The sequence below is a fragment of the Ranitomeya imitator genome, chromosome 6, assembly GCF_032444005.1.
Source record: "Ranitomeya imitator isolate aRanImi1 chromosome 6, aRanImi1.pri, whole genome shotgun sequence".
Taxonomy (NCBI): Eukaryota; Metazoa; Chordata; class Amphibia; order Anura; family Dendrobatidae; genus Ranitomeya; species Ranitomeya imitator.
Window position 1 is genome coordinate 389,809,533 of NC_091287.1, and position 63,989 is coordinate 389,873,521.

Here is a 63,989-nt window from a genome sequence, read left to right on the forward strand (position 1 = left end):
CTATATCTTGCGGCGACGCAGCGTCGCCGCAAGATATACGGACATGCTGCGATCTGAAAAGACGCGCAGCATGTCCGGAGTCGCAGGGCCGCCGCGTGCGTGTTACCACGCATAGTGGAGACGGGATTTCATTAAATCCCCTCCACTATGCTGTAACATCTGGACGCTGCGTGTCTGACGCTGCGTCCCTATGCAGCGTCAAACACGCAGCGTTTACTGCACGTGGACACATACCCTTAGTCTGATGGTTTTATCCATAGATATGACTTTTTTTTACAATTATCTAGTTTTACTCGTTTCTTAGTTGCATTGGTTAGTAGTAGTCACAGACATTACAACTCAAACAAAATCTGATAAAAACGCTTTTATTTTATAAAAATTTTGAAATATTGAAACGGATCTGAAAATAAGTGTATTTGTTGGCCCTTTTATACACGCTGATGGTGTATGCTCCTTGCTAACACCCAAAGGAGCACCCCTGTGCATCTTCCTCAATACTTAGTGTAACAGAGTCTCAGAAATAGAATATCCGGAAGATGAAAGGACAATGTGCAGTGCGGGCAGCTGCCAGAGAGGATGGCGTGACCTTTAGCAGGAGAAACAAGGCGTATGGTTTTAGCATATTGGAAGTGAAGAGGCACAGTGACATTTTCACTTGAACCATAGCCACTTTGAGCAATATTTGTTTCCAGTCTGCCAGACCACACCAAGATAAAATGTGATACAGTTCTTTCCATTTTATTTTTTTAATTTGTTTTTATTACAAAATTGCAAAAAATCCAGCTCGAGTCAAAAAACATAATCTTTTGGTCTGCTGTGCAGCAATTCTTTATAATTCCTAGTAAAATGTTACAGTTACATCTCCTGTTTCCAGTTTGCTTATAGATGTGCGTACACCATACTGGCTTGGAATAAATCCATAAATACACAAAGAAGGTTTACAGAGCTACATGCATGCACAGATCTACCAGAAGGAACTCAGAGCAGAAAGCTAGAGAAAAGTGGAGATGGAGGCCAAGAGTTAGTCATCCTTGTCCTTAGCGCCATGTTTCAGGATGCGTGTAAACTCAATGTAATTAAAATTGCCCTTCTTGTCAATCGGTGCTTCTCTGAACAGCTCGTCCACCTCCTCATCTGTGAATCGGTCTCCCATCGTGGTCAGCAGCTCTCTCAGATATTCTTCTGGTATATGACCTGCAGACAAACATGAAGCAAAATATAAGACTTCCCTCTAATCAGTCCTTATCCATCCATCCAAGACATCGGGTTGCTTCGGCACACAGACATGCAATTTTTTGCTCAGCCCAGTCAGAAACATAGAACAATTATAGAAACTTTTGCACCAAATTTCACAAGTGAATATAACTTTCAACATGGAAAAAAACGGCCCAAATCTCAATTCCAAGAGGTTATAATTCACCCATGTTTGCTGAGATTTAATTAAAAAAAAGGATAAGTGCGGCATTGATAACCAGCGGATGTATTAAATGTCCATAGTCCTAGTATGAAGATACAGTACTTAAAGGGACACTGTCACCTGGATTTGGAGGGAACAATCTTCAGCCATGGAGGTGGGGTTTTTGATTCACCCTTTCCTTACCCGCTGGCTGCAATATTGGATTGAAGTTCATTTTCTGTCCTCTGTAGTACATGCCTGCATAAGGTAATCTTGCCTTGCGCAGGTGTGTACTATGGAGGACAGAGAATGAACTTCAATCCAATATTGCAGCCAACCTGCAGCCAGCGGGTAAGGAAAGGGTGAATCAAAAACCCCAAAACCCCGCCTCCATGGCTGAAGATTGTTCCCTCCAAATCCAGGTGACAGTGTCCCTTTAACTTTCAACCTCATTAGCATTTGCTGATGCCCAGTCAAGGTACAGGGAAAATTAAAGTGATTGTCCCAAGAACAGAGTTCATTTTAATCAATAGATCTTGAAATAATAACTTCCACAATTGCATGTGCTAAAAAAAAAAAAAAAGTTCCTGTGCTGAGAATCCTATAAATGTGGTCCTATGTTTTATTGTTTGTGGTGTCCGTCTGTGCAGAGCTGTTCCAGATCATAGTCAGCACATACCACAGTTCCCAACTACCAAGTGATAAGTGAGTATGCAGATGATACCTCAAAGTAGCAGGTGCGAGCCCATGTTGTAACATATTTCCCTGCCCATTTTATCACAAAAGTGTTTCTACCACATCATCAGCCCTGATGGTTCTTAATTAAATCAAGTTAGTGGCACAAGTTCAGCAGGGCCCTCTGGAGCTCCAACACCAATAACTTGATTTATGATGAGCTCAGTGGGCTGGAGATTAAGTAGAAACCCTCTCTTCTGTTACTTTAGGCAGGCAAATGTGTTCTTTCAGAAAGCAGCAGCTGCAAGCCTGTGCCGTTTCATCCGTAAGGAGAGACTTCTGCCTTCTCTCTTGCCCAGGTGGTGTGGCATGTGCTAACTATGAACTGGAGCAGCTCTTCATGGTCAGACACAGCCATTACACAGTACACAGAAGGGGCACATTTATAAGATTATCTCAGCACAGGGACAAGACAATTTTCTTTTTAAACACATCCAAATGCGGAACTTACAATTATTATCCCAAGATCTATTACTTGAAATGTCTTGATGAACTTTTGGTGAGTTTTTGATGTTGGAGAATTTGTGTTTTGTGTGTGTAATTTTGCAGCAATTTTGTTTTTCCTTTGAAAAACATGAAAAAAAATCTGCTAAAAAATGCAATGTGTGAACAAGCCCTTATAGGGAAGAGAAGAGATGTTATGTTAGGCTGATCAGAAGGGAAGATGAGAATGGTTTCCAAATGAGAAGTGTGTGTAACTGTAAAGTATTCGAGTATCTGTAGGATTGGCCTGAACCCTGTGTATATAAGCTAAAGGCCTGTCACACAGGGTAATGACTGCCTGTTCATTCCTGACACTAAGATCGGTCAGAAATCTATGTGTAAGCCCTGCTGAATAGAATTATTTGTTACTTTTTATGCAATATACAATCTAGTGCTCAATTTGTGGAAGTTTATAGATTAGATTTTTCTTTTTGGCAAATCCAATCATTGCTACACACATTGCATGGCCTCATTTCGCACTGCAGGGCTGTGACTGATCACTGTGCAGCAGCCCCATCCGGCCTCCTCCTGCCTTGTCGTGTGGAGGTGCCAGTACACCACCTAATGAGACAGCTTGCAGAGAGCAACTCTATACAACAGCTGTCGGTAACATGGCCACATTAGATATAAAAACCAGCACAAATTTGTTGCAAGGTCTCTTTAAAGCGAACCTGTCAGCAGTTTTTGTCTCATGGGTGTTACAGGTCGGGCGCCTCCCATCCTCTTGCGATGCCGCCCTCCTGCTTGCTTCATCACTCCTCGGCATCGCGCTCTTGCACAGGCGTACTTATGTGCCCTGTTGAGGGCAGAGTAAAGTACTGCAGTGCGCAGGCGATGAGTCTCTGACCTTTCACGGCACACTGCAGTACTTTGCTCTGCAACAGGGCACATAAGTACGCCTGTGCAGGAGCGCGATGCCGAGGAGCGATGAAGCAAGCAGGAGGGCGGCATCACAAGACGATGGGAGGCACCGGACCCAGACCTGCGGCACCCATCGGATCAGACCGCGCTACCCCCCCCCCCCCTCAGGTCAGACAGGGGGCTTATCTGCAGCATCAAAGAACGCTGTAGATAAGCCCTGAAAGGCAGTGGCCGCATCTTAAGGTACCTTCACACATAACGATATCGTTGCTTTTTGTGACGTAGCAACGATATCGTTAAGGAAATCGTTATGCGTGACAGCGACCAACGATCAGGCCCCTGCTGGGAGATCGTTGGTCGCTGAGGAAAGTCCAGCACTTTATTTCGTCGCTGGATCTCCCGCTGACACCGCTGGATCGGCGTGTGTGACACCGATCCAGCGATGTCTTCACTGGTAACCAGGGTAAACATCGGGTAACTAAGCGCAGGGCCGCGCTTAGTAACCCGATGTTTACCCTGGTTACCAGCGTAAAAGTAAAAAAAAAAAAAAAAAAACACTACATACTTACCTACCGCTGTCTGTCCTCGGCGCTGTGCTCTGCACTCCTCCTGTACTGGCTGTGAGCGTCGGTCAGCCGGAAAGCAGAGTGGTGACGTCACCGCTCTGCTTTCCGGCCGCTGTGCTCACAGCCAGTACAGGAGGAGTGCAGAGAAGCAGAGCGCCGGGGACAGACAGCGGTAGGTAAGTATGTAGTGTTTGTTTTTTTCACTTTTACGCTGGTAACCAGGGTAAACATCGGGTTACTAAGCGCGGCCCTGCGCTTAGTTACCCGATGTTTACCCTGGTTACCCGGGGACTTCGGGATCGTTGGTCGCTGGAGAGCTGTCTGTGTGACAACTCTCCAGCGACCAAACAGCGACGCTGCAGCGATCCGGATCGTTGTCGGTATCGCTGCAGCGTCGCTTAATGTGAAGGGGCCTTTATAGTGGCCAAAACTGCTGACAGGTTCCCTTTAACCCCTTTCTGCTGCAGCCAGTTTTCCTCCCTTTCTTCCAAGAGTCATAACTTTTATTTTTCCATTGACATACCCATAGGAGGGTTTTTTTTTTTTTTTGTTTTTTTTTTAGGGAACTTGATTCTGTGATCATCTGAGCTCTTGATCTATATTGTATTGCGGTATACATCTAAAACCATGGTTGTCTATGATGCAACAACGCTTCACAGTAGTACCAACGTGGCAGCCATTTCTGTAAGCCCACTGCTGCCATTTTTACAGCTTCGGGCAGATGCTGGTTATATAAAATACAGCTGGCATCGGTCAGTTTTTGCATGCTCAGCTTCGGAGAGCACTTCATACACTCACACATAACATGCGCTGTACATGTACAACGGATGTCAGAAGGGTGTAAAGAATGGAATTTACGGTCTTCCCCAGGCATATTCTTCTGGTCATTTCACATTGAGTGTGTTAAAGGGAATCTGTAAACAGGTTTATGCTACGTCATCTGAGAGCAGCCTGATGCAGGCAAAGAGAAGATGAATTCAACGATCTATCACGTAGATTACTGTGTGCAGCGGTTCTCACAGTCAGAGCGTATAGATTTAGCAATGCAGCAGAGCTGAGGAAGCTAATCCCACCCACCTCAGGCTCTGTATATACAATGTACATAGACAGTGAGCTGCCCATCACAAGAGGGGGCGTGAGGGACCAGGGCTCACAGGACAGCTAGTCACAGCAATGATAAGCTCCTGGTGATAAAACAATCATTGTAAGCAAAAAGAACCTGGAGCTTGATAAGAGAGGCATAGATGAAATATGTGTTTTAGATTACAGAGCAAAAACCTGCTGTTTCCCTTTAAGGTGCAAGTGCATGCTGGACGATACAGTTGCAGAGGCCTATACCAAGCCCATCGAATACTGAGCAAAGCTCCCATATAAAAGTATGCACTGTACAGGGTCATGAGCCACCGTGCCACACAGCAAGAACTGCATCTCTCTACATAAACCCCCTCACAATCACTGATGGTAAATAAATGTTGGTGCTTGCTGGGCTTTGGGCAGCGCTGACGTTTCACTCAGGTCCTGATGATGTTAACCCTGTATTATCGTCTACATGCCACATAGTATCCACGGCATTTAGAAGTTTGAGAGGAAGTGGGCTCCTTCTGTCATCCCTCCAGCTCCCCCTTGTGATTTGATCACTGTGAGCAGAGGGTTGTCATGGCAGCCAGAGGTCAAGTAATGACCTACAGGCTTGCCAGCAATGGTGGCCGATTACACCCTGCTACTGGCTGAGGTCTAAGAGGCCTTGTGTCAGTGTAAGGCCGGCTTCACACTTGCGAGTTTTACGGACGTAAGAGCGCAGAAACTACGTCCGTAAAACTCGCAAAAAATACGGCACAATTATTCTCTATGCCCCTGCTCCTATCTGCCGTATTTTACTGATCAGTATTATACGGCTTTCTACGGCCGTACAAAATCGCAGCATGCTGCGTTTGTCACCGTACTGCGCAAGAAATACGCCAATGAAAGTCTATGGAAGCGTGAAAAATACGGATTTCACACGGACAAGCAGTGTGACTTGCGAGAAATACGCAGCGCTGTTAGAGAGAAAAGCCGGTAATTCAGTGCGGTGTACAGTAAAATCACACTGACAGCTTACAGTCCAATAGGTAGAATAAATGTGTACACATAGAATAGGTGTATATATATATATATATATATATGTGTCAGTGAGACACATATATGTATATATATTAATATTTATTCCAGCGCTATACAGCTTGAAAGCCGGTAATTCAATTACCGGCTTTTTCTTTCTCCTTCCTAAAACCCGACATGATTTGAGACATGGTTTACATACAGTAAACCATGTCTTCTCTCCATTTTTTTTGCAGATTCCACACTACTAATGTCAGTAGAGTGTATCTGCAAAATTTGGCCGTTCTAGCTCTTAAAATAAAGGGTTAAATGGCGGAAAAAATTGGCGTGGGCTCCCGCGCAATTTTCTCCGCCAGAGTAGTAAAGCCAGTGACTGAGGGCAGATATTAATAGCCTGGAGAGGGTCCATGGTTATTGGCCCCCCCCTGGCTAAAAATATCTGCCCCCAGCCACCCCAGAAAAGGCACATCTGGAAGATGCGCATATTCTGGCACTTGGCCACTCTCTTCCCATTCCCGTGTAGCGGTGGGATATGGGGTAATGAAGGGTTAATGCCACCTTGCTATTGTAAGGTGACATTAAGCCTAATTAATAATGGAGAGGCGTCAATTATGACACCTATCCATTATTAATCCAATTGAATGAAAGGGTTAAATAAAACACAAACACATTATTTAAAATTATTTTAATGAAATAAAAACAATGGTTGTTGGAGTATTTTATTCTACGCCCAATCCAATCACTGAAGACCCTCGTTCTGTGAAAGAAAAAACATAATAAACCAACAATATACTTACCCTCCGCAGATCTGTAACGTCCAACGATGTAAATCCTTCTGAAGGGGTTAAAACATTTTGCAGCAAGGAGCTTTGCTAATGCAGGCTGCTCCTCGCTGCAAAACCCCGGGGAATGAGTCTAAATATAGATCAATGAGCTATATTTAGCTTCATTTGCGGTGAGGCGCCCTCTGCTGGATGTTCATAGATCGTGGGAAATTTCCTAGAAAGCTCCCAGGCTTTCTAGGCAAGTTCCCACGATCTATAAACATCCAGCAGAGGGCGCCTCACCGCAAATTAAGCTAAATATAGCTCATTGATCTATATTTAGACTCATTCCCCGGGGTTTTGCAGCGAGGAGCAGCCTGCATTAGCAAACCTCCTTGCTGCAAAATGATTTAACCCCTTCAGAAGGATTTACATCGTTGGACGTTACAGATCTGCGGAGGGTAAGTATATTGTTGGTTTATTATGTTTTTTCTTTCACAGAACGAGGGTCTTCAGTGATTGGATTGGGCGTAGAATAAAATACTCCAACAACCATTGTTTTTATTTCATTAAAATAATTTTAAATAATGTGTTTGTGTTTTATTTAACCCTTTCATTCAATTGGATTAATAATGGATAGGTGTCATAATTGACGCCTCTCCATTATTAATTAGGCTTAATGTCACCTTACAATAGCAAGGTGGCATTAACCCTTCATTACCCCATATCCCACCGCTACACGGGAATGGGAAGAGAGTGGCCAAGTGCCAGAATATGCGCATCTTCCAGATGTGCCTTTTCTGGGGTGGCTGGGGGCAGATATTTTTAGCCAGGGGGGGGCCAATAACCATGGACCCTCTCCAGGCTATTAATATCTGCCCTCAGTCACTGGCTTTACTACTCTGGCGGAGAAAATTGCGCGGGAGCCCACGCCAATTTTTTCCGCCATTTAACCCTTTATTTTAAGAGCTAGAACGGCCAAATTTTGCAGATACACTCTACTGACATTAGTAGTGTGGAATCTGCAAAAAAAATGGAGAGAAGACATGGTTTACTGTATGTAAACCATGTCTCAAATCATGTCGGGTTTTAGGAAGGAGAAAGAAAAAGCCGGTAATTGAATTACCGGCTTTCAAGCTGTATAGCACTGGAATAAATATTAATATATATACATATATGTGTCTAATGACATATATATATATATATATATATATATATATATATATATATATATATATATATATATATATATATATATATATATATATATATATTTATATTTATTTTTTTTTTTCTTTTTGGGACACATGGATCATTTCCATAGCGGTATGTTGGTTTTGCAAGCCTGCGAGAAAACCACGCAGTACGGATGCCATACGGATTACATACGGAGGATGCCATGCGCAAAAAACGCTGACACACCCTGCCTACGGAGGAGCTACGGACCACTATTTTCGGGACATTTCAGCGTATTACGGCCGTAATATACGGACCGTATTTTCATACGCTGAGTGTGAAGCCGGCCTAAGACTGAAAATTCTCATGCATTGCTTTATACCAGCGATCAGAGAAATAAAAGTTGACATACAGAAACTATATAAAAATATGTTAAACCTATTAAAAAGAACAATAAATCACAAATTAAATAAATAAAAAAATGATATATATATATATCTAGATAGATATATAGATATCAAAGATAAACAAACAAAAAAAACGTGCACATATATGGTATCACTGCGTCTGGAAATACCCGATCTTTAAAACCAGGGCTGTGGAATTGAAGTTGGAAGTCGGTCTCCATTTTGGTGGAGAAAGTTTAAAATAAACAGACTGACTCCAAAAGTATATAATCACTTGGATACAGTAGTTCAATGCTAAATATTTTTTCATAATAATTTGGTAAAGTTATGACAAGTCCTATAAAGGTCTGTTCTGTTCCTGATATGAGGATCTAGGCTCTTAGTTGAGATGAATCTGTGCTGCACTTTCTGTACATGCTCAGTAGTGAGGCATGTATGAGTCAGAGGTTTGGCTTACCGATTCCATAGCCCTGTAAAATGGTCGCACTAGTTAACCCCTTCAGTGAACACAGTAAAAAAAATAAATAAATAAATAAATGTGGCAAAAAACGATGCTTTATCTTATTGCTGAACAAAAATAGAATTATTCTTACCATTAATTCGGTTTCTAGGAGCCTTCCACGACAGCCACCAGGAGGTTGTCTCCATTCCCTAATGGGGGACAGGAAGCACAAGAGGTTAAAAACCCCTCCCACCTCCCATTAACCAGTGACTTACAACAGAACCCATAGCACCGGTTACCTTTAGGTTCTCAGAAAAATATCCAAGAACATCGGGAGGGAATTAATGCTGTCGTGGAAGGCTCCTAGAAACCGAATTAACGGTAAGAATAATTCTATTTTCTCTAGTAGCCTTCCACGACAGCCACCAGGAGGAATGCCAACCAATTCTGTATTTAGGGAGGGACCACAGCTTGAAGAACCTTTCGGCCAAAAGCAAGATCCCGATTGGACCAGAAGTCCAATCTATAATGCTTAGTAAAAGTGTGTAGGGAAGACCATGTTGCTGCCCTGCAAATCTGCTCCGATGAAGCGCCAGCCCTTTCAGCCCAAGAGACAGAAGTAGATCTGGTGGAATGGGCTTTTAGGCCCGCAGGAACAGCAATATTCTGAGTTGAGTATGCTTCAGAAATGGCCTTTTTTATCCAGTTGGCAATGGTACTCTTCGCTACCTTCTTGCCTTTGTTTCTGCCAGAAAGATGAACGAAGAGATTTTTGTCAATTCTAAATGATTTAGTATGTTCTAAGTAATATAACACTATACGTCGTACACCTAAAGTATGGAATCTGTGTTCTTCCGGATTTGAAGGATTGTGACAGAACGATGGGAGGACTATATCCTGTGATCGATGAAATTCTGACACTACTTTCGGTAGGAAACAAGGATCTGGACGGAACACAATGGAATCATCTCTTATGGTAAGATAAGGTTCTCTTATTGAAAGGGCTTGTATTTCCCCTACTCTTCTTGCGGTAGAAATTGCAACCAAGAAGGCCGTCTTGTAGGACAGAAGTTGCGAGGAACAAGATGATAATGGCTCAAATGGAGGAGCCGTAAGACCTTTTAGGACTATGTTTAAGTCCCACGATGGCACGAAAATTTGTCTTCTTGGACAATGTCTTGATGCTGCGACCATAAACCTCTTTATCCAACGATGACCCGCAAGGCCCCGATCAAAGACGGAACTTAAGGCTGACACTTGAACTTTCAAGGTACTTGGCTTCAGCCCCAACTCTAATCCTTTTTGTAAAAAATCTAATATTTGTGAAATATTAGGATGAAAAGGGTCAGGTTTATGAGGATGACACCACGAGGAGAATCTATTGCAGATTTTGCCATATATGGCATTGGTAATAGGTTTTCTAGATTTCTGTAGAGTAGATGTTACCGACTCTGAAAGGCCCCTAGCTCTTAGTACCTGGGCTTCAATAGCCAGGCTGCCAGTTTGAACTTCTGTGGTTCTGGATGATAAAAGGGGCCCTGGCAGAGGAGATCTTCTGATACTTGAAGAAAGACTGGACCGTCCACCTTCAGTTCTTCGATGAGGTGGTACCAGCTCCTCTTCGGCCATGCTGGAGCTACTAAGATAGTCTGGACCTGATCGTCCCGGATCTTCCGGAGGGTCTTCGCAAGTAACGGTATTGGAGGGAACCCGTATGCTAGATGGAACCTCCAAGTATGAACAAAGGCGTCTACTCCTTGAGACCTGTCCTTGGGGTTTAGGGAGAAGTAGTTCTCGACTTGTGCATTCTGGCTGGACGCTAGAAGGTCTATATCGGGAAGACCCCACCTGTCTGTCAACATTTTGAAAACGTCCGCCTTCAGGCTCCACTCTCCTGGATGTAAGACGTGACGACTTAGGCGATCTGCCTGAACGTTCACCGACCCCTTGAGGTGTATCGCTGAAAGTGAGAGGAGATGTTTCTCTGCCCAGCAAAATATTCTGTTTGAAATTGCTTTCAGTTGGTTGAACTTTGGACTCCCCTGGTGTTTTAGATGCGCAACAGTCGTCATATTGTCCGAGTACACTCTGACATGTTGACCTATAACGAGACTGCTGGCTGCCAGAAGGGCCCTCTCCACTGCCAACAGTTCTCTGGAGTTGGAGGAACCGGAGCTTTCCTTCTGATTCCAGAGACCCTGGAATGGAATTTGCGAGACCACTGCTCCCCAACCTTTTTGACTGGCGTCCGTTGTTACTGTAATTAGCGGATCTTGCACCCAGTCGACCCCCTTCAGTAGGTTTGATTGGATCGTCCACCAGGTTAACGAGGCTTTTACCTTCCCTGGAGTGTAAACTCTTCTGTTTAGGGAATTTGGATTCCCGTTCCAGTTCCCTAAGATGTGCGCCTGCAAAACTCTGGAGTGGCTCTGAGCCCACTGGACTGATTGTATACAGGCCGTCATCGAACCCAGAAGAGACATCGCAACCCGTAAGGTCGGAGAACGTTGTTTCCTGAAGTGTGAGACCTTGGAAATTAGATTCATCCGATGTTCCTCTGGTAAGAGTTTTTGACCATCTGAATCCAAGAGGACTCCGAGGAATTTCCTCACCTTTGATGGTGATAGCTGAGACTTTTTTAGATTTGGAATCCAACCCAAAAGCTGTAAGATGTTCAGGGTTTTGGAAATTCTCTGATTGAGAACTTCGGCGGAAGGACCAATTATTAACAGGTCGTCCAAGTATGGTACTATAGCGATGTCTTGGCTCCTGATATGGGCAACTGCTTCCGCCATGACTCTGGAAAACACCCTTGGGGCTGAGGAGATCCCGAAGGGGAGAACATTGTACTGGAAATGTAAGATTTTTTGGTTGAATTGGACCGCAAATCTCAGGTATTTCCTGTGCCGAGGATGTATTGGAATATGGAAATAGGCATCCTTGAGGTCTATTGTTCTTTAGAAATACCCTGGTTTAGGGAAAGAGGGGAAAAAAAAAAAAAAAAGAGACAAGTGCGGCGCTTCCTCTGAGCGTAATACGTTTTTACCAACAAGTTAAAAACATTTCTTTTATTTGTAGTTATGCTCACCTTCTATCGGTAAGAAATGCACGTTGAGATTCTCAAGGAATCAATTCTTTAGGCAACTCTTCTTCGTATGTTGTATAATCCAATAAGGTGTGCAGCTCACTTTGGAGAACTATGTGTTGATCCTGCTTCAGATCCACATAGGTGGCAATTTCAAAGAGAAAAAAAAACAAAACAAAAAAAAAAACTCCAAGTAAATGTGGCGCTAAGCACCTACGGATTTTTTTAATTCATCCACTTCAAGTGAAAAATGTTAAAAAATTCATTTATTTTCTCAAAATAAAATATATTTGTAAATTTTTTTAAAAAACAGTACAACGCGTTTCGGCTGCTATTTTTACAGTGCAGCCTTCATCAGGTAGTAAAAAAACAAAAAGAACAAACAATACAATAAGCACTATTGTTGCCATATATGAATGAGGAGCTATTAGAGGGATGGCTGTTTATACTGATTCCATCTTGAACTTGCGGTAGGTTATGTATTTGTTGAGAGCTTTCATATTTATTATAATACGAGATTGCCCGGAAGGCTTTTTTATCATGAAGATACGGGAATAGTGTCCTTCCCCTTGCTCGTTCACCGGGACCATGGATATAGCTCTTGAGTCTAGCAAGTCCTGTATTCCAGCCATCATCAACTTTTGAGTCTCCCGAGATAACGGGGAGGTGACTCTTAAGATCCTGGGAGGAGGCGCATCGAACTCTATCAGTAGACCCTGTTGGATTACACTCACCACCCAGGGGCTGTTGGAGATATTCTGCCAACTGTGAACGAAGTTCGAAAGCCTCCCCCCCACCGGATCGGAGTCATTGCTTTTCTTGTTGTGTTTGTTGGGGAATAAGGATGTTTTTAGGCTTCCCCTTAGCATAACTCCACCTCCCGGTTTTTCCTTTCCCTTTACCCTGGGAGGGCTGGGGCTGGGAGGGTCGAAAAAAACGCTTCCTGGGAGGTCTCTGCTCAGGAAGGGTTTTCTTTCTGTCTGTGGCTTTCTCTAAGATGTCATCTAAGGAGGGCCCAAACACGTAGTCACCCTTAAAGGGAATAGAACACAGTTTTATTTTTGACGTAACGTCTCCGCTCCACATCTTTAACCAGAGAGCTCTTCCGGCTGAATTTGTCTGGACCAAGGATCTGGCGGCCACCCGGATAGATTCCAGTGAGGCATCTGCAAGGAAACCTGTTGCCCTGTGTAAGATAGGCAAAGAGTCCAGTACCTCCTCTCTTGGGGTACCCTGAGAGATGTGGCTTTCTAACTCTTGTATCCAACGAAAGAGAGCGGGCCACGCAGGTGGATGCTATATTGTATCTGAGGGCTGAGGTAGACGTTTCCCAGGATTTTTTGAGAAGGCTCTCAATCTTCCTATCCAAGGGGTCTTTTAATTGGGAGGAATCCTCGAACGGCAGAGCCGTCTTTTTAGCCACTCTAGCCACCTGGACATCAATTTTTGGAATGGCCCATTTTATTAGGTCCTCCTCAAGAGGGAACCGATGCTTAAAGTCTGGAGGCGTTGTTAGCCGTTTCTCAGGCAATTCCCATTCATTATTAATCATATCAATTATGCTTTTATGGACGGGGAACCCGGGTTGTTTTTCAGTATGTATGCCGAACAGTTCGTCTTGTATAGACTGAGGAACTGATTCCTCTTTTAGCCCCATAGTGTTCCTCACTGCAGATACCAATTCCTCAATATATTCAGAGGAAAAAAGGTATTTCCTAATTTCCGCAGATTTACGTGGTACCGCATCTTCCCATTTGACAGAGGAAGACGTATAAGACCCCTCAGACTCTGATTCAGAGTACTCCTGGATTTTCCTCTTTTTAGGGAGTGATGGACCAGGTGAGGATGGTGGTGGCGGTGGAGGTGGGGCGAGTGTGGCCAAAGAGGTTTGAACCTCCTGCCTAACCAAGGAGCGAATTTCATCAATCAAAGAAGGGTGTTCCGCTCTGACGATTTTATCCATGCAAGGTTGGCATAACTTTTTCTCCCAATCTGGTGGCATTTTTACATTACAGGTGGCACATTTGCGCTTGGTAATGTTTTTAGGGCCAGGCTTGACTCCCTGCAATGAGAGAGGAAGCCGTGTAAGAAAAGGTATATTGAAAATTGTGCCTTTAAATGGGACCCCCTCTGCCGTACTTACTAGGGCTTGGGGAGCGCTGGGCTCTGCAGCTGCAGGGCAAGACGCATCCATGCTTACAGCAGCTTACCTGAGACGTCTTCGCAGCTTATGTAGAAAATAAGCCTGCACCAGCGCGTGGCAATTAGCCGCCCCTCCCCCTCCGGAGTCCCAGGCAGGCGTGCGAGGATGCAGCGTGCCTCGCACGCCGTTCGGTAATCCATTTCTCTGGCCTGTATCGCTCCTGCACAGGAGCGCCGACCCGGAAGTGGTGCGTCACCTGACTTCCGGGTCGCCGAACAGCGCGCGCTAGGAGGGGGAAACGCCGGAGAGCTCAGGGAGGCCTCCGGCGGGCACCCCGACCAGCTTTATCCCCGCAGGAGGACGCAGGAGGCCGGGGGAATGCGGTCCCAGAATCCCGAGGAGACGGGAGGCACAGCGCAGGAGGAAGCCGCGGGGGGCCCGACCTTAAGTGCCCGGCAAGAAATTTAACACAGGTACTCTGCTTAGAGCCGCCGCAGCAGCGCACCAGGAACCTCTCCATGCCCCATGGGGGACAGGAAAGACACTGGTTAATGGGAGGTGGGAGGGGTTTTTAACCTCTTGTGCTTCCTGTCCCCCATTAGGGAATGGAGACAACCTCCTGGTGGCTGTCGTGGAAGGCTACTAGAGAAAAGTGGAATAAAATGCGATCAAAAACACAAAACGTAAATAAAAATGGTATAGCTGAAAATGCCATATTGTCCCGCGAAAAACAAGCCGCCATACCGCTCAGTCAGCGGAGAAATATATAAGCTGTATCTCTGACAAAAATAATTCTTTTTTCTATAAAAGTTAATTGTGTAAAAGCAGCAAAATATTAAAAAAAAATGATATGAGGCATCGCTGTAATCGTACTGACCCAAAGAATAAAGCTGCCTAATAAATGTTACCTCACTGGACAAAAAAAAAAACCCTAAAAAAAAAAACAACCCGATTTTGTTTTCTTCATTCTGCCTCCTAAAAGTTGGATAGAAAACAATAAAAAAAATTAAAAAAAAGTGTACCAGAAAATGGTTCAAAAAAGAAAAATGTTAATTTATCCCGCAAAAAACAAGCCATGCAGATATAGATATGCCCTTTTCCCTCTTTGAGAAAGCCTACGCGAAACGTGCATAAGGGTATGTGCAAACGTTGCAGATTTTGCTGCGGATCCGCAGAAGTTTCCCATGGGTTTACAGTACAATGTAAACCTATGGGAAACCAAAAACACTGTGCCCATGCTGCGGAAAAAAACGCGCGGAAAAGCAGCGTTTTATTTTCCGCAGCATGTCAATTCTTTGTGCGGAATCCGCAGCGTTTTTACATCTGATCCAATAGAAAACTGCAGATGTAAAACCGCAGCGGAATCCGCAAAAGAAAACTCGATAAATCCGCAGGAAAAACCGCAGCGGTTTTGCACTGCGGATTTATCAAATCCGCTGCGGAAAAATCCGAAGAGGAACTCTATACTTGTGCACATACCCTTAGGGGGTAGACCGGGGTCCCAGGCAGCAAGTTACTCTCATCATGGGTAAGCAACTTTGCAATTAGCGGCACTTTGTGGTTTTTTTTCATATGTTTATTCCCTGTGGGGATGGCACTTTGTCACTATGATATGTATTATGAACAGTGCAGATTTATGTGGTGCCTTATACTACAGTACTAGATAAAATTCAAACCTGTTATTAATATATCGGGTTGACACCATAATTAACTGCACAAATGACCAGTGCTTTGCTTTAATATGATGACATTTATTATGAATACATCCTTTCATGTGTGTTTTTTACTAGGGTCTTTTTCCTTGTTTTCTAGATTTATATAATTTGGAACTTTTCTGTATTTTTTGTATGTACAATAAAGCATTTTTCTATTGATTTTACCATAATGTATGAAACTCCATTTTTGTGCTATTCTTAAATCGTATTGGGAGTATACATTTGCTATCCTGTAATATACATGGGTAAATCTAGATATTTAACAGGATTCAGAATTTCGATATATGGGACCCATGTTTCTGTGAGTTTGATCATATTGCAAATATAGAAAGTGTTTAGTGTGTTATAGCAGCTGAAATAAAAACCCAATATAATTCTGGGATCACTGTAATCACACCGACCAGAAGAATAAAGTTGCCTAATCATTTATAACCGCACGAAGAACAGTGTAAAAATAAATAAAATCGATTCTTTCACCTGCTGTTGATTTTTTCATTCTACCTCCCAGAGTTTGCATTAAGGCTCAGCACATACTTATCCTGTGCTCTGCACTGAGCGCTTACACCGAGGTTTCTGTGTAAATCCCTGAAATACATGTTTCAGGTGGAACACAGGCGAAAGATTCCCTGTAATGAGGCAGATGGAGGCACTGTGGACTATGATCCGGCAGTGTCTGTCTTTTTATACATGCATAAAAGTGCTGCCAGCCACAGTTTCGTGCACTTCTGAAAAGAAGGACAATGCTGAACAGGCTCTGCTGCCTCATTATAGTGAATAGATTCCTCGGGGTTTCATCTGAATCAAATCACTGGAGATTTAGACGGAAACCCCTAGAGTAAGTGCTCAGCTTAGAGTGCCGGATAAATGTGATCCCAAATGTTATGTCAAATGTTCCCAATAAAAGCTTAATCTCAAACTCCATCCACAAAAAAAAAAAGCAAGTCCCCACTCCATCATTTGTTAACAGAAATATAGGGGGCTAACACGTTACTGGTAGTACAATGGCTCTGGAAAAGCGCTATGGCTCTCCCTCCCAGCCCCCCAAAAATATATATTTTCCCTTCAGAAGCCCCAGTGTATCTAAACCACATTTAGTGTCCACGTTTGGCATTTCTGTAGCGATGAGAGCCCGCCTAATTTACAGGTGCGTGAGCTGGGCATAAAGTACTGGTGACTGCAACATACCAGGGACTACAACGTACTGGTCACTACAATAGCAGATTAGAAATTTTCACCAAGTAACATGCCGCTTGTTTTTGGAAACCACTCATGGAGTTAAAATCATCATGACACCTGTAGATAAATTTCCGCAGGGGTGGAATTTCCAAAATGGGGTCACTTGAGGGGAGATTTTACTCTTCGGGCACTTAGGGGCTCTGTATATGGAGTCTGCAAACTATTCTACGAAAATGTTTTCCAAAAGTTAAATAGTTCTCCATCCATCTCAAGAGTCTCGCCGTATGGCTAAGCAGTACTGTACGGCCTCAGTGGGGTATTTCCATGTTCACAAGAAATGTGACAAATTTTTGTGTCATTTTTACCCATTTCTCATTATGAAAATGTAAAATCTGGGTTTAAATTGTTTTTGTGTTATAAAAATTTAATTTTTTTCATAGCTCAATGGTGACACCTGTAATGTCAATATGATCACTGCACCCTTAGGTGAATTAAATGAGGTGTGTAGTTTGTAAAATAGTGTCACTTATGGTGGGAGGGGAGGGTTCTGCTGTTCTCTGGGTCCTGTCCTCAGGGTCTCTGCCAATATGACATGGCACCCTCAAACCACAACAGGAAAATCTGCACTACAATATGGCGCTCCTTCCCTTCTGAGCTTTGCACTGTGCCTCAAAGTAATTTTTCGATCACTTATGGGGTATTGGCCTACTCAGGAGAAACTGAGTAATTATACTCTTCATTTTCTACTACCACCCCTTTTGGAAATTACAAACTTGGAGCAAAGTAACATTTTAGTGGAAAATTCCATTTACCGAGCCCCGGGAGTCAAAAATACTCACTAAACCCCTAGATTAATTCATAGAGAAGTGTAGCTTCCAAAATGGGGTCACTTTTGGGGGGGGGGGGGGGGGGTGTTTCTGACGTTTTGGAATGTCAGGGGCTCTTCAAATGTGACATTGCGTCCTCAACCTATTTCAGTCAAAATTGCATCTCTTCCCTTCCAAGCTGCGCGCCCAGTTTTCTAACAGATGTGGGGTATTTGTGTACTCAAGAGAAATTAAGCAACAAATTGTATGGACAATTTTCTCATTATCCTTGGGGGCTAAAGCAATATTTTTGTAGGGAAAGTTATTTTTACAGCTCAACGTAATAAAATTCTGTGAATCATCTGTGGGTTCAAGGTTCTCACCAAACCTCTAGATAAATTCCTTGAAGGGTGCAGTTTCCAAAATAGGTCAATTGTGTGGATTTCCACTATTTAGGCACATCAGCAGCTCTGCAAACGCAACATGGCATCCACTATCTATTCCAGCCAATTTTGCGATCAAAAGTCAAATTGCACTCTTATGCCTCTGAGCCCTGCCGTGCACCCAAACAGTAGATTTCCACCACAAATGGGGTATCGGCGTACTCAGGAGAAATTGCACAACAAATTTTAGGGTCCATTTTCTAGTGTTACCATTGAGAAAACAAAATTTGGGGTAAAGTAACATTTTTGTGGGGGAAAAAATAAATTTTATCCTTCCATATTGATTTAATTCCTGTGAAGCACCTGAAGGGTTAATAAACTTCTTGAATGTGGTTTTGAGCACTGAGGGGTACAGATTTTAGAATGGTGTCACCTTTGGGTATTTTCTGTCATATAGGCCCCTCAATGTCACTTCAAGTGTGATGTGACCCCTAAAAAAATTGGTTTTGTAAATCTGGTTGGAAAAATTAGAAATTGCTGATAAACGTAACTCTATCTACCTAACAAAATAATGTTTAAAAAATGATGTAGATGTAAAGTAGATATGTGGGAAATGAACAGTTAACTATTTTGTGTGACATCACTCTAGTTTAAAACGAACCTGTTAGTAGGATTTTGCCAAGTTAACTACAGGCTTGGCAGGTAAAATGATTAAAGTGATACCGGGGTGAAGAAATCCATCTTGTGGTTCTTGTGTAAGCAGTGTTAGAAGTTTTTAGTTAATGAGATGCTCGTGCTCTGAGGCGGGACTGTAGGCAGAGTCTTATCTTCCTGCTCTAGGTCAGAGAAACCAAGAAGAGACCTGCCCACAGGCCGCCCAGAACCACACAGTGTCTCTAGGACGGGGAACTGTCCAACTTCAGTCTTCTCAATAAGCTTGTGTTTTCCAATTATTTTAGTGTCTTATACAACCTGATGCCATTGAACCAGTTACATACCGTTCCCTTCTTCATCAAAGCAGGCAAATGCGTTTCTGATCACATCTTCTGGATCTGTGCCATTCAGCTTCTCCCCAAACATGGTAAGAAACATGGTGAAGTTAATGGGTCCAGGTGCCTCGTTCATCATGGCTTCCAAATATTCATCTGTTGGATTCTTACCTTCAAACAGAAATCATTGTATGTTGTCAATGTCCAGAGGTTTTTCTTCCCAGAAGGCTGTTCATTCTAAACTATGTATGTTAATTCAGATTTACAGCTCGCGCTAAGCTCACCTAGATGCTAGAATCTCCTTGCACTCATTGTGCACAACGCTGGTTTACCAGATTTCCCAAGCTCTTTACAACATCCGAGATAAGGAAAAACTGAAAGCTGGACAAACCGGGTCTATTTACTGCAGTGCGAACAGCGGGGCAGAGTTACTAAAGGGACCCAGACAGGTCCCCCATCACTAAAAATCCCCAGCATTTCTCTATTCCTTTATAAACACCCTGCCTAAATAGCTCTTTATAGTGTCTGACACATTGAGATTTAAAACATTTTTTACAGTAGGTTGTTAATATGCAAATTACAACAACCTTTGGACGAGTCGATGGGGCGTGTGTTTCCTTAGACTAGTCACCCTATTCAGTAGATCATCACACCCCTATTGGCCAGCTCTCTGCCAATCTCGCGCACGTGCGTGACTTTCTTACCCACAGCTCATTACACCATTTCGTACACCGGGCTTCAGAGGCGCACTGCCGGGTGTACAAAATGTCACCATGTCCCATGGGAAAAAAGTCACGCACATGTGCAAGATTTGCAGACAGCTGGCGAGGACGCTGGGTGTTGCAAATAATGTTATCACGCCCACATGGAACTGTAAAAAATACATCTGTTAATGTGTCAAACCCTATAAAGGCCTGTTAGGCAGGGTGCCTGTGAAGGAATAGACAAATACTGGTGGTTTGGAGGGCATGGGGGACTTGGCAGGTTCCCTTTAAACTTGTCCTAAATTTAGACAGCGTGAAACTAAAGCAGACCGGTAGAAATTGCACCAAATTCCCCAGTGTCGCTTGCTGGGTGATAAATTCACCTTGCCAAACACTTTTCGCGGTACTGTGCCACCTCTTGGCTGGATTGCTTTACACTTATATTTTGCATCACAGTAAAAAAGTAAAAATTTACATTGGTGCAGATAAGAAAAGAATTTCCTTCCCGAGTGCCTTCCTTCCCCTGCCCAAACCTAAAATGAATTCAAGAGGACTATTTTAGAAGCAAATTCAATTAACTCATTATATAAATGCAATAATAAATTCCACATGACTCTTGCCTTCAGGGCTATCTAAATGGCTAGCAAAATCAAATCTGCAGTCAGTCAGATGAATCAGCTTGGAGCAAGTAGTCCCTGACGTGTGGCCTGTGCTCTCCACAGATCGGGCAACAGGTACCAATTGGCGCTTTCTCCTGAAAATTACGGTACTAGAGGGGCTCATTGGCTAGCGTTCCTCTCATTCGCCTTTCTAATGCCTGCACCTGACATCACCCAGGATACATTAACCATATTGACAATATAGAACAGGGACCGGGTGGAGGAAGAGAATAGAATAGGTGAGCCTCTGATTTGTCTTCCGCACTTACCGCTGACCACTAGGTTGCTTGCAAGTCCTGGCAAAGTGATAAGCGGCAGAAGCACAATAGTTAATTTTTTACGAAAACTGCAATTTGAGCATGCATTTTCCTGTAACATAGCAGGTTAAACACTAAGATAAATCAGGTACAACCTAATAAAAAATGGTACGGACTACTCCCTGGACCATCAGTTACACCATTTCAGTAAAAAACAATTTGGAGAATTTTTCCAAAATTGTAGGAAAGCTGCAGTATTTTTTGCCGTGCAGCTGCAATTTGTGAATGCAGCCTTTAATTGTCAAGTATTTGTTAGGTCTGCAATACACAGACTATCACCAGAATGTAGGCACCACTGATGGTTACAGGTGCTGAAGGTCTTAATACTACCTTACCTGCTACAAAAATAACCTTTAATTGGGAAATGAAATTCCTAACTTCCTCCATCCTTGCCTCATTGGCCATGGATGGGAGAAGTGGAGCTAAATGCTGAGGGATATTACTTACCAAGGGAAGCAAGCATATCGTGCAGATCTTCCTTATCAATAAAGCCATCCCGATTCTGATCAATCATATTGAAGGCCTCTTTAAATTCTTGGATTTGGGACTGGTCAAACATCGCAAATACATTGGATGTTGCGCGCTGGGGGCGCTTCTTGGTGGTTTTTGTCTTTGCCCTTTTGCTTGACATCTTGGCGGTGGTGTTAGTCTAAAAGTGAAATGAAGAGGAATAATACTACAGAATTGCTACTAAGGACAACAAGGAACATCTTGTCAGAAGGTTACAAAGAAGCTTGGACACTTCTCAGGACCCAGGTGGTAAGGGGCCTAGCAAATTAAAAACACCAAACTGAGTTCACTTATGGTGTCTTGAGCTCTCACTGCCTGGTCCAACAAAGGTAAAATGCAGAATAATATGCAGTCTGACAATTAGGCAGGAATACCAGGGTGATGGCAACAACACACGGATATCAAGTCCGCAATCATAATATATATTATGCATCAATTTCCAAAACACATTGTAGTCAGTGAATGAGAACTCTACATTTGCAGGTTGCAGTATAACGTGTCTGATCCAATTTAGGAACAGAGCGATGGAATTCGCACCCAAAAAAGTAACTGATGCTAAAGGAAGCAGATTATTATGGGCTCCAGCTGGTTCCATTACATGGTAATCTTGTAGAGTAGAAGAAAAAGTTACGGTATGTATGCTGCATTTTCTTCAGGTCTAAAAACTGACATGTATCGGACCCCAGACAGAGCCGTAATAGGAGGTGGGGTCCTACTGCTGCCGTTAACATCAGTCATGTAAAGGGACGCTTTATACTCGGAGCGCTATCTGCTCCTTATCCAAGATGTGGATAGGATGTCGCCCATGTGCTGTGATCTAGACTGCAAACAAGCTGAGGATTGTGTACACCCAGATACGGACCCCCAGCCCAGACCTACTACCTACACAGTGGCAGCGTGATATAATGCACAGTATAGAAACACGGCAGCACAAATTAGGCTGGTAAATTTGAAATCCCAAATAAATAAATAGCTTCCAGTCCCTGACAACAGGAGGAGATCTCCACAATGGGTAGCAAGTGTGGTAAATTACCATGGAGAATAATATAATGGCCAACTATAGAATTCTGTGCCCTACTTTTATATAGGTCTATAAGGGAGGGCGTTACACCTCCTTTGAATCAAAGCTACCAAACCGTATGAGCCCAATGACTAACCTATCGTAGTAATACTGCCACAACAGCAATACAAAAACAACTCAAATCCTTAGGAGCCCCTACACGTGAACTGGACAAACACAAACATAATCTCAATACACATCTACACTAGAATTACCGATACCAGCGCCCCTAACATAGAGCTGGCGTTACCTGACTCATCTCCGCAGGACAATGCCCGGCACCGACGGCAGATACCCTCTAATAGGCTTTGTGGTGCCACCGTCATCCAGCTCATAAAGGTCACATAGCTGCCATGTAACACAACCCCCAAATACAGGCCAGCTTGATATATTGTATGATCTCACTGTGGGATCTGGGTGAAGCCTCTGGCAGGCAGCACGTCTCCACCTCTCCTCTAATTAAGGCTCCTATACATGGAGACACTTGTTCCCAATCACTGACAAGCGTGCTGGGTGCCTCATGACCACATTACAATCCCCTTGTGTAGCTGGATATGTGCTGCCACCACTAATGACAAGGGGCAGCATATGATTGTCTGAATTGCCCTTGAGAACCCCCTGGACCATCTCTAGCTGAAATTGGTTCTTTTAATGAGCTCCAATCAAACTCAGATATCAACCAAATCTCAGAACAGGAAGTTTACAATGTAAAAACACACCCAGCTTCTGATACTTCACCCCTTGAGCATTTTTATACTTGCCAAGCAGGTGGCCTTTACAAACACTTGTAAGAGAATGCTGTTCTAAAGAGCTCTCTGAATTCAAGCATGGTCCTGTAATAGGAAGCCACCATTGTAAATAGTCAGGTCATGGAATTTTCTCCCGCCTAAATACTCCACAAATCACTGTTAAGGGCGTTATTGAAAAGTGAGTGTTCAGGAACCACAGCAACTAAGCCACATAGAGGTAATGAGGTACATAAAATTCGCCAACGCTCTGCTGACTCCATAACTGCAGAGTCTAAACCTCATCTGACCTTAGCATCAGCATACAAGCCTTACATCACCAAGCACAATGCCAAGCGTCAGGGTGGTGTAAGGCGCACAGTCACCGGAGCAGTAGAAAGTTCTGTGGGGTGACAAAGGCTACTTTCACACTAGCGTCGGCCTGTCGCAGTGCGTCGGGCAGACGTTCTAACTCATCCTGTCACAACGCAGCACAACGGGGGCAGCTGATGCATTATTAAAACCCATCCGGTGCCCCATTGTGAGTTGCGGGGAGGAGGGGGCGGAGTTCCGGCCGCGCATGTGTGGTCGGAAATGGCGGACACAACGGACTTACGGTCCGACGCAACAGTCGCACGACGGTTGCGACGTGTGGCAATGCGTCGCTAATACAAGCCTATGGAGAAAAAACGCATCCTGCAGACAACTTTGCAGGATGCGTTGTTTCTGCAAAACGACGCATTGCGACGTGCGTCGTACGACGCTAGTGTGAAAGTAGCCTAAGCACATTTCTCTGACAGTCTGATGGTTGAGCCTGGGTTTGGAGAATGCCAGGAGCACATTACATGCCTGACAGTATTGTGACAACTGAAAAGTTAACGCTAGGTGGTTGTTTTTCAGGTCACAACCTGCAAGAGACAACTGGCGTGGTGCCGATAACAGAAAACGACAGCTGGTAAGTAGAATACTAGGGCCCGGGAACTTGGATATGTAGCACCACTCCAGTAGTAAAATAAAGAATGAAAAACAGCTGGAGTGGAGCTTTAATGCTTCAGAACATAACATTTTGGAGTATTGTAGTTCCTAAGAACAGTTTGGGGAGGGTCTTTTTACATACAAACATTACTGTGCCCCATTGCACAAAGCAAGGCCCATAAAGGAATGGTTGGGAGAGTTTGGTGTGAACGTCACTGACTGCACGGAATCCTGAGGCCAGCCCTCTCCTGAAACATCCCTGTCTGACCCAATAAATCCTCTCTGGATGATTGGACAAAACTCCCCACAGGCACTCAAGTCATGGACACTTATAGCTGCACAGGAGGGGCAACGCCACATTGATGATTATGGCTTTAGCATAGGGTGCCATAAAAGCTCCTGCAGGTGTAATGCTTTCTTCCAGATGGTATATTACCAAAACAAGTTTAATTCCTTTGTTATACAGGTAACGTATCCTTTAGTAGGAAGCCTAATGGGGTGTGCCGACGATCCGGCACTGGCAGCGCTTTGGACGCAGCACAAGTTCACTATGTTCAAAGCGCTGTCGTCTATTGAATGCAGGTGAATCCGCATATGTTCACTGAACTGTGCATCTCCGCAAGAGAAATTGGCATGCTGCGGTCTGGAGAGAAGCATCACATGTCCGTCTCCGCAAGGAAGCTGCGAGCGTCTCTGGATGCATAGTGGACATGGGATTTCTTGAAATCCCATCCAATGTGCTGTAACATCTGGCTGCTGCGGGTTGGGCGCTACACAGGTACGCAGCGTGTACTCATCGTCTGCACATACCCCAATTCAGGTTCTCCTGCATAAATATATCATGCAGAGCGGAGAATGAGGATGCGATGACTGGAACATCTCACTATAACTGCATACATAGAAAGTTTTAGGAAACAAGCTTTAACAAATGCGGATAACAGGGATTAGTACTCTAGGACTCCCTCTAATGTGTTCTGGTCACTACATCCGTCCCCCCATCTTTGCTCACATCTCGATATCTCTTACTGGTAGTCCATTCTGTCACTTATTTCCTGGTGCTAGAAGCCATGCTGGACTTTGTGCTGTAGCATCTTGATATCTGCAATTTCCTCTTTGCTGGGCCTCAATTCTTTCCTCTTTTGTAATGTAACAGCAGCTGTCAGCATTTTCCGTTCTTTCTCTGGATTTTCATCATACACATCTTTCATCATAGCTACTTTCTAATCCATGTGCTGGCCATTTTTAGTCATGACGGCACACTGATCAGGTTATTGGAACCATTCACACACAAATTGTTTTAATACATCCATGTGTCCGTCCTATTAAACTTGTGCAATATTCTAATCTCATCAGTCTTTGTGGATCAGTCTGGCCATTCAAGTCCATAGGAGTCAGTCAAGAATTGGATGAAAAAAATGTCAATTAGATTAGTTGAAATTGATGTTGAAATGTTAAAAAAAATATATAATGAAAGCAATTGAATCCGCGCTGAAAGGGCAAAACAGATGGAACAAACAGACCTGTGAAAAGTAAATGTGGCACAAGAACACGCAAAGCACACCATACAAGCCCACACACCCCCACCTATAACAAAAACAATCCCACCTCGAATAGACCTAGACCGAAGCCTAAACAAATAGCCGCACCAGCGCTACCGAACACACGGAGGGACTCACCAGCAGGGGATGTGCCGACGTGTATCACGGTAGGTGCAGTCCAGTCAGGAGAAGGGGATCCGGCGTGTAGAGACGCTTGCGGGAAGGTGGGCAGGCAGAGGTGATGAGCCGCAATGCAATAGGGTAGTACGGAAGCTACGTAGAGCCAGGGAAAGCCCCGGCCGGTGGCGTCCCTGGATACGAGCGGGGAAGGGGAAAGTAGCTGGCACGAGGCTCAGCGTGTGACGTCACAAAGTAAGTACGGGGCAGCGCAGAGACCAAAACCGACGCGTTTCGAAGGAGTGGCGTCCTTCATCAGAAGATGAAGAAGGACGCCACTCCTTCGAAACGCGTCGGTTTTGGTCTCTGCGCTGCCCCGTACTTACTTTGTGACGTCACACGCTGAGCCTCGTGCCAGCTACTTTCCCCTTCCCCGCTCGTATCCAGGGACGCCACCGGCCGGGGCTTTCCCTGGCTCTACGTAGCTTCCGTACTACCCTATTGCATTGCAGCTCATCACCTCTGCCTGCCCACCTTCCCGCAAGCGTCTCTACAAGCCGGATCCCCTTCTCCTGACTGGACTGCACCTACCGTGACACACGTCGGCACATCCCCTGCTGGTGAGTCCCTCCGTGTGTTCGGTAGCGCTGGTGCGGCTATTTGTTTAGGCTTCGGTCTAGGTCTATTCGAGGTGGGATTGTTTTTGTTATAGGTGGGGGTGTGTGGGCTTGTATGGTGTGCTTTGCGTGTTCTTGTGCCACATTTACTTTTCACAGGTCTGTTTGTTCCATCTGTTTTGCCCTTTCAGCGCGGATTCAATTGCTTTCATTATTCTTGGTAGTTCATTGACAGGGGTGGCACCTCCCTGCCTTGTTTCCTTGCAGCTGAGGGTTCTTACTTGTTGCCTGAGGTAGCACGTGTGTAATATCTATTTAAAAAAAAATATATACTTTCAGTATTTAAAATAACATTTCACACAGGAGAAAGACCGATTGCTGCCTTCTCTGTAATCCTATAAGCAGAACTAAGGATTACATTGAAGGAGAACTCAACACCCCTCGTGGCAGCCTGATCCACTCATTGATCTCCCTCACTGACAAAAAGCTTTTTCTAATATCTAATCTGTATCTTCCCCTTTCAGTTTCATTCCATTGCTTCTTGTGTTTCCACGTGTAAATGAGAATGATCCCGCTACACTGTGACAGCCCTTCAGATATTTGTAGACAGCTATTAAGTCTCCACTGAGCCTCTTTTTTGCAAGCTAAACATTCCCAGATCCTTTAACCGTTCCTTGTAGGTCAGTTTGCAGTCCGCTCACTATCATGGTAGCTCTTCTCTGAACTTGCTCCAGTTTTTAAATGTCTTTTTTAAAATGTTGTGCCTAGAACTGGACACAGTATTCCAGATGAGGCCTGACCAAGGAGGAGGGGATAATTACGGTACTTCATGTGATCTAGACTATTCTTCCCTTAAAACATCCTACAACTGCAATCCCTTTAATGATCATTCGGTGCACATAGATGAGCGGTCAACCTGTCTAAATCTAAATAGGCAACTGCTGATCGATCAGTACTCGTTTATCGACCACAATCAGCTGCTATAACTGCCCCCCTAGTCAACTCAGGAGTTTCAACCCTATAGAGACAAAAAGAAAAAAAAAGTGACGATTGATCCAGGCATGACTACAGGGTTTACATAGTATCTAATATATAATTGCCTAGAATACTACTTCCTGCAATTTGTGCCAACTTCCTGTCCGGAGCTAATGTCCGGAGCTAATGTCCGGAGCTAATGTCCGGAGCTAATGTCCGGAGCTAATGTCCGGAGCTAATGTCCGGAGATAAGTGACGTCAACAGTGTCTGATTGGTTGCCGCCTGCTGCGAGCGACCAATCAGAAACGTGCCGTACTGTGACACACTCCGCCCGCCATTTTGGTGTGATTTTTGAATTTTTACCTCACAGCAAGTTTCTACTGCGTGGAGGCGGGCCCAGTGACGTTGCTCTTCAAGCTCCTGCCGAATTTCGTCAAAAAAATGATAATACCATTTACCAAAACTATATATATTTAGTTGTGAAGTGGTTCAGTGACATTTTCACACCAATTTTGAACTTTTGTTTGGTGTTTTCTCCATATACTGCCTATTATTTTTGTTCTTTCTTACTATTATTTATTAATTGTATTATTCTTACATTTGAATAAATAAAGTATATATGGATTCTAGACTCCCGATTCTTTAGAATCGGGCTGCCATCTAGTTAATAATAAAGCTCTTCACTCTGCAAAATTTGTAAATTATTTCTGGAGAAACTGTTAAAGCACATGTTCACACATACGCAGCATCGGGAGGGTTTCCCAGCTGCTGTTTCTCAGGGCAGGAAGGAACAGGATGCCACAGATTCTTAAGGATCTCTCCAACTGGTAATGCGGCATCCAACCATAACAAAAGAATGAAGAGAAAACATGTCTGTATGAATCCAACCCGATGTACGGAGTGTCCCATAGACACCTGACAGATGTCACCACACGGCAGGACTAGTAATGGCCGCACAAGTCTCCAGGACATCAGCGGGGTGTAGTAGTAATATACACAGCCATAGACTGGGACAAGGATTGTGCAACCCTCTCCAGCTGGAACATCTGCATTCATTTAGTTAGCTTGTGAGAATTCCTCTATCTAAACATGTTGATAGGTCTCTGTCAGACTCTGTAATGTTAATGAAAGTCACCATAATAGACATTAGTAGCCCCAAAAAAACTTCCAAGACCATTAGAACAATTTCAGTAATATGAGATGTATTAAACAGAAAGTTTAAGATTATCTGCAAAGAAGCCGTGACATATGGCAAGACACCGAGGCCCTTCTGAATGAGGCTTTACTGAAGTCCTAACTCAGACCCCAACATTTCCCATCTCTCCATAGGACGCATCATCAATATCTCAGACATTATCGGTCAGAAACAGGAAAACAAAGAGGAAGGAAGCGGCTCCAACATGGTGCACCCTCTAGATAAAGAATCTATGCACAAAAGACTGAAGAAAGATCTGAGGCTTCCTGAGAACGTGCCTCTGTGACATCTCAGCAGCACAGTTATGTGGCGACATCGTATCAATCCGACGGACACAAGACTGCCTGCAGGATGACTGGCTGCCGAGAGATTACCCCTATAGAGGACCATACACATCAGTGGTCCAACAATCGGGGGGCATAATATTGCTGCCGCCAAGGATAAAGGGGGCATATGAGTTACTGGACTACAGAGGCCGCTCATATATGGACAATAAGATAACGAGATTGTTACACAGGCACAAAGTATCACATATCGGCCGACACAGTGGTCCAGAGGGGCTCACATGCTCAGCGATACCGGAGACTCACATTGCTCAGTGACACCGGAGACTCACATGCTCAGTGACACCGGAGGCTCACGTGCTCAGCGATACCGGAGGCTCACATTGCTCAGTGATACCGGAGGCTCACATGCTCAGCGATACCGGAGGCTCACATGCTCAGTGACACCGGAGGCTCACATGCTCAGCGATACCGGAGGCTCACATTGCTCAGTGACACCGGAGACTCACACGCTCAGTGACACCGGAGGCTCACATTGCTCAGTGATACCGGAGACTCACATGCTCAGTGACACCGGAGGCTCACATGCTCAGTGACACTGGAGACTCACATGCTCAGTGACACCGGAGGCTCACATGCTCAGTGACACCGGAGACTCACATGCTCAGTGACACTGGAGGCTCACATGCTCAGTGACACCGGAGGCTCACATGCTCAGTGACACTGGAGGCTCACATTGCTCAGTGACACCGGAGACTCACACGCTCAGTGACACCGGAGGCTCACATTGCTCAGTGATACCGGAGACTCACATGCTCAGTGACACCGGAGGCTCACATGCTCAGTGACACCGGAGGCTCACATTGCTCAGTGATACCGGAGACTCACATGCTCAGTGACACCGGAGGCTCACATGCTCAGTGACACTGGAGACTCACATGCTCAGTGACACCGGAGGCTCACATGCTCAGTGACACCGGAGACTCACATGCTCAGTGACACTGGAGGCTCACATGCTCAGTGACACCGGAGGCTCACATGCTCAGTGACACTGGAGGCTCACATTGCTCAGTGATACCGGAGACTCACATTGCTCAGTGATACCGGAGGCTCCTGCCCAGACAATGACAATATGATCCCTGATGAGGCGAGTGTCCATCAGACAGGTCATCAGTATCAGACCGGTGGGGTCAGACTCCGGGTCACCAGATACAATGGGTCAGACTATCTGCATCATATGTCATCCCCTCATGTAGGACACCGCCATGCCCTGTACAGGGCGAGCACAATACACATTGCTCGGGGATGTCAGATGGGAGAACCACAACTCCCAGCAGAGCAGACTTGCAGTTGTAGGTGTGACAGGAGCAGTGACTTGCTGTGCCTGACACCAGCCTCCAGGGGGCGAGCACAGCGCTGCTACCCCCGTGCCCAGTGCAGCGGTGCCCGGCTCTGTGTGTGAGGACGCCGCTGAGCCCGGACATGGCGAGCCCAGTGTTACCCACTTACCGCACACTACGCGGAGAAGACCGGAGAGAAGCGGGAGCCACTCACACAGACGGAATCACCTCAGCCTCCGACCAACACCCGCACACAGCTCCGCCTCCGACACTCACTTCCGCATTACTCGCTACAGGGAGCGGATGGACCGCACCACTAAAAAACGGGGGGGGGACACTGAGACTAAGTACTTCGCTTACACAATCTTAAGCTTCTTCAAACTGTTATTTACACTGACCTATAAATGGCTGCTCGTAATGTATAGACACTCTGGGCTAAATAAGAAGAGAATGAGGTGTGTGGCCGGAACCACACTTGGTACAGTCCTTGGTGAAGGGTGGGACGCATTCCAGGCGGGATGACGTCATGAGACATTGGCTGACATATGTCCTTGTATGGAAGCGGCCGCTCAGTTCTCGCGGGAGTTGCTGTAGCAGCTGCGGTGCTGGGGAGCTGAGAGCGGCGGCGCCCCCTGTGGGTACCCGCCGTCAGTGACGTGCTGCAGCCTGGCTGACCGCACAGCACTGTGTGTGGCTGCAGAGCCGCGCGCACTCGTGGTCTGTCCTCGCGTGGACTCCCTCACCAGTGCAGTAACGTATTGCCATGTCGTTGTGGCCACGCGTCACTGCCCTTATAGGACAGAGCTGCTTTCCGAAGAATGGCGGCTTCAGAGCTGACCTCTTCCACCGTGCCTCGCTGGAGGTGTGGTCCTGGGTCCGGACTACACCTGTGCACCCATGCTTGTAATCAGCTCTCACATCCAGTGTGAGGCGCTGTCCGCAGGCCATTATTCGCTCTTTCCCCCTGAATTCTATGTCTTTTATTATTATTTATACAGCACCATTAATTCCATGGTGCTGTACATGAGAAAGGGGTTACATACAGAGGTATAGATATCGTTTACAGTAAACAGGTTTACAGTGACAGACGGGTACAGACAGGGCTGCCACTAGAAATTTTGGGGCCCCATACTGGCAAAATTTTCGGGGCCCCCTTGAAACGCCGCCCAGGCTCCACCCCAGCCTCCACCCCAGCACCGCCTCCAGGCTCCACCCCAGCCCCGCCTCCAGGCTCCACCCCAGCCCCGCCTCCAGGCTCCACCCCACGAACTGTCCACAGTCCCACCGCTTTCTCTTGGAAATTCTCCACTTCTCACCTATCACACATTGACAGTTCCCATCACCAGATCACACATATAGCCGGCAGCTTTTGTTTTGGCCAAAAGATTTTTTAAGCTGCCACCATAACAAGGTAAGAATCAAAAGACGTGGGCACAGCTACTTAGGTGCACGGGTAGGTTCCCAAGCCGTATACAGGTCCTTCTCAAAAAATTAGCATATAGTGTTAAATTTCATTATTTACCATAATGTAATGATTACAATTAAACTTTCATATATTATAGATTCATTATCCACCAACTGAAATTTGTCAGGTCTTTTATTGTTTTAATACTGATGATTTTGGCATACAACTCCTGATAACCCAAAAAACCTGTCTCAATAAATTAGCATATCAAGAAAAGGTTCTCTAAACGACCTATTACCCTAATCTTCTGAATCAACTAATTAACTCTAAACACATGCAAAAGATACCTGAGGCTTTTATAAACTCCCTGCCTGGTTCATTACTCAAAACCCCCATCATGGGTAAAGGTACCGTCACACTAGACGATATCGCTAGCGATCCGTGACGTTGCAGCGTCCTCGCTAGCGATATCGTCCAGTGTGACAGGCAGCAGCGATCAGGCCCCTGCTGGGAGATCGCTGGTCGGGGAAGAAAGTCCAGAACTTTATTTCGTCGCTGGACTCCCCGTAGACATCGTTGAATCGGCGTGTGTGACACCGATTCAGCGATGTCTTCGCTGGTAACCAGGGTAAACATCGGGTAACTAAGCGCAGGGCCGCGCTTAGTAACCCGATGTTTACCCTGGTTACCATCCTAAAAGTAAAAAAACAAACACTACATACTTACCTACCGCTGTCTGTCCTCCAGCGCTGTGCTCTGCTCTCCTCCTGCTCTGGCTGTGAGCGTTGGTCAGCCAGAAAGCAGAGCGGTGACGTCACCGCTCTGCTTTCTGGCTGCCCGGCGCTCACAGCCAGACCAGAGAAGCAGAGCGCCGAGGACAGACAGCGGAAGGTAAGTATGTAGCGTTTGTTTTTTTACTTTTTAGGATGGTAACCAGGGTAAACATCGGGTTACTAAGCGCGGCCCTGCGCTTAGTTACCCGATGTTTACCCTGGTTACCGGGGACCTCGGGATCGTTGGTCGCTGGAGAGCTGTCTGTGTGACAGCTCTCCAGCGACCAAACAGCGACGCTGCAGCGATCCGGATCATTGTCGGTATCGCTGCAGCGTCGCTATGTGTGACGGTACCTTAAGACTAGCGACCTGACAGATGTCAAGAAGGCCATCGACACCCTCAAGCAAGAGGGTAAGACCCAGAAAGAAATTTCTCAACAAATAGGCTGTTCCCAGAGTGCTGTATCAAGGCACCTCAATGGTAAGTCTGTTGGAAGGAAACAATGTGGCAGAAAACGCTGTACAACGAGAAGAGGAGACCGGACCCTGAGGAAGATTGTGGAGAAGTGGAAACATCCAGAGCCACCGTGCACAGGCGTGTGCAGGAAATGGGCTACAGGTGCCGCATTCCCCAGGTAAAGCCACCTTTGAACCATAAACAGCGGCAGAGGCGCCTGACCTGGGCTACAGAGAAGCAGCACTGGACTGTTGCTAAGTGGTCCCAAGTACTTTTTTCTGATGAAAGCAAATTTTGCATGTCATTCGGAAATCAAGGTGCCAGAGTCTGGAGGAAGACTGGGGAGAAGGAAATGCCAAAATGCCTGAAGTCCAGTGTCAAGTACCCACAGTCAGTGATGGTGTGGGGTGCCATGTCAGCTGCTGGTGTTGGTCCACTGTGTTTTATCAAGGGCAGGGTCAATGCAGCTAGCTATCAGGAGATTTTGGAGCACTTCATGCTTCCATCGGCTGAAATGCTTTATGGAGATGAAGATTTCATTTTTCAGCACGACCTGGCACCTGCTCACAGTACCAAAACCACTGGTAAATGGTTTACTGACCATGGTATTACTGTGCTCAATTGGCCTGCCAACTCTCCTGACCTGAACCCCATAGAGAATCTGTGGGATATTGTGAAGAGAAAGTTGAGAGACGCAAGACCCAACACTCTGGATGAGCTTAAGGCCGCTATTGAAGCATCCTGGGCCTCCATAACATCTCAGCAGTGTCACAGGCTGATTGCCTCCATGCCACGCCGCATTGAAGCAGTCATTTCTGCCAAAGGATTCCCGACCAAGTATTGAGTGCATAACTGAACATTATTATTTGATGGTTTTTTTGTTTGTTATTAAAAAACACTTTTATTTGATTGGATGGGTGAAATATGCTAATTTATTTAGACAGGTGTTTTGGGTTATCAGGAGTTGTATGCCAAAATCATCAGTATTAAAACAATAAAAGACCTGACAAATTTCAGTTGGTGGATAATGAATCTATAATATATGAAAGTTTAATTGTAATCATTACATTATGGTAAATAATGAAATTTAACACTATATGCTAATTTTTTGAGAAGGACCTGTACATATAGATAAATAGAACCCGGGCATCTTCCTCGACAGCGGTGGACACCGCGTCCTGACCCGCCTCTACTTCAGGTAACCTCCTTACCCTCCTCTTAGCCCCCGCTTTTAGGGGCGATGTCGCCACTTAGCATACCACACTGCCTGGTCAGTACGCCATTCTGCATGTACGCTGACATCACCCCCTCTTCCTCCACAGCCCGCAGCCGCGGCATTGATCGGAGACAGACATCTCCTAAGGTATTAACACTCAGTGGGGCGCCTTGCATTTCTGGCACTGTCGTCATACAGCAGATTCTCACTGGTAGCCCATATTATAGGCCCTTGTCTTTTACCTGTAGGGATTACCCTGCGATTTACCTCGCTTATAGAAGCATTTCCTCAGCGTCCTCCTAGACACTTCTCAGTACGGTACGGTTGGCGTTATTTTGCTCTTCACATTCTATTCACCACTAGGGAGGGCTGGGATATACTAGATGGTTCCTCTTAATGCTTGATTTTCACATCGCCATATTATGACCAATTGACACACTGTATATACTTTTGTTGTTTATTCTGTTTTTTTCCTTTTTTCTGTTTGGTTAATTGATTTATTTTACACCGTATGTACTTACTGATGTATTTACAGATGTAGTCACAGATGTATGTATCATTCTTTTTCTTTATAATATTGTAGTAACTGACGAAGGCCAGACCAGGCCGAAACGTTTTTCGTACTACGAAATAAAATACCACCAGTTTGACTCAAGTTGAGTGCCGGGTTCTATTTATCTACCATAACACGGTAGACACTTTTGGCCGGGCCCTACTCTACTGTAACCTACTAAATATTTGTTAAAATATGCAATACAATTTAGGTATATTTTTATTTATTTTTCAATTTTTAAAATGACCTATAATACTACATACAAGGAACAAATACCACAGCACTATGACCAGATGACATATTACCACCACAGTGATCGAATAATATAAAATACAAGGAACAAATACCGCTACACCATGACCAGACCGCATATTACCACAAATGACTGAATACTACAATACTGATCAGTAATAAAAAAAAAAACCCACAATACTATCACCATCAGTGCCATTATGCACAGGAGATCTGTAATTAGTAAGCAGTGTCTGTGTACAGGTAATACAGTGATCACCGGTGACATTACACACAGGAGCTCTGTATATAATGTATAGGTAATACAGTGATCACTGGTAACATTGTACACAGGACCTCTGTATATAGTATACAGTGTATAGTGTCAGTGTATAGGTAACACTGACTCACCAGTGACGTCTCTAGGTGAAGTCCTTCATCTTTCATCCAGCACAGACCGCCATCACTTCATCCAGCCAGGACTCGTCTCTGCAGGAAATAAAACAGTTATCTCGAGCTCCGCTTGTAGAACACATTACTTAATTTTCCCAACTTCTACATTACACCACATGAAGAAGGCAACATAGTATCACTCTACACAGTAACAGGACCGCCCCCCATTTAAAACAGTATACTCAAAAAATAAAATAAATACATCACTGCAATAATAATATCACTTAATTAGCCCCTATGGTAATATTCGCCATCCTAGCCCCCGTGTGTCTCATTCCAGGCTCCAGCCATATGTTCTCCCATCCTGCCCTCATGAGTATCCATTCTGCCCCATATGATCTCCCCATCCTGCCCCATCTGTCTCCAATCTTGCCCCATCTGTCTCCATTCTGCCCCATCTGTTTCCAATCCTGCCCCATCTGTGTCCAGCACTCTGCCCCATCTGTGTCCAGCACTCTGCCCCATCTGTGTCCAGCACTCTGCCCCATCTGTGTCCAGCACTCTGCCCCATCTGTGTCCAATCCTGCCCCATCTGTGTCCAGCACTCTGCCCCATCTGTGTCCAATCCTGCCCCATCTCTGTCCAGCACTCTGCCCCATCTCTGTCCAGCACTCTGCCCCATCTCTGTCCAGCACTCTGCCCCATCTGTACAGCACTCTGCCCCATCTCTGTCCAGCACTCTGCCCCATCTCTGTCCAGCACTCTGCCCCATCTCTGTCCAGCACTCTGCCCCATCTCTGTCCAGCACTCTGCCCCATCTCTGTCCAGCACTCTGCCCCATCTCTGTCCAATCCTGCCCCATCTTTGTCCAGCACTCCGCCCCATCTGTGTCCAGCACTCTGCCCCATCTCTGTCCAGCACTGTGCCCCATCTCTGTCCAGCACTCTGCCCCATCTCTGTCCAATCCTGCCCCATCTCTGTCCAGCACTCTGCCCCATCTGTGTCCAATCCTGCCCCATCTGTGTCCAGCACTCTGCCCCATCTGTGTCCAATCCTGCCCCTTCTCTGTACAGCACTCTGCCCCATCTCTGTCCAGCACTCTGCCCCATCTCTGTCCAGCACTCTGCCCAATCTCTGTCCAGCACTCTGCCCAATCTCTGTCCAGCACTCTGCCCCATCTCTGTCCAGCACTCTGCCCCATCTCTGTCCAGCACTCTGCCCCATCTCTGTCCAGCACTCTGCCCCATCTCTGTCCAGCACTCTGCCCCATCTCTGTCCAATCCTGCCCCATCTCTGTCCAGCACTCTGCCCCATCTGTGTCCAATCCTGCCCCATCTGTGTCCAGCAATCTGCCCCATCTGTTGTGAATTCTGTTGTCAGGCTCCCTCCTGTGGTCATGAATGGTACTTCGGCTGGTTCTGTCCATGGACTTTCTCTGGTGCCTGTGGGTGTTTCAGAGTTTCCTTCCACAGTTGACGAGGCTAATTCGTTAGTGGGCTGCTCTATTTAACTCCACTTAGATATTTGCCCCATGCCAGCTGTCAATGTTGTACTATGGCTCTAGTTCGCTCCTGGATCGTTCTGAGTTCCTGTTGCTCCAGCAGAAGCTAAGTTCCTCTGTGCTATTTTGCTTGTTTGCTATTTTTTCTGTCCAGCTTGCTTTTGTCAATATTGCCTTGCTTGCTGGAAGCTCTGGGACGCAGAGGGGCGCCTCCCGCACCGTGAGTCGGTGCGGAAGGTATTTTTCCCTGCACTCTCTGTGTGGTCTTTTGTAGGTTTTTGTGCTGACCGCAAAGTAACCTTTTCTATCCTCGGTCTGTTCAGTAAGTCGGGCCTCACTTTGCTAAATGTATTTCATCTCTGTGTTTGTATTTTCATCTTTACTCACAGTCATTATATGTGGGGGGCTGCCTTTTCCTTTGGGGAATTTCTCTGAGGCAAGGTAGGCTTTATTTTTCTATCTTCAGGGCTAGCTAGTTTCTTAGGCTGTGCCGAGTTGCACAGGGAGCGTTAGGAGCAATCCACGGCTATTTTTAGTGTGTTTTGATAGGTTTAGGGATTGCGGTCAGCAGAGTTCCCACGTCCCAGAGCTCGTCTGTCGTTATTATCTGTAACTATCAGGTCCATTATTTGTCCAAACCACCGGATCATAACACCCATCTGTGTCCAATCCTGCCCCATCTGTGTCCAGCACTCTGCCCCATCTCTGTCCAATCCTGCCCCATCTCTGTCCAGCACTCTGCCCCATCTGTGTCCAATCCTGCCCCATCTGTGTCCAGCACTCTGCCCCATCTGTGTCCAATCCTGCCCCATCTGTGTCCAGCACTCTGTCCCATCAGTGTCCAGCACTCTGCCCAATCAGTGTCCAGCACTCTGCCCAATCAGTGTCCAGCACTCTGCCCCATCAGTGTCCAGCACTCTGCCCCATCAGTGTCCAGCACTCTGCCCCCCCTGTGTCCAGCACTCTGCCCCCCCTGTGTCCAGCACTCTGCCCCTCAGTGTCCAGCACTCTGCCCCATCTGTGTCCAGCACTCTGCCCCCCCTGTGTCCAGCACTCTGCCCCTCAGTGTCCAGCACTCTGCCCCATCAGTGCCCAGCACTCTGCCCCCCCTGTGTCCAGCTTTACTGCCCTGCCCTCCCCCCCCCCCCCCCAGATCGCCGCTCTCAATAAAAAAAAAAAGTTCTGCTTACCTGCCGCGCTCCTGCTCTCTCCACGCAGCTGCAGCTTGCGCTCGCCGGCGACTGACAATGACGTCGGACGTGGGCGACCTGCACGCTGCGGCTGGCGGCTGTTAACTATTGACGTGCGGGCGCAGGCCCACACGTCAATAGCGTTAAACAGCTGTAGCGCCGGCCGCCGCTAAGGGCCCGGTTCAGCCTGCGGCTGCCGGTAGGGGCCCGGTGAGCAGGTAAGAGGGGGCCCGATGCGGGCCCCCTCTGCTCACCGGGCCCCATACGCCAGTCACGGCTGTAATGCCCTGATGGCGGCCCTGGGTACAGAGGGGAAAGGACCCTATCCTTGCGGACTTACATTCTATGGGAATTTACTCCCTATTTCACTTGTCTGTAGAGATTTGGTCGTTTTTTGTGCTCATTTTGATGCTCTCTACCAGGGAAATACTGCAGAGCAGCCTGGAGGTACGTCCGCAAGGACTCCGGAGAGCACTAACCCCTTGTGAACACCATAAGGTAGCACTAAATAGAAAGGCCCATATCTCTGGAACTGTGTGGCGGATTTAAAATAGAAAAAGATAAACACTGAGAAGAGCAGTAGAAATAATATAAGAGCAAAAACTGGCCACTAGTGAGCTGGTGGTAGGAGTTTTTTCCATCAATCTATGAGACCTGATGATGCTAGTGTGTTCATGGTGTCTCTCAGCAGTCTTGAGCGTACGGAGCAGATCGGGACAGCCGTCCCACGAGGAGGGCCAATCAGGGCTCTAGAAGTGCATCAGTCAAGTAGAAGGACTGGAGGAGCACTGCCAGAGCCCTACAAAATCACCGCCAATGGGAAACTGGTGTGCAGATTTCCGAATAAACTGTCAGAAAAAGACTCCAAGATGTCATAAGGGCTTGAGGTCATGGAGTGGGACCTTTGCCCACAGCTCAGCACTGTGCACCATGAGTGGTATTTACCGCATAACACCAGAATGTGGAGTCCACAAGTGAGAGCAGGTTCACTGAGCACATATGGCAGGTGAGGGTCTGGAGACTCCATTGTGAGCAACATGTTCCTTTCAACATCCTCAAGTATACAACTGGTTTAGCAATAGGCATTAATGTTCTAGGGAAGCAAGTCCAGAAAGGGTCGGACGAGCTCACATGACAGCTAATAACACCATGACTGCTGTTAGGTAACAGGATGAAATCCTCAGCCATTGGCAGAGCTTCGCTGGTGCAGTGTTCCTGGGTTCCTCGTGGTGTAGGACGATGGCCAGGCTGATGTGGCCAGAGTACAGGCTGTACCTGGATAAAGAAGGCATTGATGCCACTGACTGGCTCTCACGTACCACAGTCCTGGATCCGATCATGTACCAGTGCATCCCATGCCATCAAGTAGCACCAGAGATTCTCCTAGAGCTCATTGATGTCCAGATCTAGAAGAAGATCTCACAGAACACCATCCAACATCTCATCAGTAACATGCTCAGACGTTGTTCGGTGTGTACATATGGGCCATATACACTACTGAGTCACATCATGAGTTGGATCCGGCTGTGATTTCAAATATTAAACTTTGATTTTTGGGGTGCTTTGGTATTCAGGCCTCATATGTTTGATGGGTTGGTTTCCTTTGACCATTAGTTGAACTTAATTTGTCAAATTGCACAATTTATGTCAGTAAAGTTCTTCAATTGTCTACAGATAGGAGTTCTTGTTTTTATTTGCAAATCCACAGCAAGCACGATTTGTTGCAGAAATGCTGCAGACTTTCCACGCGGACTTTATTAATTATTATGTAGAATGTAAAATTCACATAAACATTCACAATGAAAACAAGCGGATTTCAATGTGGATTTTCTAGTGGATTTATTTTATAGCCTCCACTGACAGATTTAGCACAAGCCACTCCATTTACCAGTACCCAAGGTTGCCCTGGCATTTACAGACTAACCTCTGAGCAGGGATCTGGATTTACACAGGGACCCCTGGGTTGGGGCCACGGAGTCAGCTGATGCTGATGTGTACAGGCTGGCTGGAATGGTCAGGTCGACAAGAGAACCAGGAAGGCGGTTAAGGTACAAAATCAGAAGGGAAAAGGAAACGAGCTGAGGTCCGACAACAGGAATACAAACAAGCAGTAGCTGGAAGCACAGGACTTAACATAGTAGATAAACTTTTACCTGGCAGTGGGAGTCAGGGGTTCAATTTTAGGATATGTGCACACGTAGATGGGACCTCTGCGGATTTTTCCACACCTGTTTTGAGAAATCAGTAGGTAAAAAGCACTGCATTTTTCCTGCGGATTTACCGCGGATTTTATGCAGTTTTTGTGCGGATTCCACCTGTGGATTCCTATTATGGAGCAGGTGTAAACCGCTGCGGAATCCGCACAAAGAATAAACATGCTGCGGAATAAACAACGCAGCGTTTCTGCGCTTTTTTTCCGCAGCATGTGCACTGCAGATTTTGTTTTCCATAGGTTTACATGGTACTGTAAACTCATGGAAAACAGCTGCGAAATCGCAGCGTCAAAACCACTGCGGATCCGCAGCCAAATCCGCAATGTGTGCACATACCCTTAAATAGAAGACAGCCCTGCCCAGGGGTCACGGAAAGGAACAATGTAAACAGCCAGGAGTTAAATCCTTAGCTCCCTCACTGAGCAGCTGAAAAGTGCCAGGAATTAGGCAGGACTGCCATGTCACTGCCTTGCAATAAAGACGCATGGCCTCCCAGTGACCAAAGAGGAAGCAGAGGGGATAGGTACTGGCCTGGATCTTACAGTAGGTCAATTTCCACTTTACATTTTTCCCCAGCATGTGAATGAGATTTGGTAAAATGTAATCTACTTTGCTGTTATTGTAACATGCTACAAATATTCTACCCACAAATGCAGATGAAATCTGCAGCATTTCTGCCGCGTGTGACCCTACAGGAAAGCAGCCGTCCCTTATGGCCGTTGTTATGTCTTTGGCCATGTAATGGGCGCCCAGACCGAGAAAAGATCTCCTGATTTGTGTTTAAGCATCTTATGAAGTCCACTCGCTACCAGTCACATCCCTGAGAGTCTACAAAGGAAATCGTAGCCTGCCCGGAGCAGAAATATGCTCGCTGTTTTCCTGGGAGAATAGGATGTTGTAGAAGTTCTGTAGTTTTTATTTGTAAACCGCTGTACTGAAGAGAGGAGCTGCTAACAGATGACTGTAAGGCTACGTGCACACGTCAGGATTCCTTGCAGAAATTTCCTGACCAAAACCGGACATTTTCTGCAAGAAATCCGCATGCGTTTTTCTTGCTTTTTTTGCCCGTTTTTTTTTGCGGATTTTTTGGATTTTTTTCCAGAGGTTCCCAATGCAATAATATAGTGGGAAATCTGCAAAAAAAAACGTTAAATTATTGAACATGCTGTGTTTTTTACCGCGATGTGTTTTTTTCGCGGAAAAAAACGCAACATGCACAAAAATTGCGGAATGTATTATAAATGATAGGATGCATGTGTATGCGTTTAAGGCTAGGTTCACACTAGCGTTGCGCCGCCCTGCGTCGGCGACGCAACGCGCGACGCACGTAAAAACGCGCGCAAACGCGCGCAAAAACGCGCGCGTTTTGCGACGCGTGCGTCGTTTTTGACGAAAATCGGACGCACAGAAAATGCTACAATGTAGCGTTTTCTTGCGTCCGACGCTAGCGTCGGAAACGACGCACGTGGCGAAAAACGCCACCAAAACGACGCACGCGTCCCCTATGTTAAACATAGGGGCGCGTCGCCGCTGCGTCGCCGCTGCGTCGCCGGCGCAACAGCGACGCACATTGGCGGAACGCCAATGTGAACGTAGCCTAAGCGTTTTTATTGTGTCTTTATAGCGAAAAAAACGCAAAAAATCCTGAACGTGTGCACACAGCCTAAATGCTTGTTATAACACATCTAGATACAGGCCCCTTGTGCCGTAGTTTGATGACAAAGGTTCTATAGAAAGCTGGTAAAGTCCTAGCTAGCTGTAGCTCTGTTCACATCTGTCTAAGGCTGGTTTCACATTTGCGTTTTTTTTTTTTTTGCGTTTTTGCGGTAAAAAACGCAAAAAAGCATGCGTTTTTTTCCTATATTTAACATTAAAAACGCATGCATTTTTTTGCATGCGTTTTGACGCGTTTTTTCTCTGCATGCGTTTTTTCTCTGCATGCGTTGTGTTGCAGAAATGCAACATGTAGTAATTTTTGCAGCATTTTTTTGGCCGCAAAAAAAACGCTTTTTTTCGCAGCAAAAAAACCTATTGATGTCTATGTAAACGCATGCGTTTTAAGCACATGCGTTTGCATGCGTTTTTATAGAAAAACACAAGAAAACACCCTAACCCAAACCCTAACCCAAACCCTAACCCAAACTCTAACACAAACCCTAACCCTAGGGATCCTAACCCTAAGGGTTAGGGATAGGATCCCTAGGGTTAGGATCCGTAGGGTTAGGGCTAGGGTTTGTGTTAGGGTTTGTGTTAGGGTTTGTGTTTTAGGGTTAGGGTTTGTGTTTTAGGGTTAGGGTTAGCGTTTGTGTTTTAGGGTTAGAGTTTGTGTTAGAGTTTGTTAGAGTTTGTGTTAGGGTTAGAGTTTGGGTTAGGGTTAGAGTTTGTGTGTTAGGGTTAGAGTTTGTGTTAGGGTTAGAGTTTGGGTTAGGGTTAGAGTTTGTGTTTTAGGGTTAGGGTTAGAGTTTGTGTTTTAGGGTTAGAGTTTGTGTTAGAGTTTGTGTTAGGGTTAGAGTTTGGGTTAGGGTTAGAGTTTATGTTTTAGGGTTAAGGTTAGGGTTAGAGTTTGTGTTAGGGTTAGAGTTTGTGTTAGGGTTAGGGTTAGAGTTTGGGTTAGGGTTAGAGTTTGTGTTTTAGGGTTAGGGTTAGAGTTTGTGTTTTAGGGTTAGGGTTAGGATCCCTATGGTTACTAGAGATCCTAACCCTAGGTATTTCTGTTTATAGTGGGTTTTCTAGTTGATTTTGATGATTGGCAGATGTCACACACTTCTCATCATGCGTTTCAAAAACGCAAACGCAAGAAAAAACGCTTGTAAACGCGTCAAAACGCTGCGTTTGCGTTAAAACATGCAAAAACGCATGCGCCTAAAAACGCAGCGTTTAAACGCGTTTAAACGCGTTTTTGCACCAACTGCGTTTAATTGCGTTTGCGTTAAAAACACTGCAGATCAAAACGCAAGTGTGAAACCAGCCTGAGCCTCTCACAGATTCCGGAATATTTTATGAATGGTCTCAAGCAGCATGCAGAACTATAGTTTCTGTCAAAATGAAAAACACCAGAATTTCATCAATTTCAGGCAAATTGGACTTCATTTTAGGCCAGTCTCACACGTCCAGATAATTCCGGTACCGGAAAAATCGGTACCGGAATTATCCGTGTCCGTGTGCCCCTGCGTTTATGTGGCACATCAGTGTGGCACACGTGTGCCGCCCGTGTGCCCACTGGGTACCACATGGAGCGTGCAGGAGACAGCGCTAAAGTTTAGCGCTGACCCCTGCATCTGGTGCTGAAGCCTCATTCACATCTTCCCTGCAGCAGCGTTTGCTGTAGAGAAGATATGAATAATAGTGTGTAAAATCCAGGTCCCCACCCTTTTCCCACCCCCTGTGCGCCCCCCCCCCCCCCGCTGTGATTAAAATACCCAGCTCCCGACTCCCTCGCTGCTTCTTGTCCCGGCCGCACCTTGTACTGTATGAGCGGTCACGTAAGGCCGCTCATTTACAGTAATGAATATGTGGCTCCACCCCTATGGGAGGTGGAGCCGCATGTTCATTACTGTAAATGAGCGGCCCCACGTGACCGCTCATACAGTACAAGGTGCGGCCAGGACAGGAAGCAGCGAGGGAGTCGGGAGCTGGGTGAGTATTTTAATCACAGCGGGAGGGGGGGGGTGGATCTGGATTTTACACACTATCATTCATATCTTCTCTACAGCAAACGCTGCTGCAGGGAAGATATGAATGGCGGATTCAGCACCATTGGGGGGGACAGCGCTTAATGTAGCGCTGTCTCCTGCACGGCACACGGACTGCACACGGACAACGTCCATGTGCGGTACTTGTTTTACACGGACCCATTGACTTTAATGGGTCCGTGTAATCCGTACGCTCCCACGAACACTGACATGTCTGGTACACGGAGACACGCAAAAAATCAATGACATCTGAACAGTTGCATTGATTTTAATGTGTGTACGTGTGTCAGTGTCTCCGGTACGTGAGGAAACTGTCACCTCACGTACCGGAGCCACTGACGTGTGAAACCGGCCTTACACATGTGAAGGAAGAAATTATGAAAGATTCTCCATTTTGTGCTTTGACTCCATTTTGTTGTTGGTTAAAGATAAATTCTGTTATTTACTTAGGTAGAAGGCTACAGCTGCTATGAAATAACTCTGTCCTGTTTCTCACGAAGATAACATTTTGTTATTCAGCTAGTCTATGGTTCATAATTGGTATAAAGACCTTGAGTATTCTAACTCGAGTGAGCCAGATAAGAGACTCGTGGGTGTATCGCTATACAAAACTGAGGCATCTGTTAATATGTTTTTTATGCCAAAAAGACATGACCATATCTGTAGTTTCCATTTTTCCTGTATCCTCATGGGTTAAGTTTTTCCTGTATTCTTATAGGTTAAGAACTGTGAGCGTATTCTTATGCTGATTGGTTGAAGTATAATTTCTATGACTATGAAAACGCATACACAATAAACGGGGGCCCAGAGATCTGCTCGATCCCCCACACAGAGACACGAGTCTCCATCTGGTCATTTTCAGTTGCCGGCAACGCCCTTTAGATTAATTTGGAAATCACTGAGTCAACCGTGAAGGATCACTTTAGATCCTCCCTGAACACACACAACCCCAAAAATGGGCCGGACAAAACTGCTGGCACCCTTAGCTTAACCTCTTAACTAAAAATGTATGAAATCTACCTGGTGTGTTGTTGTCTGATATCCGGTATTTTATAATGAATTATTAATAAAAGGTATATTTTAATACTATAATAATTTCACCATACCTCTTAACTACCGGAGGTATTTTTGGTTTTGCATTTTCATTTTTTGCTCCCCTTCTTCCCAGCGCCATAACTTTTTTATTTTTTTGATCAAAATGGCCATATGTGGTCTTGTATTTTGCGGGACGAGTTGTACTTTTGAACAATACCATTGATTTTAACATGAAATTTTTTTTTTTTTTTACTATGTTCACTAAATGCTAAAACTGCCATTATGATTCTCCAGGTCATTACGAGTTCATAGACACCATGTCTAGGTTCTTTTTTATTTAAGGGGTGAAAAAAAATTTCCAAAGTTTGTTTAAAAAAATAAATTGCACCATTTTTCCATACCCGTAGCGTCTCCATTTGTCGTGATCTCGGGTTGGGTGAGGGCTTATTTGTTGTGTGTCGAGTTGACGTTTTTAATAATACCATTTTGGTGCAGATATGATCTTTTGATCGCCCATTATTAGATTTTAATGCAATGTTGCACTGACCAAAAAACGTAATTCTGGCTTTTTGACTTTTTTTTTCTCGTTACGCTGTTTAGCTACGGGGTTAATTCCTTTTTTATATTGATAGATCGTGCTATTCTGAACACGGCGATACCAAATATGTGTATGTTTGATTTTTTTTTTTTATTGTTTTACTTTGAATAGGCCAAAAGAGGGCTGATTTGAATTTTTATATTTTTTAGTTTTTTTAATATTTTTAAAAACATTTTTTTAACTTTTTGCATGCTTCAATGAAATCCATGGGAGACTAGAAGCTGCCATAATGCGCTCGACTCTGCTACATACAGGCGATGATCAGATCGTCTGTCTGTAGCAGAATTGCTCACTTGCTATGAGCACCAACCACCAGGAATTTCTCTGTGCGGCCAGGAACTAATGCAGTGCTGCATACTGCTTCATTCTCAGATTCAGTGTTCTAGAGGTACAAAACCCAGAAATCAGCGATGGCAGATCCTATTATTATTATACTTATATAGCTCCATCAAATTCCACACCGCTATACACATTATCATCGCTGTCCCCATTGGGGCTCACAATCTAAATTCTCTATCAGTATGTCTTTGGAGTGTGGGAGGAAACTGGAGAACTTGGAGGAAACCCACACCAACACAAGGAGAACATACAAATTCATGGCATATGTTGTCCTTGGTGGGATTTTAACCCAGGACCCCAGCGCTGCAAAGCAATAGTGCTAACCACTGAGCCACCGTGCTGCCCAAAAACATTGAAAAGATCCTAGCAATTAGGGGTTAAGGATACATAAAAGCCTTGTCAATTGCCAAATCAAAGGTTTTTTGGCATGCACTTCTTGAATATTAGGGCCTCCATCCATGAGATTATGTACCAGCAGAGGGCGCTCCTGTCAGGGTGAGGTATGTATATGTACAATGGGCCTGTGGGCTGCTCTGCAGCGTTCACTATACATGTTCTGTGTGTACACGGAATCATGGTTTTTTAGCATTCGATGCTGTTACATTTCGGCTCAGACTATACTGTAATCATGGGTTCTTATCGTCACTCCCAGCATTCTTCACATAATCCTACTGTTTCCCTTTGCTTTATCTGTGTGCTGAGTGCCCTTGGAATAACATACCTTTAGGTTGATGCCAGTTTCTATTTTTACTACTGTGTAGTTTATGCACTATATTCTACTTTATTACTGCATTGAGAAATGAAATGATGAGATTCATGAACTTCATACAGATATAACACATCCTATTTATTATTATGTAATTACCGTATACATTGGATGGAAGGTGACCACATGCATTTTAATGTCCATATCTTATTAAAAAAAAACACAGGTAGAGAAATATATAGGTAGTGTACAGCCAGCGATGTACTTGCCAATAAGGCTGCCGTCACACTAGCAGTATTTGTTCAGTATTTTACATCAGTATTAGTAAGCCAAAACCAGGAGTGGGTGATAAATTCAGAAGTGGTGCATATGTTTTTATTATACTTTTCCTCTATTTGTTCCACTCCTGGTTTTGGCTACAAATACTGATGTAAAATACTGACCAAATACTGCTAGTGTGACGGCAGCCTAAGTCAGACTTACTTCCATCACACATTTCGCCTGTTGCTCCCAATTGCCGTTCTCATTGAGTTTAATGGCAGCTGTATAAACACATGTGCAGCTCGCTCCCCCGCCATTGCTATTTACAGCAAGAGTGTTAGCATTTCTAGCAGTTTTCCCAAGGGTAGGGAATGCTATGAAATGACTGAATTTCCCCCAGCGATCCCTGACAATACGGGAAGGGCTTATTGTACGTCCTGTTGATCAGTGACCTGAATGCTGCAGTAGAAAAATATGTATGTGACAGCTGAAGCTCGTGATTGGCTGCAGCGGTCACGTGACAGACAGGATCACTTTAAGTACTGTCAGATGTAAGATATTCATATTTCTTAGTATTATAACAGTCCCTACTGAGCAGAGGATTTAGAACCTGGAAAGATTATAGTGCACAATATCCCCTTATAGAGAAGCTATCATCAGAAAATGACCAATTGTGTTACTTGGGTTTTGGGGGGCATTTTTTCTCATTAAAAAGGCAAACAAAATTAGTAAACTTGCAATTTTCACCCTAGCCACTGAGGATTTTTTAGATTTATACTTCTTGCCCTTTCAAGAAGAGTTTTCAGCAGGCTCCTTATCAGAGGCAGGATTGCACTGAAGAGATAACACCTCTATTCACAGCTGATCACACAGGAGCCACCAATCACAAATGATTGTTAGGGTACCGTCATACTATACGATTTACCAACGATCACGACCAGCGATACGACCTGGCCGTGATCGTTGGTAAGTCGTAGTGTGGTCGCTGGAGAGCTGTCACACAGACAGCTCTCCAGCGACCAACGATGCCGAGGTCCCCGGGTAACCAGGGTAAACATCGGGTTACTAAGCACAGGACCACGCTTAGTAACCCGATGTTTACCTTGGTTACCAGCGTAAAAAAAAAAAAACATTACATACTTACATTCCGGTGTCTGTCCCTTGCCATCTGCTTCCCGCACTCACTGACTGCCGGCCGTAAAGTGAAAGCACAGCACAGCGGTGACGTCACCGCTGTGCTCTGCTTTCACTTTACGGCCGGCAGTCAGTGAGTGCGGGAAGCAGATGGCAAGGGACCTGACGGACACCGGAATGTAAGTATGTACTGTTTTTTTTTTACATTTACGCTGGTAACCAGGGTAAACATCGGGTTACTAAGCGCGGTCCTGCGCTTAGTAACCCGATGTTTACCCTGGTTACAAGCGAACGCATCGCTAGATCGGTGTCACACACACCGATCTAGCGATGACAGCGGGAGATCCAGCGACGAAAGAATGTTCCAAACGATGTGCTACGATGTACGATTCTCCGGAGAATCCCTGATCGCTGCTGCGTGTCAGACACAGCGATATCGTAACGATATCGCTGGAACGTCACGAATCGTACCGTCGTAGCGACAAAAGTGCTACTGTGTGACGGTACCCTTAGGGTTGGCGGAACGCACCGAGTAAATATATATTGAATAGTAGGTGCGTTCGCAACCCGGGGTCCACCGTGCAGGAGAGAAACCTGCTGCTAGTAGAGAGCAGTACTATATGGGGTATAAGCGAACTCTGTTGTTTCACAGAGACGCTTGAGAAAAGAGAACGCTGTGCACTGTTATCCTCACAGGGGAACAGCTAGCAAATAGAGTCAACAGTGGTCATGCAGTTAGCAAAGCTTACACACAACTCACCGGAGGTGCTGGTATTCTAGGGGCTTATTTCAGCCGGGCCCTGAGTCCACTCACATAAAACTCCCCACCAGAGGTGCTGGTATTCTAAGGGCTTATTACAGCCGATCTCTGAATCCACATGCATAAGACCACACTGGCACAGAGCACATATCTTTAGTTGATACTAGCTCATGGCCATGCAAACCTTTTATAGCTCCAGCAACTTCAGGACATTCCTAGAGGACCAATGGGAGTTGCTAAAGTAGCTGAGCAACTTCAGGACCTTCCTAGAGGACCAATGGTAGCTGCTGCAGTACCTGAGCATGTGACCCCTGACCTCCAATGAGAGGTCTTACCTTGGGCATGCTCAGAAGGGGAAAAGCAGGACTTAGTCCCAGAGACGTCTGCTCGCCGCTGACCAGTACTGGCTACAATGGCTGAGCCTGGAAAGGCAGCAGTAACCATCTGCACAGTATCAGGCTGAGCTAGACGCTGGGACTGACGTCTCCGCTGAGCATGCTCCACTGTGGCTGCTGGAGAAGAATGGGAGACCGCAGCGGAGATGGTTCGAGATTCCCCTTGTGCAGAGGCGGGAACTTGACCCCCAACATTGCCCCCTCCTTGGACCTCGCTACGCTCGAAGGCAGCAATGAGCAGCAGAGCTCGAATATTCTCAACAGGCTCCCAGGACCGGTCCTCTGGGCCATAACCCTTCCAGTCCACCAAATAAAATTTCTTGCCACATACCATCTTGCACCCCAAAATAGCGTTCACCTCATAATCGTCCGTAGACGAACCCGATGTCCTGGCAGATGACTCAGAAAACTGGGACATGTATATGGGCTTCAAGAGGGACACATGAAAGGTGTCGGTGATACATAGGCGTGGAGGAAGGGCCAGATGGTGGACCACAGGGTTAACTTGTTTGAGGACCTTGAAGGGACCCAAGTAGCGAGGTGCAAACTTAGTGAACTCAACACACAGCCTGATGTTACGGGTGGAGAGCCACACTAAGTCGCCAGGAGCAAAGGTCAGAGCGGGGCGCTGATGCGTATCGGCGGAGGACCTCATTCTCTCCTTGGTGGCCTGAATGGCATTCTGAGTGCAGTCCCAAATGCCCCATGCCTCCACAGCCCGGTCTTCCACCCTAGTCAGCGGAAGGCATGGGCACAGAGACACGCGGATGCTGGCCATAATTAAGGAGGAATGGAGTCTGACCGGTGGAGTCGGCTACGGCGTTGTTAAGCGCAAACTCCGCCCATGGTAGCAAGGATGCCCAGTCATCCTGCCTGGCAGAAACAAAATGACGTAGATATGTGACCAGAGTCTGGTTGGCCCTCTCTACCAACCCATTCGTCTCGGGATGATATGCCGAGGAGAGATTCAACTCAGTACTGAGTAGACGACAAAGCTCTCTCCAGAATCGAGACGCAAACCGGAGACCCTGGTCACTGACAATTTTGTCCGGCATACTCTGTAGGCGAAAGATATGTTTGATGAACAACGCTGGCAGAGCCCGTGCAGAAGGTAGCCGTGGAAGAGGCACCAAGTGCACCATCTTGGAAAAATGGTTGGTGATCACCCAGATAATGGTGCAGCTACGAGACTTGGGTAAGCCCACCACAAAATCCATCTCGACCATCTCCCAGTGCCTGTCCACCACAGGCAGGGGGTAAAGCAACCCAATTGGCCATTGCCGAGGAGACTTGTTCTTGGCGCAGGAGACACACACCCAAACATAGTCTGTGACGTCACGAGCCATATGCGGCCACCAGTATGTTCTTGCCAGTAGCTCAGTTGTCCTTTTGGACCCAAAATATCCACCCACCCTGGACGAGTGAGCCCAAGAGAGAACCTCCAGACACAGACTGGATGGTACAAAAGTCTTGCCCGGAGGCACAGACTCTAGCGAAACCGGGGCCACAGTTCTCAGGCTCTCGGTGGGGACAATAAGCCGAGGCTCCTCCTCCTCAGATGATACAACGGAGCGAGAGAGAGTATCTGCACAAATGTTTTTCTCCCCGGAAAGAAAATGGAGGGTGAAATAGAACCGGGAGAAGAACAAGGACCTTCTGGCCTGGCGAGAATTTAACCGCTGGGCTGTCTGCAACTACACCAAATTCTTGTGGTCTGTGAAGACTTGGCAGGGAAAGTGAGCCCCCTCCAAGAGATGTCTCCAATCTGAGAAGGCCAACTTCATGGCTAGCAACTCCCTGTCCCCAATGGAATAATTCCTCTCTGCTGGTGAGAAGGTCTTGGAAAAGAAGAATCAAGGATGCTTCCGACCTTGAGCATCCTTTTCGAAAAGGACTGCTCCAGCACCAACAGAGGCATCCACCTCCATTATAAATGGCTTATCTACATCGGGGCGATGTAGAATGGGAGCGCTAGCTAAGTGTGACTTAATGGAGTGAAAGGCCTTGGAGACCTCCTCAGACCACAATTTGCGATTTGCTCCCTTCTTGGTGAAGGCAACCAAGGGACCTACCGAAGTTGAGAAGTGTAGAATGAACTGGCGATAGTAATTAATGAACCCCATAAAGCGCTGCACTGCTTTAAGAGAATAGGGTTCCTGCCAGTCCATCACAGTTTGTAGAATAGTAGGTGCGTTCGCAACCCGGAGTCCACCCTGCAGGAGAGAAACCTGCTGCTAGTAGATGGCGGTACTATATGGCGGTATAAGCAAACTCTGTTGCTTCACAGAGACGCTTGAGAAAAGAGAACGCTGTGCCCTGTTAACCTCACAGGGGAACAGCTAGCAAATAGAGTCAACAGTGGTCATGCAGTCAGCAAAGCTTACACACAAGCCGGTATTCTAGGGGCTTATTTCAGCCGGGCCCTGAATCAACTCACACGAAACTCCTCACTGTAGGTGTCGGTATTCTAAGGCCTTATTACAGCCGAACCCTGAATCCACATACATAAGACCACACTGGCGCAGAGCACATAACTTTAGTTGATACTAGCGCATGGCCGTGCGGCCATGCGAACCTTTTGTTGCTGCAGCAACTTCAGAACATTCCTAGAGGACCAATGGGAGTTGCTACAGTACCTGAGCAACTTCAGTACCTTCCTGGAGGACCAATGGTAGCTGCTGCAGTACTTGAGCATGTGACCCCTGACCTTCAATAAGAGGTCTTACCATGGGCGTGCTCAGAAGGGGAAAAGCAGGACTTCATCCCAGAGATGTCTGCTCGCCGCTGACCAGTACTGGCTACAATGGCTGAGCCTGGAAAGGCAGCAGTAACCATCTGCACAGTATCAGGCTGAGCCAGATGCTGGGACCGACATCTCCGCTGAGCAGGCTCCACTGTGGCTGGAGAAGAATGGGAGACCACAGCGGAGATGGTTCGAGATTCCTCCTATGCAGAGGCGGGAACTCGACCCCTAACAATGATGTCACAGATCCCCTGCTCCACCTCCCTTCATTGTGACCTTTGCACACACTTAGTAGAGGCTTCAATACGAAAGCGCTCCGCCTTTCACCATGTGGTGATTTTAATTACAGCAGGTTCCTGCCTACCCATGAAAGCAAGCTTTACTGAGAGAGGTGTCCACATTCACCCAGGAATTCAGAAATCAGCCTAAGAGAGGTATTCACATTGATAGGGACCCATCAGTTTTTTGAGACCACCTTGACATTGGTTGATGGGCGGACATTATTTGGCCAAATTGTGTGCAAAGTGTCTCATTTTTTTCTATTAGTCAAAAGCCGTATTGCTATTCATATTTCATATATTTCACATTGACATGCTCTAGCACGATAGAGTGCAACCTTTTTTGCATGTTGTGTACTGTTATGGAGTTAGGGCTCAGATACATGTACTATAGTGAATTAGTGAATGAATTACAATATTGTCATCTGTCCGTACACAACGCCTTATGGTGAGAATAACTGGATTGAGCAAGAATTGTGTAGTAGTAATACATTCATGACAACGGTGCAAAGCTAAATGTCATTTTTTAGGAAGTAAGTGCATATATTGTTTTATTTCACAATCTGTTTTTTAAATATTTTGCCGCATAGATTGTGATTTCTTATATCAAAGTTCCTGTTTCTTTTCATTTTAAGTTCGATATAGCACACAATTGGCAAAAGGTATGAAATAATACAGTGTAAAATGTGCTTGATTTTTATACTAATTATGTTTAATAAAATTAAAAAAATGATTCATACAAAATCTAATCCTTTGTTCCTTCCAAGTATAATAATACCAAATACGTGCACTTTGTTTGACCCATATATCATTTTTGTAATACTTGAGAACAAAGGCCCTATTTTTTATTCTTGTGTATCCTTTACAATGAACTGCTATTTGGCCTCATTTGACCAAACGTGGATCATTTCTAGCTCCATGAATTCAGTCGGATCTGACCCACTGATCTGATCTCTGATGACAGAGGGGTATGTGGCAACATTTGCCATTTAACTGTCGGCGGTAACTGTTCTGAAATGCTATTTCTTTGGTAGTTTCTTAATAGTGACTGTTAAATGAATGCGCTCTATATTTGTTTTTCATACTGTGGGGTTTGCCTACGGTATTTTATATGTTTATTGTTGTGTGATCAAATATTGGTAAATTAATTAAAATTGTAACATAAAATAGTGCCTGTATACTTGTTCTATCAGCACAGTGTATTGACAATTAGTATGTTCAGTATGAATACAGATGGTGGATTTCAGGAGCTTAGCGATACAACCTTTTTGGTCTCAGAGTCACATTGTTATTATCACGGTGCAATGGCATTTTAATAGTCAAGTGAGCTATTTCATCATAAGCAAATTACCCCTGGAAATATAACCATCTCCAGAGACCCCTTAGTCTCGTTCCTACCATAACGCAGCGTGATGCGGGAGCAGGTAAAGTATTTTAAAACTATATATTCTGGCCAAGGTTTGTTGCCTATGTCCATTCCAAGCAAGGCTAAAATCAGTTTGCTATTCCTACCATAAAAGTAACTGGTATGGCTACTGGTGTTTGGGGAACTCCTTACACGCTGTATAGGAATCAGTGCCTTATGAAATCTAAGGGGTAACAATTCTCCAATTCTCTTTGTGGAGAGTGACATGCCTGATATGCCAGTGTGAAGAGGTGTCACATACACCCTTCTCAGCATGTCTGCAAGGATTAATTAATCTCTCAATCCAGCACTCGACCTCTGTTACAGTCTATAAAATTAGCATATATCACATTCCCAACACTCCAGATACACAACAAGCTGACACCACTCAAACAGACGGGGTGATGAGTCCCCGAAATATGCTACTGTCTGACAATTAATAAAAGGTCACACACTCTCTGAAAGGCTATGGATTCTTTAGAGTATGCAAGAGTCAAACTTATTAAAAACTTAAGCTTTAATATAAAAATACAGTGCTTGCAAGAAAAGATATACAAAAAGTAAAAATAAAGCAACACACAAATATGCAAAAGAGTTATAAAATAAAAAGGAAGAAATAACAGAAATACTAATACCTAATTTGTCCATCTACAGTTATCTTCTGTTTCCTTGAGGGAAGGAGAAATGAATTATGGATCATAATCAGCAGACGCTGATCCTCTCGTCTACATATTTTGTGAAACCCAGCTTTTATATACTTAACCCTGGTTTTTGGTTACCAGGACGGCCTGGATTGAACTATTTAAAAATTGCTGTTTGTTACTGGACGGTGGGCTAATTTAGGGGCCAGGGCTTTACATTTCAAATATCCTGTGTCTCTAGCTACAGTACATCTACTATATAATTGTCTAAGGGTCACTTCCGTCTTTCTGTCTTTCAGTCTGTCTGTCTTTCTTTCTGTCACGGATATTCATTGGTTGCGGCCTCTGTCTGTCATGGAATCCAAGTCGCTGATTGGTCGTGGCAAAACGCCCACGACCATTGCCACAACCAATCAGCGACGGGCGCAGTCCGGTGGCAACATGGCCGCTCCTTCCTCCCCGCAGTCAGTGCTCGCTCCGTACTCCCCTCCAGTCAGCGCTCACACAGGGTTAATGGTAGCACTAATGGACCACATTATGCCGCGGTGTAATGCACTCCATTAACGCTGCTATTAACCCTGTGTGACTAACTTTTTTACTATTGATGCTGCCTATGCAGCCTCAATAGTAAAAAGATCTAATGTTAAAAATAATAAAAAAAAATAAAAAATCATCATATACTCACCTTTGCGACGCTCCGGTAACCGCTCCATGCAAGCGGCAGGTTCCGGTGCCAAGGATGGTATGCGACAAGGACCTACCGCGACGTCATCACAGGTCCTGCGAGAAAGACCTGCCATGACGTCACGGTCATGTGACCGCGACGTCATCACAGGTCCTGTGCCCATACCAACCCTGGGTCCGGAAGCTGCCGCGTGCACCGCACACAGAGCCAGGACTTCAACGGAGGGTGAGTATATGTTTATTTTTTATTTTAAGTCTGTATGCTACATGGCTCTGTGCTGTATACTCCGTCGCTGTGCAATATACTACGTGGCTGGGCAATATACTACGTGGCTGGGCAATATACTACGTGGCTGGGCAATATACTACGTGGCTGGGCAATATACTACGTGGCTGGGCAATATACTACGTGGCTGGGCAATATACTACGTGACTGGACAATATACTACGTGACTGGGCAATATACTATGTGGCTGAGCAATATACTACGTGGACATGCATATTCTAGAATACCCGATGCGTTAGAATCGGGCCACCATCTAGTAGGAAATATTCAGCTTGGTTATAATCACCATCTGCCCACACTTTGAAGCTTGGCTCAATAGACCGATGTGTCACAATTGACTCCTCTCAGTATTCTTGCAGGAGACCCCCTTGTGGTTCTGAGTTCCTTCAATAAGAGTAGGCAGAGGTTTTATCGTTTGTATAGAGACAACTAGTTATTTTACTTATGTTATAGTTTCTCTTACAGGAGGCTTATAAGCCATGCATTGCTCCTCTGGGAGACTAAGGCTGCCGTCACACTAGCAGTATTTGGTCAGTATTTGGTCAGTATTTCACATCAGTATTTGTAAGCCAAAACCAGGAGTGGGTGATAAATACAGAAGGGGTGCATATGTTTCTATTATACTTTTCCTCTATTTGTTCCACTCCTGGTTTTGGCTTACAAATACTGATGTAAAATACTGACCAAATACTGCTAGTGTGACGGCAGCCTAAATATGTAAATTGCCTCTTCAGAGACGAAGAGGACTAGAACGCTAGTCTATTGAAAGTACCAATCCTAAAAGTTAATATGGACCCTTTAATATGCCTTGCCACATGACTTGGGATAAAAGCCAAACCAGAATCTCAATTTGCAGACTCTAATGCCACCTATTGGAAGTAGCAATCCCTTTAGTCGTCTTCCTCTCTGAAGAGGCAATTTGCTTCATGGAATTGAATTTATATTGCCAAGGCCACTAACTTTTCAAATAGAATAAGTACAATGTTTAAATGCTAGATCTTCACTGATCACTTATAAAATTGATATGGCTATATGAAGTTTAGCTATAAATTGTATATTACATAACTGAAAGTATTAATAACATTATTCATCTTTACAAAACTGATGTATAGAGTGAACAAAATCAAAATGTCAAAAATAGATGTCAGCATATCACCTTGTTCAAGCTACATGTCAATAGGTCTTTAAATGTTTTCCCTGACATCATCCCATAGCAGCTGTCGCTGTACATCCAGTGACCTCTTTAATGGTGCAAATCAAAATGGGAAGAAATTCTATGAAACGACTCTTCCACATGCAAATACTAAGGATTTTCAAGCAATTAAAGGTTAATACAAAAACTTCCTTTTGCCTGAGTTACAAAGTAAATTGTTAGTAAAGCGATTAGATAGATTAAAATAGTTGCATGATTGGGCCTTTGTAAAGCATTTGCTGTCAAGTGGGATTATAAAGTCTGACTAATATCACTAATACACTTTGCCCTTAAATCCACAGTCTCTGTATTATTATTCTGGTTTTCTTAACCCTTTAACAACCGCCGATATGCCTTTTAACGGTGGCAATTAAGGGTACTTATGCCTCAGCGCCGCTTTTTAGTGGCACTGAGAAACAAGTGTATAGCGCCCATCAGAGTCAGAATTTCTCCGGGGTCTCCGCTACCGAAGATAGCGGAGACCCCAGAGGACATAATTTGGGTCAGTTTTTACTGACCCCAGTGTTGCGATCGCTGTTATTAATGGTATAACGGCGACCGCCAAAAAAAGTCAGATTTTGCATTTAATTTCTCTCTCTGATGTGATCGCACGTCAGAAGAGAGAGAATAATGGGGTCCACTGATCCACCCCGGTATCTCTGATGTCCCTGCAACCCCCCGCGAAGTCCCCCGGGTCACCGGCGTCTTCTTTAGGGAAGAAAATGGCAGGCGCATGCACAGTGCGCCCGCCGAGATCTGCCGGCCGGCACCCAGCAACAATAGGAAATTTTTCCTATTGGTTCATTTCAGTGGCGTATCTAGGGAGGGGCAGCCGGGGCAGGCGCAGTCGGGCCGCCTAAAGCGGCGGTCCGCAATGTCTCCCTTGGCGGCTGCATTCTGCCGCCCCCCGCACTGGGAGTCAGCTGTTCTCTGTGCCGACTGTCAAGTTGACAGCCTACATAGAGAAACTGCAGCGCGCCGGATCCCAGTGTTCAATTGTACTGCATCTGAGATGCGAGTACAATTGAAGCTCTGACTACCGGGTCAGAGCGACGCCAGCAGCACGATCAGGTCATGTGATCACGCTGCTGACGTCACTCGCCCGCGCTGCAGAGCAGAGGCAGAGACGCAGATCGGTGGTAAGTGCTCCAGTGGAGCTGAAGACACCGAAGGTGCAGGGGGGGTTTAATGTGAGTGGGAATGGGGGGGGATATATTGTGGGGGGATTTAATGTGAGTGGGGATGGTGGGATTTATTATTGGACTAGATGGTGGCCCGATTCTAACATATCGGGTATTCTAGAATATGTAGGTAGTATATAGCACAGGCTACGTACTATATTGCACAGTGACATAGTATATAACACATCCGACGTATTATATAACAGAGCTACGTAGTATGTAACACAGTGTACATAGTATATAGCAGAGCTACGTAGTATATAACACAGCCACGTAGTATATAACATAGCCACGTAGTGTATTGCACAGCTACGTAGTGTATTGCACAGGCACGTAGTATATTGGTCAGCCACGTAGTATATAGCAGAGCCACGCAGTATATAACAAAGCCACGCCGTATATTGTAGTATATTTCTCTGCCACGTAGTATATAACAGAGCCACGTAGTATATTGCACAGTCGACGTAGTATATAACAGAACCGACACAGCCTCATAGTATATTGCACAGCTACGTAGTATATAGCACAGAGCACGTAGTATATTGCACAGCCACGTAGTATATTGGACAGTCACGTTGTATATTGTACAGTCACGTTGTATATTGCCCAGCTACATAGTATATAGCACAGAGATGTGGTATATAACAGAGCCCACGCAGTATGTAACACAGCCCACGTAGTATATAGCAATGTGGGCACTATATGCGTGGTTAAAAAAGACTTAAAATAAAAAATAAGCATGTACTCACCTTCCGAAGGCCCCTTGAAGTCCTGGCGCCTGTGTGCGGTGCACGCGGTAGCTTCCGGTCCCAGGGTTGATATGAGCGCAGGACCTGTGATGACGTCGCGGTCACATGACTGTGACGTCATGACAGGTGTCCTTCTCGCATAGCATCCTTGGCACCGGAACCTGCCGCTTGCAGTGCCGAGGACAGCAGGCGACGACGGAGGGTGAGAATAACTTTTTTTTTAAAATTATTATTACTTGTAACATTAGATCGTTTTACTATTGATGCTGCATACCCAGCATCAATAGTAAAAAGTTGGTCACAAAAAAAAGGTTAATAGCTGCATTAATGGAGTGCCTTACACCGTGGTCCGTTAACTCTGGCATTAACCCTGTGTGAGCGCTCAGCGCTGACTGCAGGGCAGTAAAGCAGTGGCCATTTCGCTGCCAGACTATGGCCGTCGCTGATTGGTCGTGGCAATGGTTGTGGGCGTTTTGCCACGACCAATCAGCGACTTGGATTTCCATGACAGACAGAGGCCGCGACCAATGAATATCCGTGACAGACAGACAGAAAGACAGACAGAGAGACGGAAGTGACCCTTAGGCAATTATATAGTAGACTAGATGGTGGCCCGATTCTAACGCATTGGGTATTCTAGAATATGTACAGTATGTAGTTTATTTATGAAGATTTTAGAATAATATATTGAATACACAGGATTCGGCCGGCCGCAACCAATTAGCGAAGCGTGGTTCAAATCCCGCACCAATTCGCGGCCGACTGTGCCTGTTGCTGATTCTTCGTGGCCGGCCACGTAGTATATAGCACAGCCACGTAGTTTATAACAGCCCACGTAGTAAATAGCACAGCCACGTAGTATATAGCACAGCCACGTAGTATATAACACAACCCACGGAGTATATAGCACAGCCACGTAGTATATAGCACAGCCCACGGAGTGTATAACAGCCCACATAGCATATAACACAGCCACGTAGTTTATAACAGCCCACATAGCATATAACACAGATCACGTAGTATATAACAGCCCATGCACGCAGTATATAACACAGGCCATGTAGTGTATAACACAGGCCACATAGTGTATAACACAGGCCACCTAGTGTATAACACAGCCCACGAAGTATATAGCACAGCCACGTAGTATATTGCACAGCCCACACCGTATATTGCACAGCCCACGTAGTACATTGCAGCCCACGTAGTACATTGCACAGCCCACGTAGTACATTGCACAGCCCACGCAGTATATTGCACAGCCCATGAGGTACATAGCACAGCCCACGTAGTACATAGCACAGCCCACGTAGTACATAGCACAGCCCACGTAGTACATTGCACAGTCCACGTAGTCATTGCACAGCCCACGCAGTACATTGCACAGCCCACTCAGTACATTGCACAGCCCACACAGTACATTGCACAGCCCACGTAGTACATTGCACAGCCCACGTAGTACATTGCACAGCCCACATAGTACATTGCACAGCCCACGCAGTACATTGCACAGCCCACGTAGTATATTGCACAGCCCACGTAGTATATAGCAGAGCCCACGCAGTATATAGCACAGCCCACGCAGTATATAGCACAACCCACGCAGTATATAGCACAGCCCATGCAGTATATTGCACAGCCCATGCAGTATATTGCACAGCCCACGCAGTATATTGCACAGCCCACGTAGTATATTGAACAACCCACGTAGTATATAGCAATGTGGGCATCATATCCCTGTTAAAAAAAAGAATTAAAATAAAAAATAGTTATATACTCACCTTCCGTCGGCCCCCGGATCCAAGCAAAGCGTTTACCAATGCTCCTCGCGCGCTCCGGTCTCAAGAGTGCATTGCGGTCTCGTGAGATGATGATGTGGCGGTCTCGCGAGATGATGATGTAGCAGTCTCGCGAGAGTCCGCTACGTCATTATCTCGCAAGACCGCAATGCATAGACCAGCCACCGGAGCGTCGCGAGGAGCGGGAAAGGCCTGGGCTGGATCCGGAAGGTGAGTATATAATGATTTTTTATTTTTAACATTAAATCCCGCCCAATGTCGCTGATTGGTCGCGCCGGCTGGGCGCGAGCCATCAGCGAAGCGGGATTTAAATCCCGCAGCAATGTCGCTGATTGGTCGTGCCGGCTGGGCGCAAGCAATCAGCGAAGCGGGATTTAAATCCTGCGCCAATAGTGCTGATTGGTCGCGTGCGCCGGCTGGGCACGAGCAATCAGCGAAGTGGGATTTAAATCCCGCGTCAATGTCGCTGATTGGTCGCATCGGCTGGGCGCGACCAATCAGTGAAGTGTGATTTAAATCCCGCGCCAATGTCTCTGATTGGTCGCGTGGGATTTAATTCCCACTTCACTGATTGGTCGCGCCGGTTGATTGGTTGCGCCGGTTGGGCGCGACCAATCAGCGAAGCGGGATTTAAATCCCACGCGACCAATCAGCGAAGTGGGATTTAAATCCCGCGCCAATGTCTGGGGGGGTAGTACAGAGGGGGTACTGACTGCAGGGGAGTAGGGAGCCGCCGGACTGTGCCCGTCGCTCCCAAGAATGCATTGCGGTCTCGCGAGGCCGCTACATCATCATCTCGCGAGACCGCAATGCATGGATCGGTCACCAGAGCGTCGCGAGGAGCGGGAAAGGCCTGGGCTGGATCCGGAAATTGAGTATATAATGATTTTTTATTTTTTTAAATTATTTTTAACATTAAATCACACAGGGTTAATAGCAGCGTTAACGAAGTGTGTTACACCGGCATTCCACAAAAAAATCTTAAAGGGGACCTGTCACCCCGTTTTTTCAATATGAGATAAAAATACCGTTAAATAGGGCCTGAGCTGTGCTTTACAATAGGGTATTTTTTGTCCCCTGATTCCCCACCTATGCTGCCGAAATACCTTACTAAAGTCGCCTTTTTCGCCTGTCAATCATGTTGGTCAAATGGGCGTGCTTAAATCCTTGTTTCTCCCCCGCTCCTCGGCGTGTCTGACGTAAATTCGATCTGTGAATCGCACGGATCGCGTTCTTTTTTGGCAGTTGCGCAGTGCATTCTGCTCTTGCGCATTATGTTTTGCCCAACTGTGGGCATAGCATACAGCACATCACCGCGCATGCGGTGCATGCCCAGTGATGTGCTGTATGCTATGCCCACAGTTGGGCAAAGCATAATGCGCAGGCGCAAGAGCAGAATGCACTGCGCAACTGCCAAAAAAGAGCGTGATGTGTGCGATTCACAGATCGAATTTACGTCAGACACGCCGAGGAGCGGGGGGGAGAGAAACAGGGATTTAACCATGCCCATTTGACCAGCGTGATTGACAGACGAAAACGGCGACTTTAGTATGACAGGTTCCCTTTAATTCATCCAAGTGTAATTGACAGCTATGCATAGCCAAATGTGCACTAGCCTACAGGGGGTGAAAATAAATTACAGGAGTTTTCTGGGCTTACAATATTGATACCACTATCTTGGTATAAGTCATCAATTTCAGTTTCATAGAAGCTTTGAACGACCACTGCACAGTTAATGGAGCTCTGCTTTCCAACTATGTTCACTGTTTACATCCAGCTGGAGTTGAAAATAGCTGATTGGTGTGAGTGCCGTGTGCCAGATCCTCCTCAGATTTACTATTGATAGGTCATTTATGTCTTTGGCCTAGAAAACTCTTTGACCTGAATTCCCTTGCTACAGATGTTATCTTAAGTGAACTCCCACACTACCATTTATCTAAAACAAAACCCATTCAAATGCATAGAACCAATTTTCAGAAGCAGAAATTTCTGCAACAAAATCTGCATCGTAGGATGCTAGCCTTAGGATGTATTTTTAACCTGAAATTTGATTTACTGAAACGGAATCTGTCAGTAACATTCGTACTAGGTTAGCAGAGTTACTGCAGGTAAGGACAATGTTAAGCCTTTCTAAGGATACCTGTTTGTTCGCTGTGTGGTGCTCCCTCGCTCTGACATTCATCTTTACTTCATATGTCAGTTAGCATCACAAGTGATGCAGGAGGCGTATGGGTGGCACCCCAGGATCCTGGTCTTCACCGTAACATTGCTTCCCTCATGGGGGGAGTGGTGTTACGTTTGGAGGCAAGAAAGGATAACTGTCACCAGGTAAACACAAGCATGCAACATGTTCAAACTCTGTTATGGCCGGCAATCAGGCAACACAGTGTGCAGTAATCAGCGCACATACAGAGATCTGGCAATAACCAAAAACAATAGGACGAGCTCTGAGACGTGGAATCTCTGTAGACTGCAGTACCTAATCTATCCTCACACAACTATAAGCAGCAGTGGATTGCGCCTATCACTACCTATGCAACTCGGCACTGCCTGAGGAGCTGACTAGCCTGAAGATAGAAATACAAGCCTGACTTACCTCAGAGAAATACCCCAAAGGAATAGGCAGCCCCCCACATATAATGACTGTTAGCAAGATGAAAAGACAAACGTAGGAATGAAATAGATTCAGCAAAGTGAGGCCCGATATTCTAGACAGAGCGAGGATAGCAAAGAGAACTATGCAGTCTACAAAAAACCCTAAAACGAAAACCACGCAAAGGGGCAAAAAGACCCACCGTGCCGAACTAACAGCACGGCGGTGCACCCCTTTGCTTCTCAGAGCTTCCAGCAAAAGTTAATAGCAAGCTGGACAGAAAAAACAGAAAACAAACTAGAAGCACTTATCTAGCAGAGCAGCAGGCCCAAGGAAAGATGCAGTAGCTCAGATCCAACACTGGAACATTGACAAGGAGCCAGGAAGACAGACTCAGGTGGAGCTAAATAGCAAGGCAGCCAACGAGCTCACCAAAACACCTGAGGGAGGAAGCCCAGAGACTGCAATACCACTTGTGACCACAGAAGTGAACTCAGCCACAGAATTCACAACAGTACCCCCCCCTTGAGGAGGGGTCACCGAACCCTCACCAGAACCCCCAGGCCGACCAGGATGAGCCACATGAAAGGCACGAACAAGATCTGGGGCATGGACATCAGAGGCAAAAACCCAGGAATTATCTTCCTGAGCATAACCCTTCCATTTGACCAGATACTGGAGTTTCCGTCTAGAGACACGAGAATCCAAAATCTTCTCCACAATATACTCCAATTCCCCCTCCACCAAAACAGGGGCAGGAGGCTCCACAGATGGAACCATAGGTGCCACGTATCTCCTCAACAACGACCTATGGAATACATTATGTATGGAAAAGGAGTCTGGGAGGGTCAGACGAAAAGACACCGGATTGAGAATCTCAGAAATCCTATACGGACCAATAAAACGAGGTTTAAATTTAGGAGAGGAAACCTTCATAGGAATATGACGAGAAGATAACCAAACCAAATCCCCAACACGAAGTCGGGGTCCCACACGGCGTCTGCGATTAGCGAAAAGCTGAGCCTTCTCCTGGGACAAGGACAAATTGTCCAGATCTGCTGCAACCTGTCCACCACAGAATCCACACCAGGACAGTCCGAAGACTCAACCTGTCCTGAAGAGAAACGAGGATGGAACCCAGAATTGCAGAAAAATGGAGAGACCAAGGTAGCCGAGCTGGCCCGATTATTAAGGGCGAACTCAGCCAACGGCAAAAATGACACCCAATCATCCTGGTCAGCGGAAACAAAACATCTCAGATATGTTTCCAAGGTCTGATTGGTTCGTTCGGTCTGGCCATTAGTCTGAGGATGGAAGGCCGAGGAGAAAGATAGGTCAATGCCCA

General features: G+C 45.6%; 1 protein-coding gene across 1 annotated transcript; it reads right to left on the reverse strand.

Moving 5' to 3' along the window:
• Positions 1–349: 349 nt before the first annotated feature.
• Positions 350–30,549, reverse strand: LOC138642723 (myosin regulatory light chain 2, smooth muscle minor isoform). Its single transcript, XM_069731144.1, has 4 exons — positions 30,411–30,549; positions 21,352–21,553; positions 19,234–19,395; positions 350–1,194 (listed from the first exon to the last, which is right to left on the reverse strand). Exons 2-4 carry the CDS (start codon positions 21,533–21,535, stop codon positions 1,022–1,024), a joined length of 519 nt encoding a protein of 172 aa, XP_069587245.1. The 5' UTR covers positions 21,536–21,553; positions 30,411–30,549; the 3' UTR covers positions 350–1,021.
• Positions 30,550–63,989: the final 33,440 nt, after the last annotated feature.

Coding starts and splice junctions, on each gene's coding strand:
- LOC138642723 (XM_069731144.1), bottom strand. CDS start 21,535: ATGTCAAGCAAAAGGGCAAAGACAAAAACCACCAAGAAGCGCCCCCAG. Junction 19,396..21,351: donor CGATATGCTTGCTTCCCTTG/GTAAGTAATATC, acceptor TTCTGTTTGAAG/GTAAGAATCCAACAGATGAA. Junction 1,195..19,233: donor CTTTGATGAAGAAGGGAACG/GTATGTAACTGG, acceptor GTTTGTCTGCAG/GTCATATACCAGAAGAATAT.